At 43.5% G+C, this 71,915-nt stretch overlaps 3 protein-coding genes across 3 annotated transcripts in view; all 3 read right to left on the reverse strand.

Annotated features, from left to right (window-relative positions):
• Positions 1–4,086: 4,086 nt before the first annotated feature.
• Positions 4,087–19,550, reverse strand: LOC310754303 (transmembrane protein 182-like). The gene is made up of 5 exons (XM_083596128.1): positions 19,201–19,550; positions 17,743–17,857; positions 14,176–14,274; positions 12,782–12,919; positions 4,087–5,026 (listed from the first exon to the last, which is right to left on the reverse strand). The coding sequence occupies exons 1-5, from the start codon at positions 19,351–19,353 to the stop codon at positions 4,797–4,799; spliced, it is 735 nt and encodes a 244-aa protein (XP_083452254.1). The 5' UTR covers positions 19,354–19,550; the 3' UTR covers positions 4,087–4,796.
• A 4,134-nt stretch (positions 19,551–23,684) lies between these two features.
• LOC310754249 (sodium/hydrogen exchanger 2-like) lies at positions 23,685–54,743 on the reverse strand. The gene is made up of 12 exons (XM_083595984.1): positions 54,672–54,743; positions 50,019–50,482; positions 47,647–47,897; positions 46,481–46,698; positions 45,011–45,207; positions 41,297–41,386; positions 39,670–39,740; positions 35,975–36,139; positions 33,662–33,773; positions 32,673–32,807; positions 24,883–24,955; positions 23,685–24,338 (listed from the first exon to the last, which is right to left on the reverse strand). Exons 1-12 carry the CDS (start codon positions 54,694–54,696, stop codon positions 24,199–24,201), a joined length of 1,941 nt encoding a protein of 646 aa, XP_083452110.1. The 5' UTR covers positions 54,697–54,743; the 3' UTR covers positions 23,685–24,198.
• A 14,646-nt stretch (positions 54,744–69,389) lies between these two features.
• Positions 69,390–71,915, reverse strand: part of LOC310754676 (TLR adapter interacting with SLC15A4 on the lysosome-like) — a 4,393-nt gene continuing 1,867 nt past the window's right edge. The window contains exon 2 of the mRNA XM_083596762.1: positions 69,390–70,658. Coding sequence (XP_083452888.1) covers positions 69,693–70,607 — 915 coding nt within the window. The 5' untranslated portion in view covers positions 70,608–70,658 and the 3' untranslated portion in view covers positions 69,390–69,692. The remainder of the gene's footprint in view (positions 70,659–71,915) is intronic.

Raw genomic sequence — 71,915 nt, forward strand, 5'->3', positions numbered from 1 at the left:
CTTGCAGAGGGATGTTGCTAAATGTGCTGTTCCCTATTTGTTTCAGTGGAAGGACCCATCCCACATGCACCCAGCAATACATGCATGGACTAAGTGGCTCGATTTACATGATGGGGATGCTGTTCTGGGTATGGGATTTCCATGGGGGACACTGGGTTGGGGTGGAGGGGGGTGGTCCCTGGATTTGTTGTACAAAACCAGGATCTGGCAGGTAGGGTTGCATATGCCCGGAATTTCCCTGACATAGCTGGTATTCAGCCCTCACAAACAGTGTCCATGCAGAAATCGCTGGAATGTCTGGGGAAATCAAGTTCAGCAACTTTTGTGCCCAGATTTTCTCTTTTTGAAATATTGCAACCCTAAGGACTTGCATAATTTGATAAATATTTCTCTCCTTCAGTTGTTTAAAAGCTAATCTTTAGCTCCTATAAATGTGGAAGTGAGGGTAAACTCTCACATTTGGGCAAAGCCCAGTGAAATTCTTAGAGGAAATAGATGGGGATTTTATTAGCTCTCTGGGGTACCTCTGGAATATTAGTGAATGGGAAAAGGCTTTAGGGCCTTACACAGTTTCTTCTGTCTCCAGTAGGGATGGTTGGTGGTGGATTTTATTCAGTTGTCACTTAAAGGAAAACCTGCTTAAACTGCACTTTCCCAAAAAATGAGCAAACTGAAGCACAGCCATACTCTGACACCTGCCCTTATCTGAAATTTGCAGGGCAGATCTGCAGCCAAGTAATATGTACAGAAATGCATATACTGAGGGTAAAGCATGCATAAAAATGTATATACTAATACAGCATACAAAAACGCATTATCCTCAGGGATAACCCATTTGCAAAAATGGGTATATTATACAAAATTACATAGAGACATGTGTATATTAGGAAAAATCGGCGTTAAAATTATGGTTAATTTTCAGGAGTAATTTTTAATATGGGGGGGAATACGAACTGGTATACAAATGTGGAGAACTTAACTTGAGATTGAAAAATGATAGAAATTATAATTGGCAGGTCCAGACATCACTAGGTCTACATTACAAATGCATACCAGTTTCAAGCCTATTTATATTTCATGGCTCTCAAATGAGCAAATCATTTTGTGGAGGAAGCTAGGATGCCTTGGGATCAACGAGATGTGATAGGAAAAGGTGTTGCTCCCATTGGGTTCCTGGAAATGTAGCTGGTGAGGAGGCTGCACAGGGAGCCAATCTGGGGAGGCTTCAACAAACAAACAAACAAATGAAGAATCAGAAACCCTTGGCCATGTCATATGGATACATATGGCAAGTGGCAACCTCCTTCCTAAAATTTTGGAGAGTTCTCCTCCCTCTCCTTACACCCACCGAATGCTGGCTAGAGGTAGTAGAAGCTGTGGACCGAAACAAGAGGGAGGTGGACACCAGGTTGGCAAATGTTGAGGTATTAGGGCATGTTGAATTTTTCGACTTTCATATTCCCCAAATGAGGGGTGCTAAAAAGTTGTAACATGACTTGGGAATCCAAAGCATATTTTGGGTAAATTAATATGATTTCATTTTGCTTGGTATATAACTACATAACAATACTGACGTGTGTGTGTTTTTTGCATTTCTAATAATTTTAAACTTGCCTTATTAAAAAAATATTGTGGGGGGAAATGTGTGGAAAATTGCATGAAAATAATTAAAAATGATTGCTAAGTACTTGCAGTTATATTACTTGTCCATCAGTGCTGCTACTACTACCATCCCAACCATTGGGAATTGACCTACAATGACTTCTAAACAGAGAACAAGACTGGGGACGTTCGTGCATATGAGCAACCTAATTGGAACTGGCAGAGAGTTATTGCCCTCTGAACTCCCAACTCTGCAAGGCGCCATGACGTACGGGCTACTGCTAAGAGAACAAAGTGATGAGGATGTCAGAAACTACCCAGCAGCCAGTCTTGCAAAAGACATTCGCCCTAAAGTGGGAACAAGCAAACAGTTCTTTTGCCACCCCCATTGTATATTCGCAAGTCACAGTCTTAAAGAAGATTCAAGAGAACTGGGAGCAAGCCAAACACATATCTCTTGGTAGAGAAATGCTAGATGTCAAAGAGGCTTTCACTTCAAAACTCGACAAGCTTTTTGACATCTTTAATTGCAAGTGTAATTTTTTCCTCTGCTCTGCATTTTGCTGCCCCTGTTGCAAAAAAATCAAATACACCTTCCACTTCTAATAAAAAGAGTACAAAACATCAGAAGTACACAATGTTGCTATGCAGAGCATTGGATATGGAGTTGGCCTGTGTGCTACAGCTGCCATCACCACTGCTGCCTTTAGGGATGCTGGCTTGATCACTGGAGAAGACCAGAGACTTGCCGTTGATCACAATAAAGTCAAGAGGGCCCAATAAAAGGTTATGAAATCCCTGGATCAAGAATTTGACGGTCTTTTTCAGAAGGGTGATATTGACTGCATCTTCTTTGACGGCTGTGAAGATACAACTAAAGTTATGCTGAAAGCAGTTCCACATCATCACAGGAAAGCATTATTCAGTGTGCAGTGAGCCTGATGGAAGATATCTCTACCACTTCACTCCAGACAAAAGCTCAAAGAGGGGAAAACAAGCTAATAATCTTGTAGATTTCCTAAAGAAGAAGGGCATTGATTAGAGCCTGCAGGCCACTGCAGGTGATTCTACAAAAGTTAACACTGGCTGGGAGGGTGGTACCATGAATCAGGTAGAGGTCAAGCTTGGTTGTAAGCTGAAGTCAGGGTAGGTTTCAGGAGGACGTCCGCAATAACTCACAAGGTGTCAGTGAAGTTAATTCTCTTTATTCAAAGAAACAAAACAGCTCAGGAGGTCAGGCCTAGTGAGCCCTTCCGAGGAGATCTTGCCCCAATGAGGCTGTTGCGAGGACTGAAGGCCCCCACTGTCCCACAGATCTCTAAGTCTCTTCCTCTGCCAGGTCCTTCCCAAGCAATCTGAGACTCCAATGTTTTGTCTCCCTTTGCCCAGCTGCTTCATACCTCTTCTGGTTCTAGAAGACATGGGGAGGGGGAGACAGCCTGGCTTCCTCACAAGCCTGTCTCATCGCTGCCTCTGGTTCTGGACTGCTCTCTACTAGACACTTCCTGCTCACTAAATAAATCCTGCTACCTCTTCAGCTTCCAACACCTCCTCCTGTGTATAAGACTAGGTTTTTTCCCTTAAAAAGAATGTCAAAAATTGGGGGGGGGGGCTATACACAGGGCCATCTCCCTCCATTTTCTTAAATCTGAGTCCCCCAAAATAGGGAGCGTCTTATACATGGGTGTCTTATAGACGGAAAAATACAGTAGTCCTTCAGTCACCAAACTCTCAATTGGAGAGCCTCTTACTTCACTGAGTGACAATATTGTAACTAATCTCTCTACTGATCAAGTGTATGGGTATTGGATCACACAGGCCATAATGATAGGAATACATGAAATGGATCTGGACCTTCTTGATATTGATGCAGAGAGCCATTCAAAATAGTTAACAATAGCAAACAGGCTTTGCCAACAATTCAGTGCTCAGCATGGTATGCTTTCAGCAAAATAATAATCCAGACACCCTTGAACTCAGATGACAGTGAGAAGAGGAGAACTGGTGTCCAAAAGATTGTTGACTTGGGGGGCACTGAGAGAACCTTCTGTATGTCTGAGGAAGACGCCTTCCATGAACCCCAGTGCTTTGTCCCTGTTTGAGCTGATCAATTAGTCTGATGGGGTATATGAACCTCCTTTGACATGTCATCTTACTATGGTGGAAGTGAATAAGTTTATTGCTGAGCCCATGAAAGTTCCGCAACAGTCCTGTTATGCTCAGTCTATAGAGAGATGTGTGCAGCAAGTCACAGAGGCAGCAGGGCTACATCAGAGGCCAAGAAGTGGCTGATGGCCAAGGACGAAGCCAAGCAAGACTTGATGAAACTTGCTGTTTAAATTTCTTATGAACTGATGTCATTACTTTCTAATATTGCTGTATGAGTACAAGGTAATGTTGTATGCTTAGTTGGATATGCTTTGTGCAGAGAAACTAACTTTTTTATAGCATTGCCCACATTTTCAGAAATTAAAATTAAAATTCTTTGGTTTTCCAAGAACAGTTTTTTTAATCAAACCTGGATTTACCAAGCTAAATGTTGTCCAGTCACAAAAATAATGGCATGTTTGAATTCCTCACACCCAAAATAATATATATATAAGACCCCCTTGCTGAAGAAATTTTCAAAAATTAAGTTTCACCCCCCAAAATGACATGCCCTACGAGGTAGCAAATGACATATTTCCCACTAAGGCAGAGGTGGAGAACTTATTTCTGTCCAAGGACCACAATGGACAACCTTCTAGGAACCACATGCCAGTGGTGGATGGAGCCAGTTGCAAAAGTGGGCAAAGCAACAAATATAAACTTTACCTTTGTCCAGTAGGATAGTTTCTAAACACACACACACACACACACACACACACACACCTTTATCCTCCATAACACAAGCAAGAGGCGTTATCAGAATTCATAGACACTTTCCAGCCAGGCACAAAAGCACACAAGAAGGGTGCTAAGAAGAGCTAGTGAAGGAGCTGTGGCTGTGAAGGGTGTCCCGAGGTCCAGACATTTGGTCGCCGGGCCTGAGGTTCCCTACCTCTGTGCTAAAGTGATCCACCACCATTGTTTTAGAGTGCTTTGCCATCAAACACTTAAATGACACAAATATTTCTACAAACGCTTTCCCCAATGCCAAGATAGCATCAGATCATTCCCCTCCTGCACATCTCCCACAGAGGCCCAGCCCTTCCTTATTCCAGCTCCTTCGGGATACTGTAACCGACAAGGTAGAAAAGGATTCCAGAAATAAACACTAATGGGACTCCCGCCGCTGCAAACATGAATGACCACCCATAATAAACGTTCACAGGAATATCGTTGAGGCATCTTTCGCTTCTTTCTAGAAGTATGTACTTCGGGAGATCGGCAGCAAATTCCTTCCACATTGCAAACATGAATATGAGCAGGGCAAATAAAGCACCTGAGAGAGGAGAAGAAGAGAGAGGCTTGGTTGGTTTGATTGGTGTTTATTTGTATTTCTATGGCACTTCCTACTCGAATGAATCCCAAAGTAGCTTACAGACAGGGCCCCTGAAGACAGGTGTTTTGTGAGGGCAGGGTTGCGGTTGTATTCTGCAACATGTCATTGGTGCAGTAATCATGCATTAGTGGTGGACCATCCACACACCATTCTGCACTATTAGTTTGTTCTACAATGCTTCCCTGATGTTACCACATTATTGGTGTCTGGAGGGGCACAACAAAATCAAGACAAAGAAACAAAGCAAACCCCTGGAACATCTGTGGTATGGAAAGTTACAGGATTTCAGCAGCAAGCTTTTAGGAGGGAGGATCTGTTGCAATGTTTTGTCACATGTTTTATGCATGCTATGCAAAGCTATTGATATAATTCTAGGAAGTGTGACCAAATTGCATAAAAGATTACCTTGTTTCTATTCTCTTGAGCTGCAAAAGTCACGAATTCCTAGATTTGCATGAGGTGCCATTATCACTCTCCGCATGTTGCTGAACTTGTTTCTTAGCCATTGGTTTCAGATTTCCAAGATACACTTCACAGTGATTATGTTACATACCCTCTTGCAATGTTTGGGGAAAGACTGTTTATTTATTGGACTTCTCCAGATCAGGACACAGGGAGGGTAATATTTTTATACAATCCAAACAAGTGCAAAAGTTTATAAAAACTTTAAATATATATATTGTTTTGTGCTGTCTCTTCCTCATAAGGTGGAAAGTTCAGGGTGGCCTAAAAGGGCAGATTTGCCACATAGGAAATGGGTACCGAGGAACTGAAGGTACATAGGGATGGGAGATACATTCAGTTCAGTTTGCATTTTAATACAAAACTCTTTAACTCTTTAATTCACATTTCATGAAAAAAATATGCTAACCAAAATGCTTTTATCCTTCAAAATTTGCACTTCTCTGCAGTGCAGTTCTCTAACCAAAAAATGTGTGCCAAAAGGTGTCTATTAGGAGAAAATGCATTATCTGAGTGGGAAATAATATGCAAAAATGCATATCATCTAAGGGGGAATTGCTTGCAAAAAATGTATATCTTAAGGAAATTTGCATACAAAAATTCACATACCAGGGGATATTTGCATTAAAATGCTGGTATGTGAGAGGTCTGTATGTGTGCTGCATATGTGGTGAGTGTGTGCATGAACACATGCAAGGAAATGGCCCTTGTCCACTTTGGCCATGCCCACAACTAGCATAATGTGGCCCTTGAAGGGTTTGCCAATTCTTGATGGGGCTCTTAAACCAAAATAAAAGATTAGATGCCCCTGCTCTAATTGCTTATTTCCATGGGGTAGGACTGGTGGGAGATGTTTGGATTGGCAGAAGTAAGGTATAGTGGGAATGAGCAGAATATGAAGGACGGGAAGCAGCCCCCCGCCCTCTCTCTCACACACACACATACACACACTTTTTTGAAGGCACCTTTGGTTTCGAGGCCAGATAACAGCTCCTGGAATCCTGTGTTGGGACTGATCTAGTCTTTAGTTTTACTCATAGCACAATTTTATGCATTTGTTCAGCTTTGCTTTGTGGCATTGGTTGGCTGCATATATTGACAGAACTGATCCCTTCCTTTCTTTAAACGCTCTCTGCCTCCACGCATTAGGGCCTGCGATTAATTGAGAGTTTCCATTTCAATGTTGATTTAGGTCAATGGTATCTTCTGGGGAGGGGCTAATTGCAAGGGCGTTGAACCATGCTATGACACCTTTCGCCTTTAAATTCTTGCAACAATTGTCATGGGTCTGACTGCAAGCCTTCCTAACTCCTCCTTCTCCGTCAAAGGATGGTAGCAACTTAATTTCAAGTAAATTGTTCACTAAACTCTGTGCCATCCTTTCTCGCTTCATAGCATCGTGAAACCTTGTTGGCTAATTGTAGAGACAAGTGGATGAACTCCAGACTCTCTTTAGAACTTCTGAAGCCTGTCTATAATTTGCTAATTACAGGGAAAGTGAACTTTCAAGCCCCCCTTTTTTCTCACCTCCTTGCCTAGCAAAAACATCCAAAAAAACTAAGAAAAAATAATGAGATGCTGATATCTTTCTTGGCAATTCATAAGTGCAAATGCATATGATATATGAGCAGCTTATAGCAGCCACAATATGGAACTATTAACTTTGAGAAAACAATTTGTAATATAAAGTGTTGGCTATCTCCCCCCCCCTCCTTCTCTCTATTATTTTCTTTCTTTAAAAGGTTTGATGGAACTCCGTCAAGGACTGGGAAGAATCCCTGTGAGCCAGGCCACTTGTTACACTCATCAGATACAGCTAGATCAAGTCAAAGGTCTATCTGGTCCAGCATCTTGTTCTACGGCAGCCAATCAGATGACTATGGGAAGTCCACCAGCAGAATATGACTGCAACGGCAACTCTCCTCACGTTGCTGTTACTGATTTCCATTAATTAATGGTTCCCATTAATTGGTTTTCCGAGGCATGTGGCCTCTAACAGTGGCGTTAGAACATAGGCATCATCATGACTTAATAGCCTTAACCACCATGAATCTATCCAATCCACACCCACCCTGGGGAGTGTCTCCAGGCTCTTGATTATTTTGGCTGCCCTTTTCTGCACCCTTGCTAGCTCCAGTATATCTATTCTGAATGGAGAATGTTCAGAGTATTCCAAGTGTTGCTGCACCATAGATTTGCGTAAAGGAATTCTGATATTGGCAGTATTATTTTTGATCCTTTCATATGATAGGAGGTCTTTCAGGTGCATGTAGAGTGTCCAGGTGGAAAAGAGGGCAGGACTCATGCTCCATCCATAGTATTGTGTAGAAGCGGGGATTTAAGCAGGTGAGGGGGATCTTTTTCACCCTGAGGGCTGCTTTGCCTTCTGAGCAATCTTCCAAGGGCCACTTGCCAGTTCTGGGCAGGACTAGATGTGAAGGTTGATGGAGCAATTGCTATAAGTTTTGTCTGTGTACAGTAGGCTAGTTTCGACACACACTCACACACCCCTCTCTAGTCTCCAAGAGAGAGGAAATACTGTAGTTAAAGTATGCATTCCACCCAGAGCAAACATTCTCTGTGTGAAGCAGGGTCAATGAGGGGTGTGGCCCAGGAAGAGTTGCGGGGGCCAACTGGGGAGATTTGAAGGACCACATTTGAGTTTTCCCACCCCTGTGATATGACATACATATTCATGGCCTAAATTCCAGCTCTAATCCAATAAATCTGTTAGTCTTTAAAGTATACTGGGTTGGTTTTTGCTGCTGCAAGGCTACCCCACTGGAAACTGTTACATGAATTTGCAAAGAAAGCCTCTCTCAAGTTAACTGTCACATGTCAAACATGGTTAAGAACACCTCATGGCAAAGCAGTTCTCACAGAAAATGTGTTTCATTATCTGATAAAGCAGTTGGCAACACAGCCAGTAGCTTGGTAGGGATAAAGGTCTCCACGAGAAGATAGAAATAAATATCAAAAAGCTTCCAGGTCCATCTGCTGAATAATCTTCTCAGCCTACAAGTGTAGATGAGCTGGTTCATTTTGAAAGGGTGCCTCCGGAAAAAACCACCTAGAAAGATTTTGTTAAGGTAGCTGGCAGGTTACCAGGCAGATGCTCTAAAACATGGTCAATAATTGCCTGCCATTCTTAGAAAGAAAGAATGCAATGAGATGATCAAATCTTTCCCTACTGAAGCCCAGTTTGTAATTGAAAAAGGTCTCTGCTGGCACAGCATGCAGTCCTACCAACTTCTGTCGCTTTGAACCTGAGATCCTGCTAGGTTTCAAGACACATTCCCCTTCTTCTGGCTTTGAAATCCCTAAACCTTGCCCATGTTTTAGTCACTGGGGGACATTTAGGGATAGGGAAGAAATATGATTCAGTTTGCATTTATTTGTGAACCTACCTAATGCAAAAGTAACATACAATAAAGTGCATTATATTAAAGGGAAGTGCTTTAGAAAAATGTGTATATTAGGCAAGATTGCTTTCATAGCGTACATTAAGTGAAAAAATTGCACTAAAATGCTGGTGGGTTGCTTTTTTTAAGCACGCAAAATGATGTGAAGATGTGGAGAACTGTATTTAAGATTGGGGAAAAATGAGAAACTAAGAGAAACTAACATTGGTGGATTTCCTCATCCCTAGAGGTGTAACACAGTGTCATTTCCTGATCACCGTATGCAGACATACACTTCAGGTCTGATCCTAAACCTCTGCTGGCTTGCAGGATATCCTCAGAAGAAGAATAGGCTAAAGAGTAACCCTACCCAAATCTGGAGTGAAGTCCCTGAAATGGTTGGATGGTGCCTCGTACACCTCCTCCCAGCAACTTCTGCAGCCCAGCTGGTGACAATTGTGTTGCTCTGCTTTCCTTTGCTCCACATCCGCGAGGCTGAGAGGGGAATCTTGTGGTCTGGGAAGCCCGGGACCTTTATAAACACTGACCAGGCTTGCACCCCTGGGAGGTCACTTAGGTGCTGCTAATGCAGCCATTAGACTTCGCCTCCAGAGGTGTACTTCATTGACTCTTAGTTGGATGCCTCCAACTTTCAGGTGCGTTTACAATTGCGGTGTTAAATGCATAAAAAGAGAGACCACTTGCAAGAAACTTCCAATAGCTTTCTAGAGTCTATTGACACATGGTCACTACATAATAAAGAAGCTATTGGGTGGTAATTCAGCTACCACAGTGAACTACAATAAAATAGGCCAAAAGGTGAAAGGAGAAGGCACAGGAGACATGAAAAGCCTCAATAGCGCTTAACAAGTTCATTCTAACATTACATTGCAGGGTTAGTGAGTGGAGCAACCAGGGGAAACAACACTTAGTTTACTTTTTTTAAAAAAAACACCCTAAAAAACACCCTTCATCAGTGGTCCCCAAGCATTTGTGGCCTGCAGACACACTTGAAAATTTTAGGAACTGTCACAGGCACATCATAATAGTGGCAGTGCTCAGAACTCCTATCTGTAATAAGCAACCTATACCTACCTCAAAACAAAACACAGACCAAAACCTCAGGCAACACCCCCCCAAAATCAGAATTAGGGGGTAGGGGGCCATGGCAAGTCCCAAGGGGGTTGTCTGAGGGCTTACATGTAGTATGTTGGTGACCTCAGTCCTGAAATACTGTCATGACAGGGTCTTCTATGTAAAAAAGAAAGATGGCTAGTGTGTATTTGAAAGTTCTTCTGATAATGCTAATGGATTATGTTTCCACCACCACCACGAATTTTCCTGTCCTTATTCCCCCCCCCCAAAAAAATGCAAATAGGGTGGCAACTGGAAGATGATGTATTTTCAATCAATAATCTATCAATCAATCAATCAGATTATTATTTAGGAGCAGAGAAAGTCTCTACTTTAGGGTGTAGGCAGAATCCTGATTTCCTATCTCAGAACTTAATCCCAAGGCAAATTCCCCCTCCCTATAAATTACAATCACTTTCACTTTTCTCGAAGGAAAGATCACCGGGACACGTAAGTTAATTAAGGATGATCTGCCATCCATATCGGATGACAATGACAGTTTCCCCCTTCTGTTGTCATTCCAAATCCTAAGGCTGTGAAAGAAATACTGTTGATGTTATTGAATGTTATAAAATGGCAATGGATTCTTATTTTATTCTTAGAGTGGATGGTGTATAAAATGGTTTTGCAGTTCATTGATTGTGTATCTTGCTGTCAGAGCTTTTGCTGCTGCTTATTTTATTAGTTATTATTATTTATTAAATTTGTATACCGCCCTATACCCGCAGGTCTCAGGGTGGTTACAGCATAAAGTCACAATGCACAAACACAAAATAAAAGTAAAAACAAAAACAACCCAATAACCCCCCCTCAGTCTATTTTATATTTTATTTTATAACTTCTGTTGTAATTCATTTTTCTTTTCCTGTTTTTATGATGTTTTATGTCTTTAAATTTGTAAGTCACCTTGAGGCTCCTTATTTGTCAAGCAATTCATACATTGAATTATTATTGGGTGTGTATCCAGCTACAAATCCACTCAGAGTTGAGCCACTGAAATTAACGTCCCCTGGATTAGCCACGTTCATTAATTTCAATCGATCCGCTCTGAGTATGACTAACAGAGGATACACAAAACAACAGAAGCAGCAGCCAGTTTAGATAAACATTACAGAACTCTATTCAGAGATTCAGATGATGGTCCAGATGATCTCGTACGAAGACCTTTGACTAATATTAATAATAATATAATATAATTAATATAATTAATATTAGTAATATAATAATATTACTGGAACAATCATAAGAACCAATTTGGATTAAATTATTTACTAGATGTATTAATTGTACTTTGTACATTTGTTTTATTGGATTGGAAGTTATGTTTAGCTGCCCTGGGAATTTTATTGAAGGAGCAGGGTATAAATCACATATGCATTATGTGGAGAATCAAATATAAGTGTATAAAATTCAAGAGTCTCCAGATGAAATGGATTGGCTAGAGGTTCGGAACAGACAAAATAAAGTACTTTTCACACAGTGTATAATTAACTTATTGCAACATCCTACTGCTAAATGTAGTGGTGTCTGCTACCTTAGATGCCTTAAAAAGGAATGAGGAATCAGCACTGTGGAACCTGTAGCCCTCCCAATGTTGTTGAACTACAGTTCCCATCATTCCTGACAATGCAGACTGGGGCTGGTAGGAGAGGGGCTCTAGTTGCATCTGTCATTGGACTCCAACCCCTATCAACCCCAGCCTGCATAGTCAATGGTCAAAAATGATGGAAACTGTAGTCCAATGATGTATGATCTATTACTATTACTATAGATCTATTATGATCTATTATCTGTAGTCCAATGATGTATGATCTATTAGCAGCAATGAGCAGCGATATGAATGGCACCTCAACAGCAATGAACAGCAATGAATGGCACCTCAATTATTCAGAAGTAGGAATAACCAAATCTGTCAATTTCAGTTTCTCTCAATTCTGGCTTTGTCTTTCTATCTGTGTGTTTGTCTCACACACAGCTCATTTCCTTTGTTCCCCTTAATGGACCATTACCCAGACAATCACCGCATTGGGAATCTAGCATGGCTTATATTTTAACACTTGTTGGATCCAGGGGTTAGAAGGGCCTCAGCATACAGCCTATTCTCCACCCAACTCAAAACTCATAACAACGTCATAATGACCTTCGTTCTCTGAGTGCTGGTGGCCCTTATACAGTGAAGGTAGCACCACACACCCACAAACAAGAAGGAGGAATTAGCGGACTCGGTGAGTTTTGTGGGCCTGCTGGGATTCAAATCTGGGTCTCAGGATCCAAATCCTGGGTAGCTCAGTTGGATAGAACATACTGATAATGCCAAGGATGCCGGTTCGATCCCCCTTTGGGACAGCTACATTGCAGGGGATTGGACTAGATGATCCTCAGGGTCCCTTTCAACTCTACAATTCTGTGATTCTATGAAATCCAACACTCCAACTACTGTGCCAGAAAGAAGGAAAGAGAAACTAACCAGTGATCAATACATGCACCTTTCTCTTTATGAAATACTGTGTAATTTATTATGAGAACACCCATGTGATTTTTAAAATTTTTTTTGCACACATTCAAATTCATTCTCAATCTCTCTCTTTCTCTCTTATGCGCATGCGCACGCGCACACACACACAGGCTACACAAAGTGGGAATTAGCCTCAGCATCCCAGGCACCCATATATCCAATTATCATGAATTGGCAGCTTACCAGCCGTGATGAAGAATCCGCCTCCTACTTTATAGAACCGTGCACTGACAAAAGGCACACCACACACCAAGAGAAATCCTCCTACGAGGCTGGCGGTGACAGCCAGCACAATGAATGCTGTCCAGAAGCCCCTGTACACTGCGCAATCAGAAAGAAGAAAGTAGAGGGGAACGCTGAGTAAACTCACATAATCGGATCTCCTTTCAGGAGAGGCTTGTAGCAAACCAATTTGTTCCAAGTTTCTCCAGCAAACAATTTGGGGAAAGTCGGGAGGGAAGGGGGAGAGAGAATGAAACAAATCCCAGGATTATCATCAGTAATTCAGAATCAGGTTCTTGTCAGTTTTGTGGAGTTGCTGCAATGGACTCAGCTGATCTCTGCACCCTAACTCGCAAGCATAACCAGGGTGCATCATGTGGTAGGTATCATGTTATACACAGAACACGTGATGAATAGCCATGTCCCTTCTATGTTTACAAACATGATAAATGTATGATCATATTTCATGGGGGGGTGGAGGAGAAGATTACAATTGCAACCATGGTATGCAGAGAAAGGGCCACAGCCAGAGCCCATGGCACCCTACAGGTGATGTTGGACTACAATTCCCATCATCTTTAACAACTTGCTATGTTGGCTGGGGATAATGTGAACTGTAGTCCAGCAACATCTGGAAGGCACTGTGTTGGCTACCTCTGCTGTAGCTCAGTAGTAAAAGCATCTACTTTGATTGCAGAAAGTCCCTGGATCAGTCCTCACCATCTCCAGGTAAGGCTGGGAATGTCCCAACACTAGACAGATGCTACCATGCTACCAGTCAGTGTAGGCAATATTGAGATATGAGCCAATAATCTGACTCAATATAAGACTGGTGTTCCATTGTTCATTAGGACTACAGTGCAAAGGCAAAGGGTTAAGCCCTCTTCCCAGCAGAACAATGGATCAACAATTCAGGGTTTCACACAGGAATCTTTCTCAGCCATTTCTTTGAGATAAGGGGCTTTGAACCTTTTGCATGCAAAACATGTGCTTTACCCCTGTGCTACTATATCCCTTCCCTGTTTACTTAGAAGTCAAGTTGGGTCTATACATGCAATAGAAGAAGGGGAGGAGGAGGAGTTTGGACTTGATATCCCACCTTCCACTCCCCTCAAAGCGGCTAACAATCTCCTTTCCCTTCCTCCCCCACAACAAACACTCTGTGAGGTGAGTGAGGTTGAGAGACTTCAGAGAAGTGTGACTGGCCCAAGGTCACCCAGCAGCTGCATGTGGAGGAGCAGGGATGCGAACCTGGTTCACCAGATTACGAGTCCACCATTCTTAACCACTGTACCCGAGGTGCTAGGATAACAGTAGACATTCAGTCTATGGGGTCAAATTTAACATGTGCATACCTGCAGTTGCATCGTAGGAGGGGTGAGGATGAGGTCCAAGTGCAATAGGCATAGGAAACAGGTAGCCATGCATGCAATGTTTTGGATGTGCTTGACTCGCTGGAAGAAAAAAATAGAAAACAGGACAGTTGTCTGCTGCCTCTGTGGTTTAACAGTCACGGTAATCAGGTCTACAAGGGTTCTAATCATGCATCTGTAATGCAAGAACATCTAAACAGTGGCGTAGCGTGGGGGGTGCAGGGGGGGCGGGCCGCACCGGGCGCAACATCTGGGGTTAGGGCAAATCCATGGGTTAGGGGGCGCAAATCCACGGGTTAGGGGGCGCAAATCCACGGGTTAGGGGGCGCAAATTACTTGCCTTGCCCCGGGTGCTGACAACCCACGCTACGCCACTGCATCTAAAATATGCAAGCTGGCAGTTATCAGAGCAACTGTTTAAGAATGCTTGCTTATTTCCTACCCACTCTGCCCTTTCCCCTTGTGAGTCTTTTTGTTTGTTTTTTAGATTGTAAGCCTGCAGGCAGGAGCTGTCTTGCTTTTAATTAGGGCTGCCGTACATCCGGGATTTCCCAGACATTACCAGGATTTCAAAGGTGGAAGTGATGTCCAGGGGGAATTTCCGGAAGGTGGCAGTTTGTCCTGGATCTTCGGCAAGTAAACCAAAAAATGCATTTTTGGGGGCTAGACACTGTAGAACTTATTCTTTTCTACTGTCCATTGTACAACCAGCTACGCAAACACGTAGTCTAACATCACTGCACAATGGAAATATCAGATTCTATCTGTCTGACATTAACACAAAAGTAACTGCAAGGGTGGTTGAGTTTTTGTCAATAGTATCTCTCTGAGTGGTGAATGGCACTATTTAGTGGGAAGAAATCCCAATGAAAATCCTCATTACTATATATATTTTTACATGGCTGTTTCTTTAGGAAATCATTATTCTCTCTGTTTACAATGTCAAGGCTGTTTGTGTCATTGCCGCCAACATGGCACCATCCACACGCAAGTAGAGGGTAGCAACAAGCTTGGGAAAATCTCCGTTTTTACAAAAGTACAAAAAATCTTTAGGGGAGGCACAGCATGGGAGATTCCCAAGCAACCCAATGAGGGTTGAGCATGTTCAGTGCCCCTAGAATACTGACTGATGGGAGGAGATAGAAAATCAGGGGGAAGTGGGAATGGAATGGAGGGTCCTCAACCCCAAGCAGATGCATTCTACACCTTTGGGTCACATCCACACCAAGCATTTAAAGCACATTCAATGCACATTTAAAGCATATAGCTTCCCTCATAGAATCTTAGGAAATATAGTTTTCCCCCTCACAGAGCTACAACTACCAGCACCCTTAACAAACTACAGTGCTCAGGATTCTTTGGGAGAAGCTGTGGGTTAAACCACAGAGCCTAGGACTTGCCGATCAGAAGGTTGGCGATTCGAATCCCCACGACAGGGTGAGCTCCCGTTGCTCGGTCCCTGCTCCTGACAACCTAGCAGTTCGAAAGCACGTCAAAGTGCAAGTAGATAAATAGGTACCGCTCCAGCGGGAAGGTAAACGGTGTTTCCGTGCGCTGCTCTGGTTCACCAGAAGTGGCTTAGTCATGCTGGTCACATGACCCAGAAGCTGTATGCCGGCTCCCTCGGCCAATAAAACGAGATGAGTGCCGCAACCCCAGAGTCAGCCACGACTGGACCTAATGGTCAGGGGTCCTTTATATACTTTAAATGTGTGTTAAATGTGTGTTAAATGTGTATTGCGTGGGTGTGACCTTTGTTGCATTTCCTACTTTGTTCTAAGCTTGATGTGGTAGAAGCTATCATAATCTATTATCTCCCCACCACCACTTTCAGGTAGCACTTCACCTATTGATTGAATTCATCCTGCATTGCCTGGGAATTGACCTAGGAATAGTTACCATTTTTGAGTGCTGCAGTGCCTAAGGATGGCATACTTCCGAGGAAGTAGAGGGGCCATTACTGCAGAGGTGTCCCATCAATATTAATGTCACCAAGGCTTATCATGATGAACGGTAATAGGATGAATGTTCAACAAATTAATTAATGATTATCCACTTTACTTAAAAATGCTTCCCACAAAATGGGGGGCACTTTATAATAAATGGACATTCGTTCGTGCTAAGTGACTAATGAAATTTCAACTGCATTAATTATTGCATCTGCAAAAAGCGGCAAAATGAATTTGCTGCGATCGGTCTCATTAATGCAGACACAAAAAGTAATAAAAGATCTCCTGGTTATCAAGAATATCTTGCGCTATGGGAATGGGCTTCAAGTGATGTTTAATTTGATCATTTGACTTAAGGTAATATCATGTTATACAACGTATTATAATAATTAGGCTTGGATGGCCTCCATTATTACATTAACGTGGCAATCCAGAACTATCTATACTTTATCGATGAACGCTAGAAGTACAATATAAGGAAGGCTATTAGAAGACTCAGTTGGCAGTTCTGTGCACACATACTTGGCATTGTGGGGCCAAGTGAGGTCTGCTTCCAAGTAAATATGCTTGGGATCAGAAGTCAGAATAAAATGCTGGTGAGTTTCTAGAATCAGGAATGTGGAAGAGCATACACAAAAGTCCTAGATAACTATCATGCTTATTTATTAAACATATTTATCTACTCCCAAACCATAAACTATCAGGTCAGGGATTCATAATAAAATAAAAAACACACAGTTAAAAGCAATTCAAATAAAAGCAATTGGCTAATTAAAACATCTGCAATGGCCTGCTGTAATTAAAAAGACTTCAAGAGGCACCTGAAAGACAGATGTGAGGGTGACTGCCTAATAATCCCTGCTGGAAGACTGGTCCACAGCATGTGACCATTGACACTCAATGTCCAACTTGCAGCTGAGGCCAGTCAGGCTTCTGTTACATGGGGGACAACAGCTTTCTTGGTGATTAAACCTGGATATAAGGGCTCAAGGGCTCAAAGTATGCTTTGTCCAAGTTATTCAGGGCTTTGTATATCAACACAAGAGCCTTGAACCTGGCTGGTTGCATATGGGCAGCCAGTGCAGGTGTCTTAGCAGATGCTATCAGTCACCTGCCCCCATCAGCAGACCAACTATTGTGTTCTACACCAGCTGGAGCTTCCAGACCAGGCACAAGGGCAGCCCCACATAGAGTGCAGTTCAATAATGCAGTCTCAAGGTTACTATGCTTAAACCAAAGCTGTTGGCTGGATGGCAAACCAATCTGACAAATACGACTGCTGCTTTCAGTCCGCAAATGACACATAATTGATTACAGTTCTCCCACCATTTGTACTAAGCTTCCTCTGCAGTGAAATGAATGGAGTAGAATAATGTAATCACAAAGTATGTTACATAATTTTGCCACAGTGGACTGTGAGTTGAATAATGTCATTTTTGGTGGAAGGTGAACTGCAGTGAAATGGAAACAGTGACACATGTGATTAATACAGAGCAGGATGAAAATCAATGCCTTCTTGGCTACAACCTCAACAGAAGCACTCTTGTTAGGTAGCTACTATAAACTGCAACACTGTGTTGCCGATTCCACTTGTACTCACTAAACCAGAAGTTCCATATGGTCTCCTTGTAGTCTTCACCAAAGAACCAGCACCGCCAAAAGAAACCTTCATGGTGAAACGTAAGAATTCCTTTTGTCCAATTTCCCGTCCCAACCTATTTTTTAAAAATGAAATTCCAGGAGTTCTATGAAAATTATTGCATTCCATTTAGCACAGAAGCATTTATTCATTTACATTTGTATCCCACTTTTCTTGTGAGATACTGTATGGGGTACTGCCCACTTCATTTTATCATCACAACAACTCTTGGTAGATAGGTTATATTTTTAAACACGGTATTAATAGGCAGATAGTGTTAAAATTGAGCTTGAATCCCTAATATACCAAGCACTGCTTATATATACAAAGACAGAGCATAATAGCTAGCCAATGTGTTGTTGTTTATTAATTTAAATGCAACTTTTGGACATCATTCTCCAAAACCCAAATGACTACTTTATGTATACCCAAGGACTGGAAACATTCACAGTGTGTTTTGCAGGTGTGTGAGTGCTGTTTTCTCATTTTTTTAAGCAGCAGTCAATTTCCCTAAGCCTTGTCACAAAGTCAAACTGTTTCTGAAGGTCCTTCAGTTTCAAAAGGGGATTGTCATGCAGAAGGAGAGGTGGGGGAAACCATAGGAAAACATAAGCCTTAAAAGTCTGGTTGGTGGGCACAGAACAAACAGCCTGGTTCTTTGGATCCCAGCCAATGTTTTAAAAGAATCTGGGTGTGGGGTTAATAATATCTCATTCCAGCAGTTGGAACAAATACACTGGGTAAAAGCATGTTTTGAACTGGACCTCTCCCCTGCTTCTTCCTCCACTTGGGAAAGTGAGTAACATGCCAAAGAAACTGGAGACACAATGGATGGAGTTGAGAGAATCCCCAAGGACATTTCCTACGTTCACACAGTCAAGGTTTGCTATTTGGCCAGAATTTTACAAGCCTGGCTGCTTTTTGCCCTCTAATATTATGCATATTTACTTTGAAAGTAAGGCCCAGTATGTACAATCAGATTACTCCCAGGTAAGGGTGAATAGGACCTTAGGCTTAGCCAGTTACCAGAACTGGAGTATAATATTGGCTACAATATGTCCTTGTTTTTTAGCAGGGGTGACACCAGGTTAAATAAACATTAGCCGAGTCATTATATGGGTTTTACTGCACTAATTCATCCATTAGATCTGCATGTAAGTGGGGGGGGCACATAATTCTAAGGAAAACATTGTATTTTCTTTGCAGATGACAGTCACTGATGATAGTCTGGTTGTTTAAGAATTAATTTAATCTGAATATGTCAGGTGAAGAGAGAGCATGCACGAGAGTTTCTTATTTGAGATCAAAACTCTCAATCTCTTTCATTTTCCTCTCCTTTCCAAGAGCATTCTCTTTTCCCCTGGTAATGGTGCATTAAAGCTACAGAAGGTTCTTCACAAACTATTTCGCCAGGTTTACCTCCTCAGTGTGATAGGTGCCGTTCTCAGGTATGAATCCTCCACACGTCTCCGTCGCCAGGAGCCAATAATCTGTCCCAAAGGCTACAAGAAAGAGAAGGACCCCAAGGACTCCGATGATCCCTGCTAAAAAGGCAGCTATTTTGATCTTCATGATAGAAAGACAAAGCAGGAGGGGGTGGGCAGCTCAAAACCCAGCAAAGGAGGAAGATAATGTTCTTGTTTTGGGGAGAGGGAGAGGAAGGGAGGCAGAGAGAAAGAGAGAGAGAGAGAGAGAGAGAGAGAGAGAGAGAGAGAGAGAGAGAGAGAGCAGGGAGTGGAGAATGAAGAGAAGGGGTTCTATTTTAAGACACAGATCAGCATCATTTCATGACTGGTATTCATTTCACAGGGCACTAAGGAGAGAGCTATGAAAAGCTGATGACTTGGGTCTACCAAGCAGCTAAGGCATTAAAGCACACCCATGTGTGTATACTCTGAACTTTCAATCTGCATCAAGGTAACTGACATTCTGTCCGAAAAAGAGCTGCATGCTGTCACCTGCACATATTGCAACCAATTTCTCTCATAAAAATAGAGAAAATGGAACCTGCAACAAAATGTTGGGAGTCCAAGATGTTGCTGTGTGGAATTCTCCTATTCAGGGTTCCAGGCAGGCAGATGCTCCAGTACTGAGCAATGGCTCTTCCACGAACCAAATTACTCAGAAACAAAATTAAGTCTGGGGCTCCTGTGGGCAAAAAACGCATCAGCTCAAAATCTCCTGCTCCAAGGAAAACAGACCAATCATACGAAAGCAAATCTCCCTAAAGCAAAAGATTCCATAAAGGCCTCTCCTTGCCACTCCCCACTGGCAATGGAATTAAATAACTAACAGTTTGCTAATAGTAGAGTTGACCCTGACTGAAGAAGAAAGGTGTTTTGGTCCCTCCCCCCACACACACCTTGGTTTTATGGTGCTGGTGTGGGATCCTTGTAGCACAGCTTCTCTTTCTACACATGAGAGGCCTTTGCCCAAGTAAGAGACGAAGAAGACTTTACTGCCTTTGCATTAAGTGTTCCCAAGTGAACACCTATTTATTTTCTGCTTTTAAAAGTCAACCAACTAGAAGGGCCACTTTACACAGAATCATACAGTCGTACTTCAGAAGTCAAACAGAATCTGTTCTGGAAGTCCATTCGACTTCCGAAACGTTCGACTTCCAAAGTTTGGCTTCTGATTGGCTGCAGGAAGCTCCTTCAGGCCAATCAGAAGCCGCGGAAGCCCTGCTGGATATTTGGCTTCCAAAAGAAGGTTCAAAAACCGGAACACTCCCTTCCAGTTTTTGATCGTTCGAGAGCCAGAACATTTGACTCCCAAGGCGTTTGGGAGCCGAGGTACGACTGCATGCCAGGGAAATTGTGCTCAACAGGGAGCTGGAGCCAACCCCAGCCCACTAATGCATGTGACTTACAAGTATTTGCAAGCATGTATATGCTGCATTCAATCTTCAGATTGAATGCAGCATATACATGCTTGCTTTTTTTAAAAAAAAAAAGCCAAAAGGTACACAGCTAAAAGATGTCATTGCTATTCCAGTGAAAGAAGAAAAGAGAGGATTTTGGAGCTGTGTGAGTGAAATGTGTGTGGATCAAATGGCAACAATTTATTTCCACACAGGCATGCAGTACTCAATGACACAGTGAATTTAAACACTTTTCATAAGCCTGAAACTCCACAGCGAATTAATTTGCCATGCTTTGAGATCCCAACTTTTAAAGCATTTTCCACTTAACTGTGGGATTTCGAAATGCTGGATATCAAAAGAGATCATTCTGAGATGGAATCGGTGTTGCTTTTGGTGTGAGGGACCCAGAGTTGCAGGGGAAAACTCAGGGCCAGCACGAGACATTTTGCTTTGGGGTGGGTGAGTCACGTGCCAGTGGTGGGTGGGGTCGCAGGTAAAGAGGAGTGGCCAGTAGCAAAAACGGGTGGGTCAGTGACTATGACTCTTACCTCAGTGCAATAGCCTACTTTCCAGCCATGCAGAAGTCAGAGGTTTTACAGCACACAAAATGTCTTCCAGTCAACTAGAAGGCAATATCATCGTTCAAGAATACATAATTGTCTTCAAATATCTGAAGGACTGCCATGTTGAACAGTGCCCCCTCACACTCTTCTCCCCTGCTCCATCCTCTGCTGCCTTTTGATAAAGGGTGGTCTATAAATTGCAGCAATAATAATAATAATAATAATAATAATAATAATAATAATAATAATAATAATAGAAGGCAATCATATCTCCCCTTAATCTTCTCTTCCCTGGACTAAACATACCCCAGTTCTTCAAGCATTCATCATAGGAATCAGTTTCCAGCTCCCTCGCTGATTCACCCTCTTATGGACATATGTAATATAACATGTTATATGACACCCAGAACTGGGCATACTATTCCTAGGGTTGCCATATTTCAAAAAGTGAAAATCTGGACACTTTTTGAAATAGCTTTTGAGCTATTTCTAAGGAAATTCACCAAAATCTACTCTTCTGACAGTTTCCCAGACATTTAATCAATTTCCGCCAGGATGCTGTCGCTGATGACCGAATCCCAGCTATGTCCAGGAAATTCCGAACATATGGCAACCCTAGTTATTCCAGATGTGCCCTGACCAGTATAGAAGAGGATGGAACCATGTGATCTGGACACTGGGCTTCTGTTAATGCAGTCGAAGGTTGCATTTGCTTTTTTTTAAAAAAAGCAGCTGCATCACACTGCTGGCCCATGTGCACATTGTGATCTACTAAGTCACCTAGATCGTTTTCTTGTATGCTACTGCCAAACCAGACCTCCTCTGTCCTTTTTTTTCCAATTGTTTTGAGTACCTAAATGCAGAACTTTACATCTCTGCTGAATTTCATCTTGTTGGTTTCAGTCCAGTGTTCTGTTCTGCCCAGTTTTTGTTCCATCCGCAGATTTGATGAACCATCTGCAGCAGCATCTAAATTATTTATATGAATGTTCAACTGCACAGGGCCATTCCACTTGAGACCTCTCTCCAGGTTTCTACAGAGCCTTTCATGAGCATATGTTGGGTATGGTTGCTCTACCAAGTTGTGAATCTATCCATAGCATCATCCAGCCCACAGGTCATCATCTACAGCTGAGATAAGGAACCTGTGGCCCTACATAGGTGGACTACAGCTCCTCTCATCTCTGGCCATTTCCTGTGCTCGCTGGAGTTGATGGGAGCTGGAATCTGATGAACTCTGGAGGATCATAGGTTCCCCATTCCTGATTTACAGCTTCAGTGGACTCAGCAATATAATGGGATGGTGTATAGATACACACACACACACACACAAGTATCCTAATCAGAAGGAATAATAGTCATGAAAGTAATTGTAGTGACAGTAAAAATATTATGACAACACTATTGTACTCCACATAGATGCAAACCTTCTCTCTTACACACACTGCATTTTTATTTCTGATGATAGCTAGTTAGATAGACAGACAAAATACAGAAATGTTTAATATATATATTTCATTTAAAGCGAGTTTACATTAAATGGTTGCTGCCGTCAAGATAGTGCACTGCTAAAGTGCTCTTTTCCAAAGAATCTGGCCTGTAAGAGTCAGTCTATATGCTCAGGAAAAGAAGCAGACACAGTTCTGCCATTTTCTGGCCATTCTATTTCAGAAAGCAAGAGGTGTGATCAGGCGTTTTATTGCTCCATCTCATAGAAAGCTCCCTGGGCATAGGCAACTAAAACACTAGATTACAGGTGCAATCCATATGCATACACCTGTGACAATGAGGCCCACTGAACTCAACAGAAGGTACTTCCAAGTAGAGGTGCATAGGTTTGCAACACAGAGCTCTTTTGTGGCAGGAAACCCACCCACTTACCCCCTGCTTCTGAAAGGGTATTGTTTTGAAAGGGTTGTGCCACACAGTTTCTTTTTCCTGAATGTACTGTCTCAAGCAATCACTGTAAAATTCACTCATGTTGTATGACTGGTAAAGGTTGGTAAACAAAAAAATAAATAGCCCGTTGAAATTAGCCAGGAGTCTTTGCTGTAATTTTTGGGGAGGTGCCTGCTAAAATCTTTTATCTTTCTGCAAGGCTACTCAGACATGTAAAATTGGTGTCTATCTTAATCTGTAATCTTAAAGGTAAAGGTAAAGGGGACCCCTGACCATTAGGTCCAGTTGTGGCCAACTCTGGGGTTGCGGCGCTCATCTCGCTTTATTGGCTGAGGGAGCCAGCGTATAGCTTTCGGGTCATGTGGCCAGCAGGACTAAGCCACTTCTGGCGAACCAGAGCAGCGCATGGAAACGCCGTTTACCTTCCCTCCGGAGCAATACCTATTTATCTACTTGCACTTTGACGTGCTTTCAAACTGCTAGGTTGGCAGGAGCAGGGACCGAGCAACGGGAGCTCACCCCATTGCAGGGATTCGAACTGCCGAGCTTTTGATCGGCAAGTCCTAGGCTCTGCAGTTTAACCCACAGCGCCACCCGCGTCCCTAATCTGTAATCTTAAATGTTGTTAAATAAAATAAAATGATCATATGGATTCTTTTTAAGATTTTTGAGAATTCCTCATGAAACTGTATAAGTTTGAACATGCTTCTTTTATTTTATGGAGCTCCCTTCCACTTGAGACAGGCTCCATCTCTGTTGAGCTTCCAGGATCTCCTGAAAACTTTTTTTATTCCAGCAGGCATCTTAATTGATTTTATAGCTTTAGCTGATCCACACCTCCCACCAATGTAGTGCACTCTTTGTACATTGCATAGAGATGACTGTAATTAAGCAGTATATACATTGCCTAAATAAAATTAATTAAATAAATACAGTGTTTAACATGATCACAAACCAGTTCCAATGTACTGAGAAAGAGGAAATGTGATAACACAGGAGTGCATTTCAAGCACTTTCTATTGTTTTCTACAAAGTCAGGAAAAGAATACAGGTACAAAAGGAGTGCAGGGGGGAAGCCAAGACATGGTGTTACTTCTCCTCTGAAATTGGCCTTTTCCCAGTTTCTTCGTCATTAACCCAGCGGGTTGTACTTGGCTGCAGAGGTATAATAAAACCAACTGACTTTGATCTGTTAGATTTCACACTCGGAGCTTTTCTAGAATGCCTGGCTGTAGGAAAGAAGGAAAGATATGTGCCTGATCAGAAACATTACTACTACTACTACTACTACTACTACTACTACTTAATGCCAAAGTAGGCTTCTAAGTAGTAGTACAAAACCATTACACAGGTATAAAAACCTGTTGCATTTATACTGTTATTAGTCAAAGGAGGGGAAACAACATCAAAACACCATTGCATTGCCAAACTCACACACCAGCATCTGAACATAAGAACCTAAGAAGGACCTGCTGGATCAAGAAGGTGGATCTAGCTCACACAGCCTCCAACAAGATGCGTCTGGGAAACCCACAAGTAAGACCCAAGCAACAACAGCACTCTTCCCACCTGAAGTTTCCAGCAACTGCCCTTTTTCATTTTCAGCAAGAACGATTTTCCTGTCACTTACCAAAAAGCATCTGGTGGCTTGGAGAAGGGTCAGGGTCAGCATCAAGGCCTATCAATGAATCTGAAATCTTCTCACTCAGAAAACATGTGGAACTCAAACTGGACCAGTGTTGGGATAATTAGGCTCAGAGTTTTCCAACTTACCAGTAAGGGACCTGCACAATTTGGGTTTGGGGTTAGTCCCATCAGCCCCTTCTGATGAAGAAGAATCATCCTTCTGCAATGAAGAAAGAACATAATTCACAGTCTGATCCTTTAACCATTTAGAAATAATAGACCCAAAATTATTGGAACTGAACATTGGAAAAAACATTCAAAGTTTAAGAGAATAGGCTGGATATAGAGATGGATAAGCTCGTCCTGTGTTAGGGGACTCCATGTCCCACCAGTCCCAACCAGTGTGACCAATAATAAGGGATGGTGGGAGTGTAGTTTGGCAACATCTGAAGGGCCACAGGTTCCACATCCCCAGTGTAATATGCTTAAATGGGTCTGTTGTGCATCTACCTATACAGTTTCACGCCTTCCTGTTAAGCATGCCCCACAGAAGACTCCAAGGGAACATGCCAGCAATATGAAAGAGCACATATTTGCATACCCTTCAACATTTCTCCAATGAAAATAGGGACATCCTATTCCATCGTCATCATCATATGCCACCCATGAAACATTAAAAAAAATCCTATACAGGGCTGCCTTCAGATGTCTTCTAAAGGTTGTATAGTTACTTATCTCCTTGGCTTGGGGGGTCTCACAACTCCATACCTTCCACATTTCTCTGATGAAAATAGGGACGTCTGAAGGAAAAGCGGGACATTCTGGGATCAAATCAGAAACCAGGATGGTTTCTGTAAATCCAGGACTGTCCCTGGAAAATAGGGGTCCTTGGAAGGTCTGTATTTGCATGAAGAAACCCCTTTTAAAAAATCCAAACACCTTTTAATTGAAATGTACGCTGGGGACTTACTGTTGCAGGCTTTAAAACATTGTTTTTTATTGCTTGTTTTATATGCTTTATGTGTATATTGTTTTATTCTGCTGATACTGCTTTTCCTGGTGATGTTAAAACTCTTCTAGATGTATTAAATGTGCGTGCACCCCAGGGAAGTCACTTTGGTGCTGCTAACACAGCAGTTTGATGTCACCCCCAGAGGCATACTCTGTTGTCTCTCGAGACAGATGGGTGTCCACAACAATAAATTTAGCATTATTAATTTCAATGCAAGACACACGGACTGTCTCAGGAGTGAGCCTGTTATTCCCATGGAGGCTGGCACCTCACACATTTTAGAACTCTAGAAAATCACCTCAGTCACTGAACCTGCATTGGACCAAAAGCCAATGTGCAGAGGCATACCTAGGGGTTAGCAAAACCAGACCCTGCTGGAGACACAAGCCAAGGGGGACACACACAAAAATCAGCTAACAGACTAACAGTGTATGGCAAAAATGTGTGGCAACGAACTGCTGCCGTTGTGGCAAGATCAAACGTGACACAAAGGTGATGGGGGTGGGGAGGTAATGCCAATACAGCTTCTTGCCAAAAGTGCAAGGGACCCTAGGTATGCCTCTGCCAATGTGTCAGGCATGACAACATGGGTACATCATCCAAACACTTTGCCCCATCCAGAATCTTAGCAGAGGTATGCACTGAAGTTTCAGTGTGTTTCCAAAGGCAGCCCCGTAAACAGCAAAATACAGTAGCCAAGTACGTCCATGGCTGGAAGTAAGGGTACACATGGATGGCTTTGGATTAGGTTCCAGCTTCCGGTAGGTTGGGGAGCTTGATTATCTATGGCAAGGATGGGGAACCTGTGTCCCTCCATAGGACTGATGGGAGCAAAGTCCAATAAACATCTGGAGGTCCCTTCCAACTCTAGTATTCTACATTTGCCTGAAGATTACCATTAAGTTGGATCATACAAACAGCCATCTGTTACTCTCCCACCCAGCCTGTTTCCATTTATTTCCCTTTTTCGCCAAGATAAGGAAAGGACTTCTAAAAATACACAAGACTCACAGTTTACGAGGAGTGATGTTTATAGATCATACATTTTTTAAGGTGATGCACAAAGTCCAATCTACCTTGGACACAGTTGTCCAACCTAATCTGGAAAGCAGCAGGTTTGCCAATCCACACAAAATCGAACAGAAACTTGGCCTGTCTTTGCAGAGGTGTTCCTTGGCTCTGTGACGAGAAGCCAGTGGAGGGCTTGCGAGTCGAGAGACTCGTGCAAATGAGTGCCATGTCCTTTTGCTAAAGCACTAATCTGCATTCCTCAAGAACTATTGTTCCCACATTGAAAGCCTGAATATGCCTGCTATGTTTCTAAAGCAGAGTGTAAGCCTCTGATGGACGTGTGATCTGGCAGCTAGGCCCCAGAGTAAGGGCTGCCAAATAAGTCTGGATACTTCCCAATTCATTTTTTTTCCATGTTTGCTTTTGTTTCTTTTCACTAGTAAGAAGGGACCCTGTGCTCTTTGCCCATTGTTTTTCAATGTCTCTGCAATTGTAATAACAATAGGATTCATGGTTGTACAGAAGTTGAATGACTCCTGAGAAGGTCATCCAAATGAGGTCCCAAAAGGACTTTTATGGAGATACAATTGCAAAAAATAAAACACATGCAAGGCACCATGCAGGGCATAAGCCTTCCAAATTCTATTTTGATTGTTTCTGAGCAGCACACTCTGTGTATGTGTGTGTGTGTGTGTGTGTGTGTGTGTGTGTGTGTGTCTTCAAGCTGAAAAGGTCATCAAGGGTAGAAAGGATGTTCAAGAATTGGTCATTCTCCCCCTTCTTTCTTTAAGCTCCAGTTTGGGGAAGGACCATAGCTCAGTGGTAGAGTGCATGTTTTGCACGTAAAAGGTGCTATGTTCAATTCCCAGCATCTCCTAGCAGGACTGTGAGAGATCCCTGCCCAAAACTTTGGAGAGTCACTACAAGTCGGCATAGACAATACAAAGCTAGAGGGCCACTGGTGTGACCCCAAAAAGCAGCTTCATATATTCAGTGTAGATCTACTGAGAAACAGCCATAGCTAAGTGATAGAATCATTGCTGTGCACACAAGTTCCATCCCTGGCATCTGCAAGCAGAGCTGAAACCCTACAGAGTTGACAATACTAGATGGACCAGTAGTCTGATTCAGTGTAAGGGGACCTTCCTATGCCTCGGTGTTTTCAATGGGCAAAATAATCAAACCTGAAGTTTATGGTGAAATGTATTTTATTTGTTGGATTATTTTTTTTTTAAAAAAAAAAAGCAACTGGTTTGCAATGTTGGGGATTTCTAGCATTTGGATTCATTTGATGCAGTTTGACATAGTTAATGGCCTGCAAACTATTTGCTTGATTATGTGATTCTTTTTTAAAACAACAACAACAACGCACGCATTACTCCACTGTCTCATCCTTATCTTCAAGCTCAGTGGCAAAAGGAAATAGGGGCATTCCAGGATCAAATCAGAAGCAGGGATTGCTTTCATAATTCTGGGACTGTCCCTGGAAAATCGGGACACTTGGAGGATATGTACTTGGGTCCCCCCTCCCCCGCTTCTTCTTCCTAAATACTTTTTTATGTCCTTCAGCAAGCGCTTGAGTTCCCACAATCCTGCTGATGCCTCCCTTTTGTTCATGGACCCTGCCATTTTGGTAACCTAAGCAGAAGCAGTCTCCTCTGAATATCAGAAATAGGATATCAAATAAACCTGTCCTATGTTATTTGTATGATTTCATTAAATTTGTATGTATAGATGGAATTGGTTTTGTGTGATGGTAATAGTTTTAGCAATAAAAAAATGAATTATTCAACTTAGGACCCAAAAGCAGATATAATGCAGAAGGTGAGTCATTAGATCTCCTGGGCTTTACTGTTGTTGAGGGTTTTCTATAGATATACAATAATTTAAAGGAGGAGGGAGACTCTGGTGTTGGTCAAAGAAGTGGCACTGGGAGAGAGATTGTTTTCTGTCATTTTCCTAACCTAAAGACCACACAGCTTCTGCAAACTTTCCTGGGGAGGGGGAATAGAGTTACCTATATGGTGCTTGATATATATTTTTTCCTAGTAGGGAAAAAAGAAACATGAAGCCTTTGTTCAGTGGTGGAACACCTGCTCTGCATGCAGAAGGTTCAGTCCCTGACATCTCCAGGTAGAGCTGAGAATGGTTCCCTGCCTGAAGCCCTAGAGAGCTACTACCAGTCAGTGTAGACAATACTGAACTAGATGAACCAAGGGTTTAAGACCTAGTATAAGGCTTCCCATAGGCCTTTATTGGTTGTTCTCTGTGCTTTTTTTCTGGGGGGATGCAGGGGTACACGTACCCCTAAACATTTTGTGAATCTTTGTACTTTTGTCCATTTACAGTATTTATTTTTCCCAATTTGAACTATAAAATGGTGGTTTTTGATTTGAGTCAAAATGAGAGTACCCCTGAACATTTTTCTAGAAAAAAAAAGCACTGGTTGTTCTGCAATGCTTCCCAAAGTGAGAACATTATTGTTGTTTGGAAAGGCATTCTTGCACGACAGCACAACCAAAGTGGGACAAAAAATAAGTAAATGGAAAATTTGCAGTACAGTCATACCTTGGGTTGAATATGCTTCATGTTGAGCACGTTCAAGTTGCGCTCCACGGCAACCCAGAAGTAACGGAGCGGGTTACTTCTGGGTTTCGCCGCTTGCGCATGCGCAGATGCTCAAAATGACGCCACGCACATGCGCAGAAGTGGCGAAAAGCGACACGTGCGTGCATGCGCAGATGTGCCGTCGCTAGTTACATTTGCTTCTGGATGCGAACGGGGCTCCAGAATGGATCCCATTCGCATCCCGAGGTACCAGTATATAAAAAGTTAAGAGTATTTCAGCAGGAAGTTATGAGACTTACACTAAATGGGTACAAAGTGGTCCATGCACCCCACCCCACAACTTTTGCAGGTGAAAACAGTACAGTACTGAATGCATAACTGCTCCAAGTGCACCGTGAGCATAAATAATCATGAATGTACTATTTGTGAGTTTGGGGGCAGGGGAGGGTAGACTGCATGCCTGAGACTCTCCTAATTCCTGGGTCCACCAAGGATTAAATTGTTGGAATAGCCAGACCGGCTTCTTGGTAATGACCTAAAATATGGGTTGATAGGGTAACAAAGGAACTGGCTCTGTGGCTCTGGTCAAATGGGGGGGGGCCTTCCTCAACTGGTAGGTAAGGTAAAGGTAAAGGGACTGCTGACCATTAGGTCCAACTCTGGGGTTGTGGCCAACTCTGGGGCTGTGGCACTCATCTCGCTTTATTGGCCGAGGGAGCCGGCGTACAGCTTCTGGGTCATGTGGCCAGCATGACTAAGCCGCTTCTGGCGAACCAGAGCAGCGCACGGAAACGCCGTTTACCTTCCCGCCGGAGCAGTACCTATTTATCTACTTGCACTTTGACTGCTAGGTTGGCAGGGTTGGCAGGAAACTGGTAGGTAGTTAGAAGGGAAAAGGTGGGAGTTCAAGTGTGTGAGAGAGAGCTGGACTAGAAGCAGAAGGCAGACAGAAACCTGAGAGGGAGAGAGATGCTTGATTCCTGTTCAAATTCAAGGCTGTGGCTATGGAAGAACACTCCTTATTGGAGTGTTAATGCTGTGAGCCCCTCTAGCAGGTTACACAGATGCTCATTGCATATATGTGTCAATAGACCATATATCCTGAAGACAAGGCGGTCTCTGCTGTCTCTCATTCCGAGGAAGCCGGACACTGGTTAAATGCCTGGAACCCCTGGAATCTCCCACCACTCAGAGATTTGGGTGGCGTGCAACAGGACAATAAAAATGATGTATGGAGGGGACATGTGAAATTTAGAAGACTTGGTGTAACTGGGAGTGGACGTGACAGAAAGGAGTGCAAGTTCCCTTCAGACTCCGACAGCAAATTCCCAGACTCAAAATGTGCACAGAAGCACCCTGTTCTTTAATTCTGCCTGTCTATCTGTCTTTTGAACCTGACTCTGGTGTACAAGGAACACAGGAAGCTGCCTTGTACTGAGTCAGGACATTGGTCCATCTAACTCAATACTGTCCACACTGACTGGCAGTAGCCCCCAACAATTTTAGAAAGGGGGTCTCTCCCAGCCCAACCTGGAGGTGCCAGAGACTGAATTTCAGACCCCCTGCATGGAAAGCAGATGTTCTACTCCCAAAGCCTTGGTTCTTTCCAAAATCAATCAAGTTTAAGGGGTCCCATAAAATGTAGTAGTTTCACCAAGTCTGCCCACACCCTTAAGCTTAAGTCCACACGCACACACATTTTTATAGGTTGGCCAGTCCTTTTAAATTTTTTATATAAAATAACTATTGTTTCTTTATCTGTTCCATGTCCATGCACCATTCAGGGCAGCTTACAATAATGTAAAATCACAGTACAACCAGAAATGACCAAGATAACAACTTCACAATAATTCACAATAAATAATTCACAAACACAAACCAAAATAAGATATTTCATTCCATTCTCCCAACTTTTTTTAAAAACTACATATGACCCTCCTAACCATTAAGTTCATTAATTCACAATTAACAATTATTTCCCTGTGGTTTTCCCAAGATTCTTTCTGTGTGTTTTTCTTCTTCTTGTAAACATAATAATTGTAATGGCTCCATCTTGTGGTGAGATGAAGACTAGCACCCCATGTGAAACAGGGCCTGGTTGTCACTGAAGAGTTATTATGGAGAGTTAGCCACACCGAAATATTGTGCTACATTCTCCTGAGACTTGTCACCAAATGAATAAACCTGTGTCTGGTTTGTATGACTGCAGACTACTGGTGAGGTGGTGTGTGCTGGTTTACTGCAAGGCTCACACAAGCCACTCTTGGGTTCCTATACCAATAATTAAGAACTGTCACCACTTTGCAACTAAGCCAAGTTTTACTGCCTGTGCAATTTTCTGAAGCATATTAATCTGACCTTTTGAGAAGTTTGTAAGTAAACTGTTTTTTTAACTTACCTGTGGTCTTTTCCTATGCTGATGAAAGAGGGAAACTTTGGAAAGAAACCTTTTAAGGGGATGCTTTGGGAGTCACTTTACTTCGCCGCATGTTTTTGTTACTACTATTTTAAATCTCTGCTGGAGAGCTTTATGCCTGTGTCTCTCTGTGGCCCTCAGGACTCTTCCCAGTCTACACTACCTACCCCCAATCTGCACCCCTCAATGGCCCTTCTCCACGCCCTCCATAAGTGCCTTTGCTAAGATCAAATGTGTCCCTGAACTGCAACAATGGCTTTAGCTTGCCTGTGTGGAGGATGGAGTACATGCAGAAACCTCTTGACTTTTGCATAGCTGCAATGTACAAAGGTAAGACGAACACTTGCTACTCTAGCTACTTTTACCTCTGGCACTGTGCACCACTGCCATGCAGCCCCTATAAGGTTGTCCATCAGGGCATGTGGCCCTCCCAGGATGAAAAAGGTTCTCCCACCCCTGCCATAAGGACAGGAAGACTGAGAACTGTAACTGAAGTAAAAGCTTACTTTAAAAAGGTAAAGCTACCCCTGACCATTAGGTCCAGTCGTGGCCGACTCTGGGGTTGCGGCACTCATCTGGCTTTATTGGCCGAGGGAGCTGGCATACAGCTTCCGGGTCATGTGGCCAGCAGGACTAAGCCGCTTCTGGTGAACCAGAGCAGCGCACAGAAACGCTGTTTACCTTCCCGCCGGAGCGGTACCTATTTATCTACTTGCACTTTGACGTGCTTTTGAACTGCTAGGTCGGCAGGAGCAGGGACTGAGCAACGGGAGCTCACCCTGTCACGGGGATTCGAACCACTGACCTTCTGATCAGCAAGTCCTAGTCTCTGTGGTTTAACCCACAGTGCCACCCACGTCCCTTAAAGCTTACTTAATTTGAATCTGTTTCAATGCTCCACCCACCCCCAGCGCCCACCCTGGCTTGTACCTCTTTGCTCAAACGGTCCGAGTCACTTCTGTTCATGTGGATCTGCCAGCTCTTGTGTCTGAGGATCAAGATCTCCTTTGCTTGCTCCACTGGTTCTGTTTCTCCAGGCAGAGTGTGCCTGTTGTATGCTGGCACCTGGTAATACACAATGCAAGCAAAACATGATAATTGCTAATGCTTCTTTCTTCTTTACCCAGCAGAGCCGACTCATCTGTCCATTGTAGATTGGTTCATTTATTATATTTTATATTTATATCCTGCTTTTTCCTCTCCAAGAAGTTCAAGGCATGCCTGCCAGGACCCTTAGGCTATTTTCAGAGACCCTTTTCTGCAAGTCACTTCCAAGGGAGGTTCCAAAAGATTCCTGCATTGCAGGGTTTTGGACTAAATGACTCTTGTGGTCCCTTCCAGATCTATGATTCTATGCTGGTGCACCACAGTGGACAGCAACTGTGCTTGTGATAGTGGCAGCAGTAGATGCTGGTTCATTAGTGTGAATGGAGCACACACACCCCAAAACCTTAGTTTGCCCTCTACCAGTCCCCACCTGTCTGCCTTCTTACTTACAACCTCTCCAGGGGGTGGCAACACTGCCTGTGACCCCCTTCTCCTCCTAGGTCTCAGTGTTAACCTTGGATAATTCAGCAGGGAGGAGGATGGGGAGAAAACTAGAATTCCTTGGCTCCACCTATCCATGGCTCTGGCACCACCTACTGTTGGCCTCCCTGAATTCTACCCTACCAGTCCCAGTGGGCACTAACCACCACTGAGCTGAAGTGAGCAGCAGCAGCCGTGGCGTCATTAGCCTATGGTCGCATTATCTGAACCGCCATTTAAGTTTCTCACAGTTCCCTCAAACAATGAAACATTGGGGGGAAATGAATGTCACTTTAAGGCAATTGTAGGAAATTAGCATTGGTGGCTCAGACAGACCCAGCCACATTTTTGTTTACACAGCTATTGTTATCAACCAAAGAAAAAAAGCTCACGGTTCTCCTTGTTTTGTACAGGTTCCTTTCCAATATCTTCTGGATATCATCCACCACATCTAGATTGAGACTGTCCGAGTCATTGACTGTGGTGGGGTGTTTGTCGTTGTTGCTACAGTGGGCGGGGAAGAGAGAAATAGAATATTATAAAGATGCTTTGTATGAGGTAAGAGGACAACCAGTTACTGACCTTCAAAATGGACATTAAAGCTGGAAGGAGAGAGCAAGTTCCATTCTACTGCTGCAGCATGCTTTGCAGGACACGGAGAGACTCTTGTCTTTCTGCACATACCCCTTTAAATTACATTTAAAGCGCATTCTTTTCCCCCACAGAATCCTATGGGAACTACACCATTTATTAAAGTACAGTTCCCAGGGTTCTTTGGGGGAAGTAAAGGTAAAGGGACCCCTGACCATTAGGTCCAGTCGTGGCCGACTCTGGGGTTGCGGTGCTCATCTCGCTTTACTGGCCGAGGGAGCCGGCGTACAGCTTCCGGGTCATATGGCCAGCATGACTAAGCTGCTTCTGGTGAAACCAGAGCCGCTCACGGAAATGCCGTTTCCCTTCCCGCCGGAGCCGGACCTATTTATCTACTTGCACTTTGACGTGTTTTTGAACTGCTAGGTTGGCAGGAGCAGGGACCGAGCAACGGGAGCTCACCCCGTCGCAGGGATTCGAACCGCCGACCTTCTGATCAGCAAGCCCTAGTCTCTGTGGTTTAGCCTGCATTTAAATGCATGGTGTGTATATGCAGCCTTGCTACTGAAACAGGTTTTCTTTCAACATTGCACAGGGAGGTACTTTGTATCAAGTCAGAGTTGTTGAGCACCTGTGAGTCTCCAAGTGTAGTTCCTGTGGGTGTGATGCTATGCTTGGAAGTTCTCCTCTGGTGCCCACAAAGCCTCTGGAATTCCTTTCCTCGCATCATGAAGTGGTATGTATGGTTGCTTTCTATTCCCTTGAGAAGTACACAGAGCTGAAGGAGGAAGCTGGAAAAGCAACACCCCTTCACAATCCCTCTTCAGCTCTGTGTATTTTTTTCCAAAACTCAGGTTACTTCTACTGAAGTGTCCAGAGGGCATGGGGCTCATGACACCTGCTAACAAAATAAGTTGCTTGTTCCTTTTAACTGCACGATTGAACCTAGGCTTATCTGCATACAAGACATATTATCTACATCCAAACTGTGTTCTCTCCCCAACATTTCACACGGAAGGGATGCTTGAGGCATTCGATCTTTCTCAATTTAAGCACAAACCAATCTGATTTGTACCTCTGGGACTCATGTGTGGGTTGCAACATAGCTGTCTATTGGCATTTGTACTTTGCCAAACACTGCAGCACAGTTCTCAACTCAAAACACATATCAAAGTACAGTTTTTAATGCAGTGTTTTGAGAGAAAAGGCATTTAGAAGTAGGCATTTAAATATGAATTTCTCTCCAGAGTTATTTATTTGCAATCACCCTTTAATGCAGAAACAGGACACTGGAACATGGGAAGCTGCCGTATACTGAGTCAGACCATTGGTCCATCTTGTCTATACTGACTGGCAACAGCTCTCCAGGATTTCAGATGGGAGTTTTTTGCAGGCTTACATGGAGAAACCAGGGGTTGAACTTGGGACCTTCTGAATGCAAAACAGATGTTCTACCACTGATGTGCAGAGCAGCATGAACTGGAAACAGAGTGATCTTTTTTTCCATCCATCCATACCTCCTCCCCTAGTACCTGCTTATAACATGCAAGAAAGGAAGCAATGTCCACAATCCCAGCTTGAGGAAAGTGCAGAGTAATAACCTGGCACACATGAAGATTAAATTACTCTGTATATGGCAACAAGTTGATAGGAAAATGGTCTGGGGTATGGGCAGTGCTGGGAAAGGGACCTCTGCCCTAGACCCTGGAGAGCTGCTGGCAATCCAAGTAGACCAACCTGCAGCCCTTCAGATGTTGCTGACCTCTGGTCAGTCCCAGCCAGTATGGCCAGTGGTCAAGGGTGCCAGGAGCTGTAGTCCAACAACCACTCAGCCCTGAAACTCACTGGGTGACCTTGAGCCAGTCACTATCTCTTAGCCTAACCTACCCCACAGGGATGTTGGGAGGATGAAATGGGGAGGGGGAGAACCATGTACACGACCTTGAGATCCTTGGAAGATAAAGGTGGGGTATAAAAGTAATAAATAAAATAAACAAATAAAAATAATTAGAGGGTACTTGGCTAGGTGAGCCCGTGATCTGACTCGGGATAAGGCAGGTTGCTACGTTCCTGAGATGGATAAGTCGTTGTTGTTGTTGTTAAAATCCACTTACAGCAATGAGCTATGGGTTGGACCGCAAATGAGCTGCCCTGCTTCAGCTAGCTCAATGGCATGTTTCCTCTCCAGCTTCTCATATAGGAGCACAATGCTCGATTTTGGCTGCACATATTCCCGGAGCAAAAATTTCTGGAGATATTTGCTATTGAAGTATTCCAATCTGTCCAGGGAATTTGGGAGGGAGGGAGAGAGAGAGAGAGAGAGAATTAAGCTTTATTTCTGTCCATACAATGATCTCAGCAAAGATTACCATAAAGGAATTGGAATTCTAAAATACTTCTGAAAGCCCTGCTCCGGCACTCTTTCTATGCGCACTAACGATGTATGATAATTAAGCGTCTGAGGCATAGAGACACTATAACAAAATAAGAGAGCAAAACTGATGATAAATAATGAAATAACAAAAGGTTTTAAAATAATGAAAGGGACTAGGCAAGGTTGCCCATTGTCACCTCTTCTGTTTATTATGGTGTTAGCATCACTGGCAATTGCAAAAAGAAAAGACCCAGAAATACAAGGAATAGTAGTAGGAAGTAAACCTTACAAAATAAAGGCCTTCATGGATAATCACTACCGAAAACCCGGCAGAAAGTTTACCAAAAATTTTAGAAAGAATTTATGAATTTGGGAATGTGGTGGGATTTAAAATAAATATAAATAAAAACAAACTGTTGGCAAAAAATATGCAAGCAGAGGTGAAAGAAGAATTGCAAATAATTTCAGGTCTGACAATAGTTAACGAGGTCAAATACTTGGGAATTTGGTTTACAATTAAAAATAACAATTTATTCAACAATAATTATACAAAGATATGGAAGGAAATTAAAAAGGATTTAGAAATATGGAACAGGCTGAATCTGTCACTTTGGTGGAGAGTATCCACAGTAAAAATGAATGTACTCCCAAAACGATGTTCATGTTTCAGATGAACCCAGTGATAGGGGGAATGGAAAGCTTCAAGACATGGCAGAAAGACATATCAAGGTTTATCTGGCAGTGCAAAAAAACCTAGAATTAAACACAAATTATTAATAGACAATAAGAACAGAGGGGGGATTTGCACTGCCAGATCTGAAACTTTATTATGAATCAGCTTGCTTATGTTGGCTAAAAGAATGGATGACATTGCAGAACTCAGATTTACTAGATTTGGAAGGTTTTGATAATTGCTTTGGGTGGCATGCCTACCTGGGATATGAAAAAGTTAAAACTCATAGATCTTCCTGAATCGTATCATAAGGAAGCCACTATATAAGGTATGGGAGATGTATAAAGATTTATTGGAACCAAAAACTCCCTGGTGGCTATCCCCTCTGCAGGCCATTGCAGTGAAAAGGAAAAATATGGAAACAAACTGGGCCACGTACAAAGACCTATTAGAAGAAGATAACCAACTGAAAATGAAAAAAAAAATCAAAAAAATCAGACATCACCTAACGGACTGGCTATAATATTACCAATTAAATGAGGTTTTTAAGACAGATAGGAAAAAAGGTTTTGCAACAGAAGAATCAAAATTAGATAAAGAATTAATACAAAATAAGAAAAGAGTAATATCTAGAATGTACAAGCTTCTTTTAGAGTGGGAGGTGAAAGATGAAGAGGTGATAGAAGTAATGATGAAGTGGGCAAAAGATTTTGGTAAGAATATCCAATTGTCGGCATGGGAAAGATTATGGAACAAAGAATGGAAATTTATGGCCTGTTACACACTAAAGGAAAATTTCTTGAAGATGTTCTGTAGGTGGTATATAATTCCCAGCAAACTGGCCAAAATGTGTAAAATGAGATCTATTACATGCTGGAGGTGTAAACAGGCAGAAGGGACATTGTTTCATATGTGGTGGGGCTGCCAAAAAATAAGAATTTCTGAGATATTATTTATGAGGAATTGAAAAAAATGTTTAAGCAAAATTTTATAAAGAAACCAGAAGCCTTCTTCTTGGGCATTTTAGATTCAGGTATTCCAAATTAAAAAAGGAGAATATCTGGATCTATATGCTACAACAGCAGCGAGAATACTGATTGCCCCAAAATGGAAAGGAGAATCAGTACCAACAAAAGAGGAATGGCAGGATAAATTATTGGAATATCTAGAATTGGCTAAAATGACAGAGACAATTAGGAGACAGCCAAACCAAAAGTTCAAAAAGGAGTGGGAAACTTATAGAGAATATTTTTAAAAAAGCATTGTCCCCAAGTCAAAATCTGGACATGCTTTGATTAAATTTCGCAAATTACAAGACAGATTCTAAGTATAGCATATAGAAAACAGAGGAAATTGGAAAATGACCAAAGAAGCAGATTAACAAAAAGGTAAGACAGACCCGCATTGAGGAAGACGGAAGTCTGTCGGGAAAGCTAAGTAATTGGAAATCAAGAATATGGTGGCATAACCACATGATTTTATGCAGCTATTTGGATGTGATTGTTTTGTGTCTGTTTTGGAACAAGTTCTGTAAGTAAAGCTTATGGATAGAAGGTGTACCTGGAATTGCCCAAGGCCCGGAGGTCTTTGGCAGGCAAGTTAGTTACTCTAGAACATGCACGGCAAAACTTGGCCCTCCAGATGTTATGGGAATACAACTCCCACCATCCCTAGCTAACAGGACCAGTGGTCAGGGATGATGGGAACTGTAGTCCCAAAACAGCTGGAGGGCCAAGTTTGGCCATGCCTGCTGCAGAAGGTGCTGGAGGAACAGTTGGTTTCCACCTGAACCCAAGCCCTTCCCTCGCAGGCTCAAGAAACCAAAGTGGCAAGGAGCAGCACAGGCTGGCAAGCTGCATTCCTTTTGGGGCAACCTTCCAAGGGCCACATGCCAGTGTTGGGTGCGACCAGAGACAAAGAGTGGACAGAGCAAGAAATGAGAATTTCACCTATGTGCAGAAGGCTAATTTCTTTGTCCATACATTCCTCTCTACCCTCCATTCAGGCCAGTAAGAAGTGTTACCAGAATTCAATGACACATCCCAGCAAAAACACTCAGGGAGGTGGACCTGAAATACAGCTCAGGCTCTTAATCTCAGGGTTGTGGGTTCAAGCCTCACATTAGGCAAAAGATTCCTGCATTGCAGGGGGTTGGGCTAGATGTCCCTCATGGGCCCTTCCAACTCTATAAAACTGTGATTCTGTGATTAAGTAGGGCTGGTGAGGGGCATGGCCCCTCAGAGGGTGTGGCTGAAAATAGGGTGTGACCAAGGGAGGTTCACATGGGGTCAAACAGAGAGAGACCTGGAGGGACATATTTGACCCCCATGCATGCAGTCCTCCTCCCTTGTTTAAAAGGAATTAGTTCTCCTAAACCCAGTGAAGGAAATTGGTATTTTATCATGAAAGTGTGGCAGAAACCCATCTGCAATAACCATCTTGGCTTTGAAGAATCTTCTTTACTGGCTCTTTGATGGTGCCACTGTGAAAAATGTTCTAATGCTCAGAGGGTGAGCAACACCTGGCAATGGGGAAACTCTTTTCTTTTGTAAAGAAACTTATCTTCCAAACAATCGGGTCTTGTGTTTCATGTTGAAAGAAAAAGAGGAAGAAAAGGGAAAAGCTGTCCCATTTTGTGGTGCAGCCATCAAGCAGTGCTGAGCCACCCCTAGCAGGGACTTTGTGAAAACAGAAATCAGGCTTGGGAGTTTTATTTCTTACACTTACACATGTAGAGACTTGTATTGTTATCAAATCCTTACTTGTCTTTCCAATAATACTGTCCCCAGTGTCCTGATATATCTTCTATGCCAGCCAACAAATGATCCAAGAACTAAATGAGAGAGAGAGAGGATTTTGCTACATAGTGTTGCTGTTGCATAAAGTATGCACTGTAAGAGACAGCAAGAAAACATCTGCCCACAGATAAAACAACACCACATTTTTGGCAAAGGAGACAACTGCAATTTAAAAAAAAGGAAATTTGACTATATAGCTTCCCATTTAATCCTCCACTGGTAGATATCTTCTCAACTGCCTTTCCTTAAAATGCTCAATTTTGTGCACTTATTAAATATATAAAAAACTGGTGGTGGGAGAGGGAAACCACAAAACAAAAAGCACTATGTCAGTTAAAGGTAAAGGTAAAGGTACCCCTGCCCGTACGGGCCAGTCGTGTCCGACTCTAGGGTTGTGCGTCCATCTCACTTAAGAGTGAGATGCTGTCCGGAGACACTTCCGGGTCACGTGGCCAGCGTGACGAAGCTGCTCTGACGAGCCAGCACCAGCGCAGCACACGGAAACGCCGTTTACCTTCCCTCTATAAAGCGGTACCTATTTATCTACTTGCACTTAAGGGTGCTTTCGAACTGCTAGGTGAGCAGGACCTGGGACCGAAAGACGGGAGCTCACCCCGCCGCGGGGATTCGAACTGCCGACCATGCAATCTGCAAGCCCTAGGCACTGAGGTTTTACCCACAGCGCCACCCGCGTCCCTACTATGTCAGTTAGAGTGCCTTCCTGGCATTTCCTGAGGGTGGGTTGGGGACCCAGCATACATGGCAGCTGAGTATGTGTCACATTCAAAGTAAATTCAGAATCTTAATTCAAGGTCTTAACTGGTGATTATGGTATGACATTCCAGAACAGGATGTTTACAACACACTATGACATGTATGCTGGGTCCCCAACCCACCCTCAGGAAATGCCAGGAAGGGCTCCAATGGAACAGCAGCTGCTATGCATGAGGAAGGTCCCAGGTTCGATCCCTGGCATCTCCAGGTGAGGCAACCACCCCAGGTGGCAGGATCCACAGGGGCAGCATATCCTGGTGCTGATTTTTAGTCCCGTCCCACCCCTTGTTCCTCATGTAGATATTAACTCGGCCCTTCTTCCCTGGAGGTTGGGGGGCCACCATTTTGGGGTTCACCTCAGGCACCAAAAACTATTGGGCAGGTCCTGTCACTGCCTCTCAGCCTAACCCATTTCACAGGGTTGATGTGGGGATTAAATTAGGAGGCTGAGAACCATGTACTCCACCTTGAGCTCCTTCTGGGGAAAGGGTTGGATAAAAATGCAATAAATAAATAAAAAATACTATTACACTTACATTTACTATTATACTTTCTTTCAAGGAGCTCAATGTGGTATAAATACATAAAGCCTTGCTGGAGCAGACTAAACACCTATTAGTCAAGGTTCCGGTTCTCACAGTGGAAGCCTGATACCTGGAACACGAGCACAACAGCACTCTCTCCCAACTTATGCACCCCATTCATTAATATCCAGAGGCATACTTTCTCCAGGAGTGGAGAGAGTACTCAGCTATCATGACTGGTAGCCACTAGCCCTCTTCCAAACATCCTTGCTTTCCCAGAGAGGAGAACTTACCCGAATATGAATTTGTTCTCCCACGGTGGGAGCACTTTCTTGCTCTCTGGTGACGTCTAACAAGTCAACGAGAGGACGGATGGTCATGCCCTGCCGTAGAGTACAAGAATGAGAGAGAGAGAGAGAATTTGCACATTTCATTCAAAATCTATATCAATCACAGGGCAAATCATTCTCTCTGTTTGATGTTCAGGTGTGTGTGCTGTTGCTTATGGAGCCAACTGACACCATCTAGAAGAGGAACTTTCAGTGGGCTCTGAAAACTACAATGTTTACAAGTAATATAGAAGATCTTGTGGTGGGGATGGAGTCCTAAGGTGTGGAAGAAACACAAAAACAGGAAAATGAGGGCTGACCATGCTTGGTTATAGAATGCAGCTGACTTTGGGGAAGGAGGGCAGAAAACCCGGGGTTTGGGGATTTGGAATGGAGCATTCAGTAAGGGGGCATGGCTGGTTGGCAGGCACACCAAGCAGGAGAATTTAGCACTACAACGTTTTGTTGCAGGTTCCACTTAATGGCTTTCTATTCATCTTTTGGGGGTTTGCCCACTAAAGGAGGTCATGAGGTTCAACAAGGAATGAAACTGTGGGCCAAATGTAGATGCAACACAAATGCGTCTTTACATTTAACATGCAGGATTCAGTAATGTAAACTGAACCATCTGGGATGATGAACTTTATTGGCAATGTAGCAGGTACAGAGATGGGGTTTAACACTTCTCACTCCTGCTGTAGTCTTGAGGAGCTATTTGCACTGGGAAGAAAACCCTGCTCTCACCCAGTTAAATACCAGCTAAAGAAGGAGGTTTCCCCCCCCCTAGGATCACAGCAGGGAAGGAGAGCTTTTGGGGGTTCCCCTCTCAATATAATAAAATGAATTTATTAAAGCAAAATTACATTTTGTCTTTACAAATCTCAGGTGCCCCTTTGAGATGCTGAAGGGGGCAGAATATTTAACAAACAAAATTGATCACTCGTAGTCAGAAGGTAAGGCCAACCTTCATATTTTCTTCCTGCTTTCTTAGTTTAGTATAATATGCCAGAGCTAAAAAAGCCTCAAAAAAATAAACACGTCTATCTTTAATTTGCACCCTCATCAGTTAAAATGGGCTGCCACTATTTTTCTTTTATGTTTTTATTTATTTTGAGAAAGCAAATTTTGAGAAAACAATTGTTACAACGGTAAATAACAAATAACTTGTCCTGATAAAATTACAGACTTTTATCATGAACAATTTCCCATGAGTGCTGGGTGGATTCCTGCCTGCTGAAATCCCAATGACCACCACCGCCAGCCCAGCCCAGCCCAGCCCAGCCCAAGCTAATGCTGTTTGGTATCTGAAGAAGTGTGCATGCACACGAAAGCTCACACCAATAACAAACTTACGTAGTTGGTCTCTAAGGTGCTACTGGAAGGAATTTTTTTATGCTGTTTGAAACCTGCATGTTAAATTTGAATTCACATTAATGTCATGTGTAATAAATCACTTACCACACAGTGGGTCACACAGTGATGACTCTTTGCTTGTGAACATAATAAATGGAAACCCTACATTCTATTGGTATTCCAAGATTTGGCAAATCACACTTCTTGGGGTGGGGGTGGGGGAATCTGACGTAAACTCAGTGTCCATAGGCCAAAATGTTTGAGATCACTTCTTTACCATTTGCTTTAATTTTATATTATATACAAACACTTTGGTTCAGGAGCATCAGGTACCACAGCTCTGGGTGCCTGTCTGGTTTTAGTACAGCTTTTATATTCTTTTTTGAAGTGAATTTTCAAAAGTAGTTTTGCTTTAGACCATGGAACCCTTTGTAATTGTACGCCACACATCCCTATGTTTAAATTACATAGTTGCATCCTATATTTCCTTATTGGCAGTTGTGACAACTAATCTTTCTTATTTATTTATTTATTTATTTATAAAAACCTCTTTGTTTTTTCATTTCTTTGTTCTGTACCTGCCTGTCATTATTGAAACTCAGTAGAATAAAGTACAATAAAATAGGAATATGCGCATAGTTTCACAAACCTAAGCTCAACTGGAAATGCAGCTCATCCCATAAAGGATATCCATGTTAATGGTGGTGCTGTTGATGCTGTTGTTTGGATTTACAACAAGTCTATATAACAGCAACAGCACCATATGATATAATTTCTATTATATCAAAAGTCCAGAATGCATTTCTGATGTCTATGGCCCCCTTTTTGTTTCTGCTTCAGAATATCATACCAGTTCTCTGTTACTAGTTTGCTTTACACTTGATTTTGTATTTTAATAAAATAAAATATACATTTTTAAAAACTCAATAAAGCTATTGGGGGGGGGAACTATCCAGTACCCAGTTCCAACTTTCCTGTTTCAAGTTAGATATTTAAAAATACATTTAGGTCCCAGATGTGCTATAATTAAGGATGTAGTTTAGCCACAAGATGGCAGTGCAAGGCAAATATAAGCATTATATCTGTTTTACAGCACAGTATACTGTATGCTGTTCCCCCCTCCACCCCATTCAGGGCACATGATACCACAAAAAGACACAAGTTGAGCAAAGTTTCTTATAATCATAGAATCTTGCTCAGGAGTTTACAAGTATGTCAACAGAAACCAGAAATTTAAATTCTGGCAAAACTCTCAATATCCTCTGCTGTAAGAGTGACAAACCTAGGGCTGCCATACATTTCAAAGGCAGAATTGATGTTTTATTGGTGTTTTTGTAAAAATAATAATTGGGGTCTTCCTTTTTGAAATACGGCAACCCTAGGCTATCTCTTGAAAAGCCGCAGGTAATATGGGGAAGCAGAGTGCAATCATTTCAAATGTGCACCAGCTGGTACACATTTGCGCGTTTTCAGGCATTCTCTCAAGCTAGTCAATTTCCTCGCCTGTGGATCGGCTGAGATGAGAGGCAAAAGCAGCCCACCTTTGCTGTTGGCTTTTGGAAAGTGGCAATGGAGGCAGGGGGCACCTCAGTCCTTGCCTAAGCATAGGAACCCCTGGAGTCTTTCACTGGCAGGAGAATTGGGTAGCACACAATAATATGCACAGCTGCTGACGAAGCAGCAATGCCAACTGATGCCAGCAGCCCATGCAAGCACACATGTGCATAGAGCTGACTAAAAATGCCCTGTGCCTCCAGTGCTGACTCCTTCACAACAGTTGTCTCCTTTTTATTCCAGCAAGCCTAACATGACTTATAATTTACCGTATTTTTTGCTCTATAAGACTCACTTTTTCCCTCCTAAAAAGTAAGGGGAAATGTGTCTTATGGAGCGAATGCAAGCTGCACAGCTATTCCAGAAGCCAGAACAACAAGAGGGATTGCTGCTTTCTGAGATTCAGAATATTTTTTTCTTGTTTTCCTCCTCCAAAAACTAAGTGCGTCTTATGATATGGTGCGTCTTATAGGGCAAAAAATACAGTAATTTTCAGTTTTAAACTGGGTTGATTTTGCTTGCTTTGTTGATTACTATTTTACATTATTTTAAGCACGCCACTTAGAGATTTGATTTCATTTTCATTAAGCAGTTTTTGAATTGCTCTAAATAAATAATCGTGTATGTTGAGAGAGTGTCCAGAATCAGATCTGTGGGAAAATTTCATTTAAGGACGTCTTCAGAATAGTAGTTTACAAGTCTACGAGTAAACTACAATAGTAGTTAACAAATCTACTCAGAGGAGAATTACAGTGACAGCCTTCATTTTACCTGTACAAACACAGTGAAGAGGATCACAACAGTAGTTGCTGCAATGAAGAGCTTCTTTCTCGGATAGTCAGGGAGCAAGAAAACCAGGGAGAAACAGATGGCTCCTCTAAGCCCCCCATAGGCAATAATGAACTGGTCCTTGGGTGTAACGGTGTTGACATGTGATCTGTTTATGATGAAAGTCAGGACAAGAACTCCTAAAACAGATGAAGTAAGTTGGAAAGTTATCAGGAGTGAAAGGGAATTAAACTGGTAATTGTGAAGTCTAGGCATCATCTACTCTGTACTCATCACATGCAGAGTTGCTTATGTTTCACTGCAGTTTGTCTTCTGCTGAAAACTACATTACATAAGTTATGGAACTGATGGAATTAACAGCATCGTCATCGTATTATTCCATCCCATGAATTTCAATGCAAAGGAAACACAATCCAAATGGTGGGAGGAAATCAATTACATATTGTTTGCGGAATGAAAGCAACAACAGTCCGTTTTGGACCATAGCTGTCAACCTTCCCTTTTTTTGCGGGAAATTCCCTTATTCCAGCGTCATTTCCTGCTGCTTCCCGCTGCTATCCCAGATTGTTAGATATCCCGTAGACTGTCTCCGGGACAGGTGAGGCTGCTGGTCCCTTATTTTCAAATCTAAAAGTTGACACTATGTTCTGGACATGGGACAAATAAGAAAACATCAGCAGTTTCTACTCCTATTTCCATTGGAATTCTCCAGCATCCCTAGTAAAGACGAATCCCAATGCTCTGTAATGACTCCAGCAGTGACAAAGGGGACAAGAGGCTAGTGATGGAGACCAAAAAGGCACAAGACTCAACACAGAGTACAGGCCCAACACTAATGGACAATCCTCAGGCATGAAAGCCCTGAACCTGGACCTCCAAATCCATCAGGGGGATAACAGTCTCATTCCTAAAAGCCACACACTCCACCAACCCTGCTTGCCGACACAGAAAACATACCCAGTGAAAAAATCTTCGGACAGGCGCAACATGCTGGACTGCAACTTTAAGGCTCTGCATTTCTCAGAAAGGAAGTGGAGCCGCAGGAGGCTCCCCAGCCGATGACTATGAAAGGGCCCAGTGGCACTTGAGTGCTTGCTGGAGGAAGTCATCTGCTGCCCCTAGACCCTGTCTTGGGGCCTTAGAGACCTGCCTCTGGACATTTGTTTTCTTTATTGCAAAGCTTGACTGGGGAAGGAACACCAGGGCTGGTGGAGAGGATATTTAATCCTTTCCTCCTCTACCACTTCTCCAGTCTAAGCATCTCCCCAAAAGCTGCTATTAACTGTTAAAAATACAAACACATACACATATATATGCACTATGCTTGCATTCTTCTTCCCAGCAGAACAAATAGCACTGGTGGTGGGTAGATACAGGGATGCATATGTAAATACTGTGCAATTGTGATCAGATCCATGCATGAACTTATACCATCTTTCAAGGGCTCTATACCTAGTGCTCTCCAAAGGAGACAGAAAATGACTGTGAAGCAAATGTACGACCAACTCCACTCATGATTGTCACCGATGGTGGAGACTCCTAGGAAGATGAAGATGAGGGTGTCACTAACACTGCTCCACATCTTCATGAAGTATTTAATGGTTGTGTGGGACTTCAGAGAAATGTTGGCCTCCACATAACGTTTCATGCCCATTGCACATGCAATAATTCTGAAAGAGAAAATGAAAGAAAGTTCCGCACACTTTTCCACTTCAGGCAGCAGTGGGGAATCTCCAGCCCACAGAAAGCCACCAAGCCACACAGGAGGGCTTTACAAGTGCCAACAATCAGCCGATTGCCACTTGCAAAGTCTTGTTCCTTTGCATGTTCTGCTATGATTGCAAAGGCTCACAAAGGCATAGGGCTTTGCAAGGGCCAACAGTCAGCTGATCAACGGAGCCTTGCAAAGCTCTGTGCCTTTGCCTGTGTGGTTTGATTTCATACAAGGGTTTCCAGCCCTACCTAGAAATGCTGGAAATTGAACCTGGAGTCTTCTGCATACAAGGCAGATGATCTACCACAGAACAATGGCTCTTCCCATTCCTTTCCAAACCACAAATCATAATGCAATACATGAACTGAGGGCTTATCTACCTCTTTTCGGGCATTTTAAGGCCTGCACTTTAAAGCTCTGTGTCTGAGTGCCCCTTTAATTTTTGCTCCAGACATGTCCCTGCAAAAACTTGCTCTCTAAAGCTGAATCAGAGCAAACAGCTATTTGGTTTTTCCACAGATTGCCATTTTCTTCAGTTCAGCTTTGAAGAGCACGTTTTCATAAGGTCAGCTCTGGAGCAATTAAAGGGGTGCTCAGACATGGAGCTTTAGAGCACAAGCTGGAAAGCGCAGAGGAAAGGTAAATGTGGATAAGCCCTGACAGACTACATTTGAAAGAAATCACATCCCAATTTCTGTCTGTTCATATAGCCACAACAAATAGGTTTTTGTCCCTGGGCTAATGTCTCAAAACTTTCTGTTTACCACACTGATTTCCACTGCCACCACCCTCATAATCCTAACCACAGTGCTGATACTTCTGAAAGCTTGCACTTTAGGCCCAGTTTGGTTCAACACTGAGCCATGCAAGCCTGAAATACTCTGAAGTTCTTCAACCTACTTACGCCACAATACCGGACAGGTGGAACATTTCTGCTGTGAGATAGGACAGGTAACTGTAGAGGAAGACAAAAAGGGGCTCAATCACACGAATATTTTTGGTGAATCGTGTGGTAAAGGCGGCTATCATGCCAAACAGGAGGCCCACCAGGACCCCGCCGATTCCGACCACAAAAAACTTCCCAATTCCTGCGAACACATCCGCTGTTTTAATTGACGGCATTTCACAGAAGGACCTGAACAGCTTATACAAGACCTAAGAAGAAGACAGAAATGAACAAAACAGAAAGGTTTTAATGGAGAGAGATGGAGAGAGAGAGCTTTACAAGGTGAGATCCCCATGTAGTGGAACATGTGGCAAATTAATCATCTCCATTTTTGCTTATTATTCTGGTCCTTTCACCTTTGGTCTAAGCAGGATTACTGAAACCATAGGTGTGTTGCATTTATCTTTTGCATTTCCGGCATGGCAGAACCCAGCATGGAGCATACAGACATTCCCGGCGGTCTTCCATCTAGGCATTGACCATATCCAGATTTCCACATATACAATCCTGTTCCTCCTCCAAGCAGCTTGGGGCCATGTATATGGTTCTTCCCCCATACCATTTTATCCTCCCAACAACTCTAAGAGGTAGGCTAGGACAGAGGTGTAGTGGTCTAGGGTTGTGCAGTGCGGGAGGAAGGTAATCAAAGACCCATTACTATTTCTGCAGCAGGGTCTCAACAGGGTCCCTGTCTCCAGCATCTTAGAACTGCCCAATCAGCTTAAAGGGGGAGCTTTTTAACCGCTGGGAAGAAGCCTTCTCACTCCTTGGGCTGCTTAGAGTCCATCAGATTAAAATCAAGTTAGTTGGCCATTGAGGATTGGCTCCCAGGGTCACTCTGGAGAAGGCATGTGGAAAGAGCACCAAGGAGTTGTTCTCTGTGCTTCAAAGCTATGAATTTATGAAGACTGAAAACACAAGGTGCTTCAGTTTCAATAAATACTTTGTGCAATGGAACTTCAAGGAAAACACAAGTCATTCTGAAAGAAGATATTGGAGCACTTCAAATCATCTACTCATCTATGTACAGAGAAAATAGTAGGTCTGGCTGAAAGGCAACACATGGAGATCTGCATTGATCACTGCAATGCATTCTCTAATTATTATTATTGTATAATTATAAGACTTTATAAGTCTTAGGGGCGGTATAATTTTAGAAAGGGGCATGGCTCTGGGGTGTGTGGCTGTGACTATCATGAAGTGACCCTGCACTTCTGTATTTGCCACCACACTACTCAGTTAGGATGAGGCACAATGACTGAGACCAAGGCCAATCAGTGAGTTCCATTGCTGAGCAAGGGTTCAAACATTTGCCTCCCAAGTTCTACTGCAACCACTATTCCATTCCGACTCTCAGCCCTCAGTAAGGTTGTGCATCACATGCCATCAATGAACGACCAACACATAATTGTGGGATAACCAACCTCATTAATAATAATAATAATAATAATAATAATAATAATAATAATAATTTCTTATTTCTACCCCAGCCATCTGGCTGGGTTTCCAGCATGTCTAATTAATACATGAATGGGGTTAATGCCATAGAGTAAGCTGTCCTGCCAAGCTTAGCTAGGTCACTCCCCCTCACCTTGGGAGAAAGGTAATCAGGCCTGTTGTTGAGAAGCTCAGCATGTAAAGAGGTCTGAGCTGGTTGCTCCAAACTCAGACTGCATGGCTCTAATATGCCTTTATTGTGTTTCTATACCAATAATTTAAGAACTTTCAGCACAGTAACTCAAGTGTTACTGCCTGTGTTTTCTGACTGACATATGGAAAAGCACATGAACCTAACCTTTGAATAATTTGTAAGTATATATATAAAAAAAACTTACCAAATGTGTGGTGTTTTTCTATGTTGGGGAAGAGGGGAACTTTGGAAGGTACTTAGAAGGGCATATTTTAAAGGTCTAACAGCCAAATTTTCACGCTTTACTTTGTTGTATATTTTGTGATTTTAAATCTCTGCTGGGGTTCTCTCATCAAAGAGTATTTGCCCCAAACCTGGATCTTGGCATCCAGGGGATTATCCTTTTATATACCTATTTTTCCTAGCAACCAACAAAAATTCCATCCAAGCAAGCAAGAAGCATTATCAGAATTTGAGGAAACAATCTAGGCAGGCAAAAATGTCCAATGTGCAATGCAGGTCTGGTGAAGGATGTGGCCTGTAGAGAATTGATGTGACTGGGGAGAGACTTGGGAAGAGACTTGAGGGCCAGATAGAAAGGCCTGGGGGGCCACATTTGGAACGTGGCCCAGAGGTTTCCCATCCCTACCCTAGAAACAGCACTTTGATGTACATCAAGGTCTCAAGAAGACATACTTACAACTGTCACAGCATCATTGAGAAGAGATTCTCCAAATACCAAAATGTGAAGCTTCTCATTGACATGTATCTCTTCGAACACAGACAGCACAGCAACAGGGTCAACAGCTGCAATCAAGCTACTGAACAAGAGGTTATGAAGCAAAGATATATCACGTAGCTGGAAGGTATCCACTTGGCATATCCCATAGAGCGAGAATCCAATTCCAAAGACGTTCCATATTGTCCCCACAACAGCATATAGGAGGATTGTCCCAATGTTCTCAAAGAAGGGGCGACTGGGCATGAAATAACCAGCATCCAGGACAATGGGTGGCAGGAGGTAGAGGAAGAAGATGTCACTGTCCATGACCGGAGGGGATTTGTCGTTTAAGCCATAAATGATCCCTCCCATGATAAGCCCCACGAAAATCAATAAGCAGCTTTCGGGGACAACGGAAGGTAGTTTCTCAAACAAATGGAAACCTGCAAAGGTCAAGAGGCAACATTAGTGGGAAATCAGAAGCATCTGCTGCTTTGTGGTCATTTCAGCTTATGTGCTTGTGTCTCCACCAAGCCAAGTGTCGTGTGAATTGTGGGTCAGGAAACAGAAACTAATCACCTGGTGGGCTGGAGTCAGAACTAGTATGCATTAAAGCTGAACCTATCAAATTCCCACTTTCCAAAACAATATGGGAAATCAAATACTATCCTTCAAAATTTGCACTTGTCCAATTTTGTGATGCAGTTCTTCAAATGACATTTACAAAAAAGCATGTTAGGGGAGACGGTGCATAAAAATGAAGATATTGGTGAACATAACACATACAGTAAAGTGGAGAAAATTGCTTGGGGGGAAAGGTGCATGTGAGTAAAAATGTGATTATTAGGAGAAATGTGCACTAAAATGCTGGTAGGGATTATCCAGAGACTTTAATTTTTGTGTTGTTTTCAAGGGACTTTTGATTTGTTTTATTTCAATGGACGTGCATTTTTTTAGCTTAGTTTATCATAAAGGTGGCTGGGGGCAGTGTGGCTGTCTATGGTAGATGGACTGTGGATAAATTTATGTGCACACTTCTTTTCAAACCAGCAGTGGGAGCACAGTGGATGCAGGGTAAATAGGTGTGTACAGTGGTGTCACAAGGTCGGGGCGGGGGGCGGTGCACCCCGGGTTCCATGTCTGTAGGGTGACAAGAAGGCACCCCATGGGGGTGCTTGCCCTGCCACCCCGGCCTGGGCACATCGGCGCGAGCAGCCATCGCACCGCCGCAGCCGCATGTGGAGGATCCTCCGTTCATGGCTGCAGCTGTGAGCAGAGGATCCCGCCACCGTCCATCTGTACGACATTCAAGCGGCACCAGCGGCAAACAACTATGTACAACGCATGCGTGGTGTCACATGCATGTGCTGTACGTAGCAACACCGCACATGTGCTGTACATAGCAGTCTGCCACCGGTTTGCCGTACGGATGCTCCTTCACCGATTGCCGTACAGATGGCAGTGGGATCCCTTCGGCGCCGCTGCAGCCACAAGCAGAGGATCCCACCACTGTCCATATGGTGCTCAGGCGGTGCCGGCAACAAAACGCTACATACAATGCATGCACGGTGTTGCACGCATGCGCTGTGCGTTGCGACGCTGCACATGTGCTGTACATAGCGGTTTACCACCGGCGCCACTGGAGCACTGTACAAACGGCGGTGGGATCCTGCCGCCGCCAGCAGGAGCCAGTTACGGCGAGCCGGGGGGGGGCCTCCCAGCCTCCCTCCCTGCCTGGCTCACTGTAAGTGGCTCCTGCTTTGCAGCTTTACAGCGAGCCAGGCAGGGAGGGAGGCTGGGAGGGGGGCCACCTGAGAAAAGTTGCTACCCAAATGTGATTTGGGTTTTAAACGCAGTGTAAGGAGTCTCTATGAGAGTATATTGTATTTAAAAATGGGGTATCAGAGTTTTTAGGGGGCTAACCAGGTTGGGATAGCTGGGATAGCAGGCTTGTTGGGTTTTGAATGTTTTATGTAGATTTTTCAATTTCGTTGTTCTGTATGGGACAATGATAATAAAGATTATTGTATTGTATTGTATCGGAGGGAGGGAGGGGGATGCACGGGAGCCGTGGCTCCTGAGAGGATGAGCTGTGCAGCTTTGCCAGCACCCTGGCAAAGCGGCATCGCTCCCCCCTTTCCCCGATGGCTCAGGGTACTTGGGAGTCGTGGGGGTGGGGGCACAGAGGTGTAGGAAGGGGGAGCGGACCACCCCAGGTGTCTTCGCTGAGGGGGTGACATTTGGCACCTGCCCATGACTCCCAAGCCTACACTGAGCTGTCGATTTGGGGGGGGGGTGACAAAAAAATTTCCGCACTGGGTACCACCTGGGTTTGCTATGCCTCTGGGTGTGTATACACACTGTCTAGGTGTTTATTTCTAGTAAGCATTTCTCCAGCATTCTGCAGTCTCCCTAGCTGCCCACTTTTCCTGATCTAAAAAAGCCCCTAAGAAGGAGATACCTTGTGATGTCTTCTTCAGAGCTTTAACTGAATTGCAGAAAGTGGGGGGGGGCAGGGGGCGGTGTTCCTGCAGAGTGCGGTCATTAACTAAATAGTTTTTAGAATGTATTTATTATTATTTAATGTATTCTATCCTGCCTTTCTCCCAAGCTGGGATTCAAGGCAGCTTACAACATTTAAAAAAAACATCATTATAAAATACAAAGTAATAAAAACAAGGTCGTTAAAAACAATTGTTAAAATGCATTGAAACACATATAGGACCATCATTATTAATTAACCAGCAATTAAATTATGCTTTGTCCTGACAGCAGCCTAGTGGTCAGCATTGTCTGCACCTTAGTTTTCAAATGCCTGTCAGAATAGGAAGGTCTTAGCTTGCAGGTGGAAAGACAACAAGGGGGGAGCCAGTCTAACCTCTCTTGGAAGGGAATCCCACGATACGGGAGCAGCCAGAGAAATGGCTTTTTTCTTGTGGCACCGCCAACCGTGCGGTGGATGGGATTGAGAGAATGTGCTAACCCAAGAATCTTAGCATTCAGGTGGGTTTGCAAAGGGACATAAGATCTTTTCGCTAACCAGGGCCCAAGCTATATAGAATGAAAGAAAGGACATTCACAAACATCCCTTAGCCACCTCAAAATTAAGGGACGCACAATGGGGGGGGGGGGAGAATCCTGCATCCCAAGCATTTTCGGATCTAGCCCTACCTTTAAAAATAGCTAGAGGTATTTAGATTTCAACAGCTGCTCATTAAATACTTTTCCAAGCAAAATATATGATGTGGTCAACTCAACATAATCTTTGAGAAAGACATTTAACTTTTTTAAAAAATATATATATACTCAGGGTTTATTGTCTGCAGTTCCAAAAAGCTTTTGAGTGCCTGTAATCAGAGACAGCTTTATTAGTTGTGGAGAATTCAATTTAAATGTACGTGAATCATTCATACTTCAAATGAACGGAAAACATCAATGCAGCCTCCTAAAGCCCTCCATCCATACTGCTGCACAATGCAGCCGGCTAATTTGTGCATCTGAATAATACATTAATGGGGGGATTCTTACTGTCTCATTGGAAAGATTCAGCTGTTTTATTGTTCTTGAAGGAAACAAATGGATTGGAGGAGGTTGGATTTTTTTTTATAGACAGATAGCAATCAGAGAGGCCTGTTGCAGAGTCCCTGTACAGACAAAATAAGAGCTTCAAAGTGTTACAATCAGTGCTTCTTTTCCTGGCAGCACCTTTTTCCCCTAGAAAAAAAGCACTGTTAACAATTTAAACCATGCATTATGTTATGTCACAGCTTATATTGCTAAAAATAACTCATTGATACACCTCTATAAAGATTTGGACGTGGTCTGATTTCTTTGAACTTTCTTGATTGTTTCACAGGACGCTGGTGTACAGTTTTGGCATTTGGCATTGCTGTTAAACAAAAGTCTCCACGTGCATTTCAAAACGGACCTGCAAGTGGTAAGGTGCCTAATAAACACTCGTAAAGTATACCTCACCCCTAGAGATGAATTTTCTAAAAAAATTATTCCATTTTTCCCATCTTAAATTCTGCTTTCCACATTTCCGCATCAGTTTGCAAACCTTTTTGTTAAATCCTCATGAAAATTCACCAACATATTAGTGTGAATTTATCCTAATATACATCTTGTTGCAAGCAGTTATGCCTAATACAATGCATTTTTGTACTTTCACTATCATGTGCATTTTTCTGCAACACTTCCCCCTAACATTATGCACATTTGTTCGCATTATCTGGCTGAAGAACCACATCACAAAATACAGGGAATTTTGAAGTGCAGTTGCATTTCAACTCACATATACTTTTGGGGAGCTTGTATTAGGTATGTTCAGATTACAGTGCAAATCAAACCAAATTTATCCACCATCCCAACCCACTCCCGGGGACTAACACAGAAAGCTGGTCTGTCTAGCTTCGTATTGTCAACGCTGACTTCCAGTGGCTCTCCAGGGTTGCAGCTATGAGTCTCTCACTTCCCTACCTGGATGATAGTCCAGAGAGAAGAAGACTAGATGGGCTTTAGATGCATTTGCTTATCTTTTCTTCTAAATCTGTATCCTCAACCTGGAAACTTTTGCACACGAAGCAGATGCTCTGCTACCCAGCCCACCAAACCCTGCCTGGAGAAACATACCTATTTTAGCCAAGGAAGCCAACATGATCCACAGGGTAATCTCAAAGGGCACTTGGACATGCTGATAGTCTAGAGAGAAGAAGACTGGGTGGGCTTTAGACTCATTCGCTTGGCTTGTCTCCAAATCCATATCCTCAAGAGACTCCATCATCGTGGAACTCTGGAAGGCAGCAGCTACTGGCAGAGAGAGGAGGACAGAGGCAGAGGATCCCAGAAGCCAAAGTCCTGGCATGGCCTCCCGTCCAAGGATCAGAGCCTCCATCTGCCAGTTGGAGTTCTCACTGTCAGGGGAAGTGCCAAGCTGGCTGGCTGGCAAGCATCTGGCTGGCTGGCTGGCTGGCGCCCAGCTCTTTTGCTGCTTCTGCCTGAGCGTTCTGGAGGCTGCTCTACTTAATGCACCCTGCTGCATGCTGTAAATTATATGGATGGGTGTGCAAGGGGAAGAGCCACTGCTGGAGCAGGGAGTGAGGGGAGAAAGAGAACCAGCAGCAACTACCTACGTCACTTGGAAAATGCATTTTCCACTTAGCCAGATCAAGACATTCTAAACTATGCTGCCTAACCTAAGCAATCCTTCTAACTTTGCAAAACAAAAACAAGCCAAAGAAGGCATATAAACCCAGGTTGCAAAGCAGGCCAGCCTGATGTGAACCAATTCATAGAGGGTGGTCCATTAGGGGCACATGGGACACTGTCCCACTAACCTCAATCTACACTCAGCTAGCTCCTATCTGCTTGTCTATCTTCCTGTTTTCAACCAGTTCAGTGAGTAGTGTTGCCTGTCAGCTTCCTCCTCCTCTTTCTTAGTGTAGCCCTTTCAGAACTCATCAGGAAAGAGGAGGATGGGGACAAAATGTGAATTAGCTATCTCTGTCTGTCACTGGCTCTGGATACGCCTACTCTTGGCCTCCTTGCCTTCCACCCTACCAGTCATCACTAGTCACAGTGTTGAAGGAGGCCTCATAGGCCTTCTAGCCCAACCACCTGAGGGGAAGTTCCAGCAACGCCAGATTTAGGACAGTACAGGCGGTTCCCTTGCACTGGGTGCTGAGCCCAGAGGGTGCACAATCAAAAAGATCCATAATTGAGAAAAACCATTTTGGAGCGCCCAGTTTTGGCCTCACTGAGAGCACCATATTACCAAAGATGACCAAAGTCCGCTCCTGGCTCCAAAAAATTGGTTCCGTGGTGAAACTGCTCTTACTAATCATTCATTTTTCCTAAAGTTCAATTGAAATCTACTTTCCTACCACTGAAGTCAATTTGTTTGTTCATTTAAGAGGATCTATACATGCTGCCTACTACCTAAAGTTCTCAACGCAGCTTACAATACATTTAAAACACAATGAGATAGACAATCAGGCAATAGCCACTGCAGCAGATCCAAGATATTTATCTATACATACACAAATACCTGCATATATACATATTTGTGTGTGTGTTCCCATAAGATCCTTCTCATAGTCCAAGCAAAGCAATATGTTCCTGGGCAAAGGGGTCAGTTTAGGGGCAATGCAGTCATAGTAGGACTTCCCTGACAAAAGCACAAGTTTAGTAACTCAGCATGTGTATCTGAATTCCGGAACTGAGCTATTGATGTGTGTCTGGCTCTCTGCTTAGGAGTTCAAATGAAAATTTTCAGGTGGGCAGGTGGAGCCTACCATACGCCACCATACACATTGTGCAGCTAAGTCTCCTGGCCTAGAACTTGCAATTCAGTAGCTCAGTGTTCCTCCCACACAGGCCAAGCACTTGCTCCCAGGGTGGGTGCTGATGCCTCTCATAGACCCTGGCCTTGGTGACAGATGCAGAAGGTGCCGGGGGAGCAAAGGCATTAACAAGCCTCCCAGAGATGTTGCAAGCCTCCCCTCGTCCTGCCCTGTTGGGGTGGCAGAGAACAAGCTGTTGATTTTCATGCAGTGGCAACATCAGGGAGGGAAGTGTTCAGTTGTGGGTGAACATTTCAGACGACACAGCGATTCTTCAAACAGCTCTTGTTTATTCACAGACCCAGAACAAAACAGAACTGAAGGGTTCAGCCAACCTGCTTATATAGAGCTCCTCTACAACGTAACAGTAACAACTTTCTGTAACTATCCAATCACTGAACATCACTTTACATTCCTTATTTGCATACGTGGACCTGAGTGAAAACTATCTAAAGTATCCCCCTGCTGGCCCAGGGTGAGAACTTCAGTACATAACAGGAAGTGTGCAGAGAGTCCCAAATGCAACAAGGCCAGCTTATACTTTGAAGTAAATGAAGCAATGTACATTCATTCCTCCCATCTTCCACCTTCTGCATATGCACCTCTAGATTTCATATCTGTTATTGTTTGAAATATTGATCCTGCCATAAGCTTTTGTAGACTACTGCCCACTTCCCCAGAAGCAGGAAGTAACGCAGTGGGGGGGGGGTATCCACACATACCTTTTGTTCCATACTTTCTAGGAGCTTTAAAGCGCTGTGTCTAAGAGCTTTTGTCGTCGTTGCCCCAGCACTTTCCACACGAAGAGCAACTCTTTAATGCTGAATTGGAACAAACAACAATTTGGGTTTCCTGCAGATTGCTGTTTGCAGCAGTAAAAAGCAGCTTTTCAGGCGGAAAGCACCAGGGCAAAGCAAAAAGTGCTTGGACACAGCGCTTTAAAGCCTGAGCCTAGAAACACTGCACAGAGGGAAGTCTGGATGAGCCCTGTGTGTATGAAACTCAGATTTAATACTTCATGCTTCTGATGAAGTGGGCAAGGACCCACAAAAGTTCATACCACGATCCATTTGCTAGCGTTTATGTGGTACTGCCAGACCCTTTCCTGTTCCTTCAGATACAGAAATTCCCTGTACAAAGGACACAGGGCTACCCTACACATTTTGGGACACAGGGAGCACAATTGCTGATATTATCAGGTATATTAATGATGCACAGGGCTCTACTTGGTGCACTGGAGTCAGTGATGTTATGGCTGGAATTCGAAAGGGCACTGCTAATTAAAACGTGGAAGCCCAAGGCTAATACAGCTGGGTGAAAATCAATGGCCCACTTTGGCTCCAGCTTCCTAAATGACACCAGACCTGAACTAAGGGCAAATTAGTGATCTATTTATTTCTCTTCTAATTCAAATCAAGAGAGGGGAGGGGGGTCCAAAACTGCTTGTCAACACCAGCAAAACATAACCCCCTTTCTGATGCCATTTTTAGCACACAGCAAGGGTGCAGGGAGAAGTCCTCCTGAAGGATTACAGTATTACATTCAGCAGCACCTTGGCCATCAAAGAGCCAAGCAACCTTTTCCCCTACAGCTTTTTATAGAGATGCATTAGTCACAGGCACTCTTGCCTAGACGATTCTTTATTGAATGAACACTGGTGGTGGTGGTGGGCTATCTGGGCTGGCCAGAGCGTTATGCAGAGTGAGGCAGCCACCTCAATCGGCTGCAGGAAAAGGAGAGAGAGAGGAGGAGGGATGGATACGGGATAATGGTCTGTGTACAACAGAGAGCTGAGAAAAGGAGGAAGGTGGGGGAGGAGGGGCAAAGGGTGTGAAGGGGAAAATGTGGGTTCAGCAGCAGAGGTTTAAAAAAAAGAGAGGAGGGAGGCTGATGATAAAAACTGTGAATGGGGCTGATGATAAAGACTGGTGCATGAAAGGGCCTGAGGAATAGGAGGGGTGGGGGCATCATAATTGTGCTGGTGGTGAAAAGGCAGCTTAATAGTTGTGATGCAATGGGGGAGGAACAAGGTGCAGGAGGTAGCCATGGGGGCTGCACACAAGGAGAGGGGAGGCAAGGACATGGTGAAGGTGAAAACGGGTTCAGAGTGGGGCTGCAGAACAGAAGAGAGAAGTGGCTTCAGAAATGGGGTTGGGAAAGTGGAAAGCAAGCTTAGTGGCTGCATGGGGTGGGAAGGGAAACTCTGGGGGTTAATGGGGGGGAATGGCAGGGGGTGGGGGGTGGAGTGAGAAAGGGCTCAGCGGCTAGTATAACATATTTGTGAGCTATGTTTCCTCCCGTATTTTTCTTTCCTCCAAAAGGATGAACTGGATTCTCTAGAAGGAAGGAGGGCTAAAAGGAAAAGCTGTGTAATGGTCTGGAACCATTTATTTTTAATCAATAGCCATTTGATCAATGTGGTGCATAAAAGGGTAGAACAGGGAAGCTGTAAACCAGGACAAAATATGAATTATCATATTGGAGTGTTGTTGTTGTTAATTAAACATGTAATTGTATTATTTATAAATGCATCTACAAAGTATACTGTCAACAAGAGCAAATAAAAGAGAAGGAAATAGTATATTAGCTAGCGTTAATATATCATATTAACAATACTATCAATAGAGAAAGAAAAACAGAGGAGCGGAGTAACAAACAGATCATTGTTAGTGTTGCTCCTGTTGCTATTAAGATTTATATGGATGCCTTTCCAAAAATAACCCTCACTTTTTAATCTTATTTGTTTTTAAATGACATTTGTATGCAGCCACATAACATTCTCTTCCAAACACAACAATGTTAAAATTACAATATGCAGTGAATCAAATCAACAGCAGGTCATGCAAGGCAGCAAAAAGCCTGCCTTTCATTGAAACAGAGACAGGAGAGACAGTTTACAGCTCAGATTAAAACTACTCTAAGCCACAAGTCGTACATTAGTCCAAGTAAAATTTATTTGTTTATTCAACATATTTGTTTCTTGCCTTTCAGGCCAGTGTCCACACCTGACACCCTTTTCTCCAGAACAGCCGGCTGGATCAGGCCCATCTCACAACAGCAGACCAGATGTCTGTGGGAAGCCAAAAAGCAGTGCCTAAATGTAACCCCACTCTCCCCTCTTGTGATCCCCAGCAACTGATTTTAAGAGGCATACTCCCTGCAGCAGCAAAGGTAGAAATATAGCCATTCCTGCTACTTGCTAGGGATAGTCTTATCCTTTGAGAATCTGTCTAATCCTCGTAAGAACACATGAAGAGCCCTGCAGAAGAGCCCTGCCAAAGGCCCATCTAATTCAACTTCTTGCAGTGGCCAACCAAGATGCCTCTTCTGCAGGGCCAAGAGGCAAAGTGAGGTGACCGCCTCAGGTGGCAGGATCCATAGGGCAAGAGATCCAGCCTCCAAGGAAAGCATCACCCTCTGCTGCTGCTGCTGCCATGGTGGCAACAACCACTGCAGCATGCTCCTTAGAGGCCAGGTCTGCTGCTGCCTTGGCAGCCCTCCCCCATACCTCCTCTACGGCCTCTTGGCAAATAGGAGGCACTGCTGGTCTCCTCCCACCCTTGTTTCTGATGTAGATCTTTATTCTCCCATTGTTCCTGATGTAGATCTTCGCTCACTCCTTTTTACCTGGCAGGGGAGCGCCATTTTGTGATTTGCCTCAGGTGCCAAAATGTCTTGGGCTAGCGCTGCTCTTCTGGGAAACCTGTGAACAGCATCAGAGAGCAACAGCAACTCTCTCCACCTGTGACTCCACCCAGCAACTGGTACTGAGATGTGTACTGCACCCTGCCATGGCCCATCAGCCATGAGATCTGCACTACTCAGCACCTCAATGTGGTCTTGCTTGGTTGCAATCGGAGCCTATTCAAATTTCCTAGAGTACTCCAGAGTGTTGCCATGTCAGGCGTTTCTGAGCACTGGGGTGGGGTGGGGGGAATAAAATAGTCACCACCACCCCACACAGCTGCCAGAGATGCCTGTGGCTAGAGGTCAATGAGAGGGAACTTTGCCAATGAGCTGACATTTTCACCTTTCCAGCACAAAGATCATCCCTGGTAGCCAACACTGATCTTGAACATGAAAACTTCTAAAACAAAAAATCAAGAGCAACGCATACAAAGTAACAACAGACACCCCCCCAAAAAAAAACCCCGCTGTTCAAGAAGTGGTGGACCTGGGTGTCATGTACCCCTTGCCTATGGCAGGACCTGGCAACCGCAGATGCAAGGAGGCGCCAGGGGAGGGCTCCCAGGGATGAAGGGGAGAAGTCCTCCCTTTTATCTAGGTGCCAGAGCACAGGAAGCAGATTTGCTGGCCTTCTCACCTGCAGATCACATAGCCTCATGAGGGACGGGGAAGGGCTTTGACTAGCTACCTGTTGCCCAAGTGGGATCAGGTGTGCCCACCCAGATGAGGCATACGTGTGTGAGAGAAGCAGATTTGTAGGGTGTGAGAGTCCCATGAGTGAGGGCACCCCACCTAATCTTTAAAAGCTTGGCATTGGGTCAGTGCTTAAACCACAGTTCCCCAGCATCAATGCCACAGGAAGCCGATTTAACAAACCAGAAAGCCTCTGCTCAACCCAGGCATGCGAGAGGAGAAGGAACACTTGAGTTCAATGTTCGTAGCTGTTTAAAGTAAGCACAGTTAGTTGGAGTGGCAGTGTTTCGTCTCAGCCAGGCTCAGATTCTCTATTCTCAGCTACTGCCAATCAAACCAACACACATCATTAAAAGGAAGATTGCCAAATCCTTGTCTTCCCCACTGCGTAGCTCTGGTTAGGGACTTCTCCCTGTGATGTCAAGCTTCCTCTCTCTGAGTCTGGTTTCCCCCACAGCCTACACACTCCTGCCTCTAAGATGGTAACAAACAACACTCAGAGCTTGATTTGCATCCGTTCTTCAAGGCACTTATTCAGGGATGTTATGTGCTGTCACAGAAAATGTAAACATTCCATACTGCACCATGTAATTTTAATCAGAGAGCTCATTGTCAGCACTGTTTACCAATGTTTGTGCACTCAGTCGGTCTGTTTAATATAAATACAATTAGGTATGCAAACGAGTCCCTCACTTGCATCTTATAGGATGTGCCTGAGCTCCTGTGTAAAGAGAGTCCCAGTGTCAGTTGCACAGCACATAATTATCTAAATGAGTTCACTGCCACGCCACCAGATGACCGCTGATTTAGGCAGCTTTGAAAGGAATTAGATGTATTGATGGAGCACAAGTCTATTGACAGCTATTATTTTTGTTACCATTATCTATATCATTATCAATGGGGACGCGGGTGGCGTTGTGGGTAAAACCTCAGTGCCTAGGACTTGCCGATCGTATGGTCGGCGGTTCGAATCCCCGCGGCGGGGTGAGCTCCTGTCTTTCGGTCCCAGCTCCTGCCCACCTAGCAGTTCGAAAGCACCCCTAAGTGCAAGTAGATAAATAGGTACCGCTTTATAGCGGGAAGGTAAACGGCGTTTCCATGTGCTGCGCTGGTGCTGGCTCACCAGAGCAGCTTCGTCACGCTGGCCACATGACCTGGAAGTGTCTCCGGACAGCGCTGGCCCCAAGCCTCTTAAGTGAGATGGGCGCACAACCCTAGAGTCGGTCACGACTGGCCCGTACCTTTATATCGTTATCTGATACAGGGATGGGGAATCTCACGCCTGGGCACTGAATGTGGTCTACCAAGTCTCTCTATCTGGCCCTTGGGGGTTGTTTGTAGGCCACATGCACCCTCCCCAGCCCCAGCCCTCATTGCTTTGCACCTTTTTATTTACTAATTTTATCTGTTTGTTTATTATTGCATTTATTTCCCACCGTTTTTCCCAAGGAGCTCAAGGTGGTGTACATGATTCTCCCTCTCCTTGTTTAATCCCAACAACAACCCTGTGAGGTAGGTTATGCTGAGAGGCAGTGTTACTAACCCAAGGTCACCCTATGAGCTTCTTTGTCAAGTTGGGATTGAACCCTAGTCTCCCAGGCCCTAGTCCAATACCGCACCAAATTTCACTGGCTTTTGCTCTGCTGGAATGTGACCTTGAATCTTGATCATGCTTCTTGCTTGCCTGGATGGAAGACAGAGACCCTTGCCTATTTTAGCTTCTGCTCCCACCCACCACTGGCATGTGGCCCCCAGAAGGTTGTCCAGAAGGGAATGTGGCCCTTAAAATCCTCCTACTGCTCCAAAAAGCTGAAGCATGGGTTTTGTGCTCCTTCCCACAATTTCATCCTTTCTAACAACGCTTTGAGGCAGGTTAGGCTGAGAAACTGACTCGAAGTCAGCAAGTAAGCTTCATGGCTAAGCAGGGTTTCAAACCTGGGCTTACACTGTCCTTGTACAACACTCATAACCACTGCCCCACACTGGCGATTGGCCCTTACAGGTAAATGGAGCTTCCAGGATCAGACGCAGACCCTGGTTGCTAGAACCTGGGGACAAACAATGGAGGAGATTGTTGTGCCATTGTATGTGAGCTTCCCAGAGAGGTATCTGACTGGCCACTGTTGGAAATTTGATGGACCTTTGCACTGATCGAAGAAGAGTCTTTGTATAATCACATTGCTGGTAGCAGCGTGGTGCTCTGGTCTGTTTGTTTAGAAGACACACACAATCACACGCACAAACTATCGTTCAGAGGTTGCAGAACAGCTTGTGCATGTGGTGGAGAAACTGAAGGTTTTTTCTCTCTTGTGACAGAACTCAGGACCAGCAAATGAAATTGAATATTGGAAAATTCAGGGCAGATCAATAGCTGAATGTGTACTAGAATTCCTTTTTGGACATATTGGACTTGGACTAGAAGTAGGTCCTTTTTAAAATGAACTCTCCAAGCTCTGGGCAGGACTGGAACTAATGGAATTTAGATCCTAGCTGTTATGTATATTGCCTACCTTGTGGGAGAAAAAAACACTGAAATAAAAGGGGATGGAATTTCTTTTGGATTGTCGTTGGCTGCCCTCTTGTATTTCAAAACCACATCTGCTTCTGCAAAATAAATGGGGTTGTTCACAAGAGTGTGCTTAGAATGGTGGTTCTCCAATTTTTATTTTTATTTAAAATTGCAGACCACTTGAAATTTACTGGGCAACAGAACAACTCACTTAAGGAACTTTTTTGCTAAGCAAATCAAGCACATACATAATACATTTTAGCAGCACCACCAGCACCAGCCTGGTGCAGTTATTATGCTAATCACCAGTGCTTTTTTCTGGGGGTACGCAGGGGTACGCATACCCCTAAACATTTTGTGAATCTTTGTACTTTTGCCCATTTACTGTATTTATTTTTTCCAATTTGAACTATAAAATGGTGATTTTCTTGAGTCACCCCTAAACATTTTTTTAGAAAAAAAAGCACTGCTAATCACAAGTCCTAGGCAAGAGCTTTGTTAGCTTGTTCGATAATCTATCCTTGATCAAAATGGCCTTGCACTGTGTCATTTAAAAAACAAAACAAGGCACGGCCAAGTATAGATGTTTTTGACTGTTCCACAGTTTCCCCCTTCCATGGAGTATACTCTGAAAATCTCAGTGCTAAGGGGTAAAATAGTGGCAACCTGCATAAGCAGGTTGGCTTAATGTAGCAACTGATAATAATAATAATAATAATAATAATAATAATAATAATAATAATAATAATAGTTTTATTTATATCCCACCCTCCCCAGCCGAAGCCGGGCTCAGAGTGGCTAACAACAGTAAAGTAATACAACATTCTAAAATCATTTCACTATAAAATTAATTCAAATCAAATTGATGGCAACCATTGGGCTAGAGTTCTGTGAAGATTGCCAAAGGAGGGAGTCAGGCTGTGCCCTGGCCAAAGGCTTGGTGGAACAGCTCTGTCTTGCAGGCCCTGCGGAAAGATGTCAAGTCCCGCAGGGCCCTAGTCTCTTGTGGCAGAGCGTTCCACCAGATCGGAGCCACAGCCAAAAAAGTCCTGTCTCTGGTTGAGGCCAGCCTAACCTCCCTGTGGCCCAGGACCTCCAAGATGTTTTTGTTTGAAGACTGTAAGGTCCTCCATGGGACATACCAGGAGAGAAGGTCCTGTAGGTATGAGGGTCCTAGGCTGTATAGGGCTTTAAAGGTTAAAACCAGCATCTTAAACCTGATCCTGTACTCCACTGGGAGCCAGTGCAGCTGGTATAGCACTGGGTAAATGTGATCCCGCAGTGAGGACCCCGTAAGGAGTCTCGCCGCGGCATTCTGCACCTGCTGGAGCTTCTGGGTCAGTCTCAAGGGCAGCCCCACGTAGAGTGGTTTATAATAATCCAGTCTGGAGGTGACCGTCGCGTGGATCACAGTGGCTAGGTCAGGGCAAGAGAGGTAAGGAGCCAACTGCTTAGCTTGGTGGTGATGAAAAAATGCCACCTTTGTTATAGCTGCAATCTGCGCCTGCATGGAAAGGGAGGTGTCGAAGATTACACCCAAACTCTTGATGGACGGTGCTGGCACTAATTGCACCCCCGCAAGAGATGGGAGTTGCCCCCCCAATCCCATATCGTCCCGACCCAGCCAAAGGACCTCTGTCTTTGAAGGATTTAACCTCAACCAGCTACGTAGCCATCCAGCTACAGCTTCCAAACATCTGATCAGTGTGTCTGGGGCCCGAGACAGGATGGCCATCCATCAACAGATAGAGTTGGGTGTCATCAGCGTACTGATGGCAGCCCAGCTCAAAACTCCGGACAAGTTGGGCGAGGGGGGCGCATAAAGATGTTGAAAAGCATCGGGAAGAGTATCACACCCTGCGACACTCCACACACCAAGGAGTGGCACGACGACAGTCCCCCCCCCCCAAGTGCCACCCTCTGTCCCTGACCAGAGAGAAACAAGTGCAGCCATTGAAGGACTGTGCCCTGGATCCCCACGTCGGTGAGGCGGTGGTCCAGGAGTTCGTGATCAACCATGTCGAAGGCTGCTGACAGGTCTAAAAGAATCAGCAGCCCCATCACCTCGATCCAGCTGCCTATGGAGATCATCTGTTAGGGCGACCACAGCCGTCTCGGTCCCATGACCAGAGCAGAAGCCGGATTGGATTGGATCCAGAGCCGCATCAAAGAATTAAATATTGTGTCTTGTTATTATATGTTGGAGCTAAGGCTTCAACCTTTTAGCTTGCTTTTGTGGTTGCTTTCATTTTCCTATGTTGTTCTGTGTTAGCCTGCTCACCAGTAAACCAGTGGTGTGTGCTCAGTGGACTAGGGGGAGCAGGCAAGTCCCCTAAATGTTCCCAGTAAATTAGAGTACTAAAGTATGAAAGCTTCTGGCCAGCTTAAGGAGGGTGTTCTGGAGGAGAGGGTGAGATTTGTGTGTCAGATTGGAGATATTTAAATTCAAAAGCAATGATAGGCTGATTTGGGACCTGACCTGGGACAAAGCTGTAAGGTGAGAAGAACCATGGATGCAGCAATGAGATATTTGCAATACTTGTATCTTGAAAATAAAGGCTCTCAAAATGAGTCTATAAACCAAGTGCACAGACCTTAACAGAAGCAGAGAGTTGGAGTGGTGTTGTCATTGTGGAATGCATTCATCCTCTATAGACACAAAATGTCCCAATGATAGAAATGCAGGAAAACTGGGCATTTAGCAAGAGAACTATCTGGTTGCACAATCAAGGCAGATATTTGGTTGCACAATCAAGGCAGATATTTGGTTGCACAACCAAGTCAGGGCAAGAGTCAGGCAAGAAAACAAAAATCCTATCATTTATAGGAGGAAGAGGGAGAGGAAGCACATGAGGAGGTCCACACTGTTTACTGAGTAAAGGAAAAAATAGTGGAGCCTTATAAAATAGTTGTTTTGTCCAATAATCATCCAGTAGTCATAGAAATAGATACGGGGACTTCAGTTACACTCATCAATGGAAAAATCAACAACACAGAGGAGGCCCAAGTTAATTGGCCATGACAATAGTGAAATTAAGGACTTAAACCAGAGAAAATTTCCCAGTCCTAGGATTGGTAGTAATTCCAGCCACGTACAAAAGACAGCATAAGGTAGTAACCTCCTGGTCTACTTTATAAGGGACCATCCACCTCTATTTGGAGCATGAACCACTTTGTGAGGTCTGCCTGAAAAGCGATATACAAATACCTTAAGTATGTAAATAAATCTCAGCCAGACTGGCAATCTAGAAGGAAACAAGGGTCAATGGGTTTATTGAGGCTTACTCTGAGGTAGGGGTATATTTTGTATCATCTACCCGCTAAAGTCCATTTAATCAAAATTTCGAGTGAAGAAATTAATAAAACTTTTTTTAACCTACTTTTCTTCTATAACTTGTGACCCTTAAAAGTGGTTTCTTGGTTATTGAATCAGTCCTTATGGAACTTCCATTCTCTCTTTAACATGCTCAACATTCTTTCATCCATTAAGATCAGGAATTATTCAACTTTGCAGTTCTTGAACTGTATGTTTGTTAAAATTCTCCCAACCTGTGCTAAAAACTTTATAAGGATCTATGGTCCTCCCCTTTAAAACATATGGCCAGAAATGCATCATCCAGCCAAAGATCAATTTGTTGGATGCACAATCAGAATACCAGCTAGGAATATAGGAAGCTGCATTATACCAAGTCCAGTAATGTCCATCTAACTCAGTATAGTCTACAGTGACTGACAGCTGCTCTCTAGGATTTTGGACAGGGGACATTTCCACCCCATCAGGAAATGCAGAGGAATGAACCTCAGGCAATTGCAAAGCAAATGCTCTAGCACCAGTGGAAGACCTTAGCAATATGGCGCTGTGTGCAAAACCATAATTTTATACACCCCTAAAGCACGTCAAAGTGCAAGTAGATAAATAGGTACTGCTCTGGTGGGAAGGTAAACGGCGTTTCCATGCGCTGCTCTGGTTCGCCAGAAGCAGCTTAGTCATGCTGGCCACATGACCCGGAAGCTGTATGCTGGCTCCCTCGGCAAATAAAGCGAGATGAGCACCGCAACCCCAGAGTCAGTCACGACTGGACCTAATGGTCAGGGGTCCCTTTACCTTTATCTTACCTCTTGTACCACTTTCCCAAAACCAGATAATAGGGCTGGGCAATATCATTTTGAAATCCATATCATAATATCTGTTTCATAATTTTTGACCTGGCAATATATTGTGAATCATGATGTGTGTGTGTTATGCCAAAATCACAATGCGGGGGAAACCGTGGAGCCAGCCAATGTCTCCATCCTTATTTCAGACGTTGTAATATATTGGTATATCACAATGCTTAGCTGGTGATATATTGCGAAGTTGAAAACCAGATATCACCTAGCCCTACCAGGTAAGCAAGGTGCCAGGTTTGGGGAATGAGGAGCAGAGGCTCTGGTCCTCCTGTCTTCTCCCTAAAGCTGAGCAAGCGCTTACAGGGCATTGGGAAGGAGACAGGAAGGCTCTCCCTCAGCACAGTGCCGTGGTCGTGCTGCCCTAAATTCACCTCTGCTATCACTAACCTACAACACTTCCAAGCAGCTGTTTTGTCACAGTGCCCAGAAAGATTACATCCTCACTAAATACTGCCCAATGGAGAAAAAGGTTTGCATTTCAAGAGCAGAAAAGCTCTATAAAAAGGATTTCCACAGTGACAAGAATATGGCATGTCAAAATCAGCTATGGAAAGGAGAAGTCCTGGTTTGTTTCTGTTCCTCTGCTTTTCTGTAAAGATCACAGGACCTTAAGCAGTTCAATTGTTCCATAAATATATATTTGAACATGTCATGATGGGGAAGTGTGTGCATTTCAGTAGAACAATTCGGATTTATTTATATGTAAGCACTTTGGGGCTTCTTGGGAAAGTTCCATTATGACTTTCCATAACACAAATTAAGTGAAAACTGGCAGCAATGACCGCTTCCAAAGTCCACCTAGAATCATCTCCCTCAAATCCAGATGCCCTAAGCAAGACTGTTTTTAAAACCTACTGGACTGCAATCACATCCCTGCCACACACAAAGCAGCTGCAGGAGGAGAGGTTTGCAGAGGACAGAGAAAGATCTGTGAGTAGAAGGGTGTCCTATCTGCCATCCTTAAAACCCCCTGGGAAACTCACCCAATCAACCTGCTGGGGTATCCTTAGTAAAACATTTACATCTAGAAGTAGCTTTATTTGAATGAGCCTTCCTGTAGCACAGCCTCTCAGTCTATAATGATGTGAGTACAGTGGTACCTCAGGTTAAGTACTTAATTTGTTCCGGAGGTCCGTACTTAACCTGAAACTATTCTTAACCTGAAGCACCACTTTAGCTAATGGGGCCTCCTGCCGCCGTGCCATCAGAGCACGATTTCTGTTCTCATCCTGAAGCAAAGTTCTTAACCTGAAGCACTATTTCTGGGTTAGTGGAGTCTGTAACCTGAAGCGTCTGTAACCTGAAGCATATGTAACCTGAGGTACCACTGTATCCGTAACTGAAGTGAACCAATACTCTTCACATTTACCCCTGCCTCCATTGCCTTCCCCTACTTTTTGTTGTCTTTCCTATGTTGAATTTTAGATTGTAGGTACTTCAGGGCAGAACCCTGCTTTCTTGTATTCTTCAAAACACCATGCACATTACAAGGGCTCCTAAAGACTAGTATTTCTTAAGGATCCATTCTGAAACATGTCAGTGATACAACAGTGACTAACGGTAGATTTATACTGGACCATCAACACCTCATTCCACTTTATAAGCTGTTCTGCGATCTTTCCTCTATCTGGAGGGGCATTCTTGCACTATAGCCTAAGAAAAGCAGGACAAAGAATAAACTGGGCCATTTGCGGTATAAAATTTTTTACAGGATTTCAGCAGAAAGTTACAAGATATGCACCAGTTGGAAACAAAGCAGTATGCCCTACCCAAAACTTTTACAATATTAAAAGTAGGGTTGCATATAACTGCCCTGGTACCATCATGAAAGGGCAAAAAGGGATGTCTGGAAGGGCCCTTTATAAATCACTATCATAGACAGAAACAACATGCAAACAGAGAATGTCAGAAGCTGGGTTTTATAAGAAATCTCAGTTGGATAACAATAAATGGTATAAAGCAGATGTTTAATAGCACTGAAATTCCATAGCAGCTCACAATCAACCATTAATAGGCTATGCAGAGGTTTTGTTTGAAAACTCCAGTAGTGTAACTAGTTTCTGCTTGTATCACAAGCTCATCTTCAATGGCCAGGGTACAATGGTTGGAGATTCAGCACCGAACAGGCAGTGATTGTCAGCCTGTTGCTGGTTTTGTTGCAAGAGCCCTCTGCTACCTTAAAGGCTAATTTGTTTAAACCAAACAGTATTTACAAATCAACAGTTCTACCATGTATTTCTGTCATGATGCATACTACATCACAGAGGGCTTCCTTCTGCAATGTGGTGTTGAGATTTGTAGATTTGGAGTGCTAAATTCACTGCTGTTTCCACTGCCAGTGTTTTGCAAACCAAGCCGAGCTAAGGAATGGAAAAGAGTTTGTGTTGCTTTGGATGCTTCACCATGTTTTTCATGAGGCAGCTGGAGGTTCACCTCACTGATGTTATTCACCAGCATATTCGATGTCAGGAAGTGAGTTAAGGAACTGCACCTGGTCAGCTTTTCTTCCAAAAACTGCTTATAGAGTTCCTGGACTTCTGCCTCCATGTAGTTGTTGAGTATGGAGTTTGAAAGAGGCTGCTTGTGGAAAGTCATGCTTTTCTCCCCAACCTCTTCTCCATGCCAGAACTTGACAGACTTGCATTTCAACACAGGTTCATTTAGAGGTGAATGTCCTAACGGGATATCTTTTGAGAACAAAACAGGGCCAGCAGACAGTCCATCATAGGTCTGGTCCATGATGCAACCTGAATCACACGTATGGTCAGCTATGTGATCTCCTCCGATATGCAGATCAGGATAGTTCTGGTAAAGGCTTTGGCCCGACCAAGATCTATACAAATCCAGCTCATTTTCACAGTGTTGCTCTTGTCTTGGTATGCACTGAGGAGTTGACTGGGGGATATTGTTGCATCTTCTTGCCGGTGGCTTTTGTAGAAAATTCTGCTGGGGAACTTCTTGGCCTCTTTCACTGTCGCAGCACATCAATGCCACCTTCTCTGCAGACTCATTCTTGGATTCTGTACAAAAGTCTCTGTTTGCATCTGTATCTTTAAACTGCTTTTGCCAGGGGTCTTCTCCAACTTCTCTTAGTGTCTGGGATTGGTGGGTCTTGTCTGGCCATTCCTCTTGGAAGGCAACGTTGATGAGGATGCTTTCTGCTAGCATTCTGGCTGAGAATTGAGGCAGACTCACGAATTCGTAGTGTAGATAATATTCCTTTAAAAAAAAAGTGAGGGGCAGATGAAGTCATTTTGGAAATTAAGACTCATACAACAAAAAATAACGTTTAGAACTTACTGGGCTCGACTCCATTACGCTTGTTTATGAAAGGACTATCTAAGACATATACCGGTAGCTCCAGGAGATGTGACAGGGATAATGCTTCTCTAAAACATATGTTTGTACAATGTCCTGTATTAATAAAATTTTGGTGGAAGGTAATAGAGACAATCAACACGATCTGAAATTTGCAGAGGAAAATATCCTTTTGAATTATATACCCAATACATGGAATCTAACAAAGGGACAATATGAATGGATTCTCTGCACCCTTACTGCAGCAAAAAGACAGGTATTGGTGAACTGGAAAAAACTAAAATGTGGTTCCTTTCCACGATTGGATTAAAGGTATGTGCAAACTCACTACACATGAACAAGTTGCAAACAAACATAGACTTGCCATGGACAAATTTAATGATACTTAGAATTCATTTTTATAAATACCATATTAGGTTAAGGTCTGGTTAACTACAATAACATTTTTTTTGTAATGTATACAATTTCTTTCTTGTTTTGTTTTGTTTTTACACGGATACTATTTCTTCTTCTTCTTTGTGTCTTATCTTACTCTCTGTACATGTGATTATGTACTTTTTATTTTTCAATAAAGAATATAAAATAAACAAACATTTTCCCAGTCCTGCAGCACACAGGTGAATTCAAGCAGCAAAATGCTCTACAGCAGCTTTCCCTAACTCACTTGCTTCCTAAATGCTGTTGGGCTCTGACTCACATTACCTCTAAGCTAAGCATTGGCCGTGCTGGATGGGGCTGACAATAGCTGCTGTCCAAAAATTTTGGGGCAGGATGCCAGGTTGGAAAACATTGCTTTTCCCCAACTCTTTCTGCCCAGGATAATTGACAGATATCCTCCAGAATTTTCCCTGGGATCTTCTTAACACCCCAGGGGAAACAGCAGTAGACTTCAACTGGATCTTACAATAGTTTACAGTGTGACCCTATACATTTGCACTCAGAAGTAAGTCCCACTGAGTTCAATGGGGCTTACTCCCATTAAAGTAGATAAAGGATTACCGCCTTTATACCCAGCTACTGTTGGTCAAAGGGACGCAGGTGGCGCTGTGGGTTCAACCACGGAGCCTAGGACTTGCCGATCAGAAGGTCGGCGGTTCGAATCCCCACGATGGAGTGAGCTCCCGTTGCTCAGTCCCTGCTCCTGCCAACATAGCAGTT

The sequence above is a fragment of the Podarcis filfolensis genome (genome assembly GCF_964270895.1).
Source record: "Podarcis filfolensis genome assembly, chromosome: Z".
NCBI classification, from domain to species: Eukaryota; Metazoa; Chordata; class Lepidosauria; order Squamata; family Lacertidae; genus Podarcis; species Podarcis filfolensis.

Bases quoted from the DNA above. Each gene is read 5' to 3' on its own strand.
- LOC310754249 (XM_083595984.1), bottom strand. From the start codon at position 54,696: ATGTTGGCTTCCTTGGCTAAAATAG. The intron at 33,774-35,974 runs GTAAGTGGATTT...CGCCCACTGTAG, and splicing joins CCAACCCATAGCTCATTGCT to CAACAACGACAAACACCCCA. The intron at 24,339-24,882 runs GTAAGTTGGAAA...TCTTTCCTACAG, and splicing joins ATTGTGCAGGTCCCTTACTG to CCAGGCATTCTAGAAAAGCT.
- LOC310754303 (XM_083596128.1), bottom strand. From the start codon at position 19,353: ATGAAGATCAAAATAGCTGCCTTTTTAGCAGGGATCATCGGAGTCCTT. The intron at 17,858-19,200 runs GTAAACCTGGCG...TTTAAAAAATAG, and splicing joins GCACCTATCACACTGAGGAG to GTTGGGACGGGAAATTGGAC. The intron at 12,920-14,175 runs GTATGCACATGT...CTGATTGCGCAG, and splicing joins CTCCTACGATGCAACTGCAG to TGTACAGGGGCTTCTGGACA.